Raw genomic sequence first — 72,089 nt, forward strand, 5'->3', positions numbered from 1 at the left:
TTGAGAACATGGCTTAAGCGAGAGAAACGTTCCTTAGGAAGCGAGAATGACATTGTATTTAGATTATCACTTTTCATATATGGCGTCATTCGATCGATATGAAAATTTACCTTCTAAAAGGAGAGGTCAAACTCTACCGGTATCCCAAGATCTGAATTCCCGGTTAGACCGAAGTACACTGTGACTGCATTTTAACGAAATGGCGATTTAGGGGGCGAGAAGCTCTTTTTAAGGTGCGAGAAGGAAGCGGGCTCGCGGATTTGCTTAGAAAAGTCAAGATTCCGGATGGCTCTTGCCTCGCCCTGCATGTTTTCGTGTAGACGAATGATGCAGCTACCTTCTAACAAGATATTTTGAGTTTCCCGCCAAAACTGAATTTCCTATTCAAATTAAAATCCGTTAAGATTAATCATTTCCTCCTAATTTGAAGGGGTGAATAAACCTTTCCCCGTGACTCCAACACTCGACCTCCTGTTTAATTTACCGTTAGGTTTTCTACATGGGTCCTTCTCCTACAACCCTGTGTTAGGGGTTAGCGCGAGCCAACAGCTGTAGCCGCTCTTACTTGGTGTTTAGCGTCGGAGGTGCAAGAACCGGGGGCGAAAATTTGACATTTTCCAAGATGGCTGCAGCAGTTTTTGAGAGAACTCAAAATCGTATTCGAAACTTTTTTTTATCTTCACGTGGGCTACCTTTGTGCCGAATTTCGATTCCCGTTGATAGAAATTGAAAACATGGCTTATAAGAGAGAAGCGCTCCTTAGGAGAGGAAAATGACATTGTCTTTCGATTATGACTTTTTCATACTTGACGTCATTCGAACGTTACGAAATTTTACCATCTAAAAGGAGAGATCAGACTCTACCGGTATCCCAAGTTTCGACTTCACCGGTTAGACCGAAGAACACTTTAACGGCTTTTTTGTCAAGTGGCAGTTTAGGGGGTGAGAAGCGCTTCGTAGGGGCTAGAGGGACGCAGGCTCGCGGATTTGCTTAGAAAAGCAACGCCTCCGTCTTTGCTTTTGGATCGACCTGCAATTTTTCGTGTACACGGATGATGTAGCTTCCTTCCTACATGATATTGTGAGTTTCCCTCCTTAACTGAATTTTCAATACAAACTTGAAAATCCGTTAAGATCTAGCATTTCCTCCGAATTTTAAGGGGAGAATAAACCTTTTGCCATTTATCCAACACTCGACCTCCTTTTTAATTTACCGTCAGGATATCTACCTCGTCCTTCCCGTACAACCGTGCGCTAGGGGTTAGCGCGATCCGACTGCTGGAGCCGCTCTCACTTGGTGTTTAGCGTCGGAGGTGCAGGTCACGGGGGAAAAATATGGCGGTTTCCAAGATGGCGGCCGCAGTTCTTGAGAAATCTCAAAATCGATTTCCAAACATTTTATTTTTCACGTGGGATACCATTGTGCAGAATTTCGATTCCCTAGATGGAAATTGAAAACATGGCTTATAAGAGAGAAGCGGTCCTTAGGAGAGGAAAATGACAGTCTTTCGATTATCACTTTTTCATACTTGGCATCATTCGATCGTTGCGAAATTTTACCATCTAAAAGGAGAGGTCCGCCTCTACCGGTATCCCAATTTTCGACTTCCCCGGTTAGATTGAAGTACACAGTAGAAGCCTTTTAACGAAGAGGCAGTTTAGGGGGCGAGAAGCACTTATTAAGGGGCGAGGAGGACGCGGGTTCGCGGATTTGCTTAGAAAAGTCAAGATTCCGGATTTGTTTTGCCTCGCCTTGCATGTTTTCTTGTAGACGAATGATGCAGCTTCCCTCTAACAAGATATTGTGAGTTTCCCGCCAAAAATTAATTTTCTATTCAAACTTGAAAATACGTTAAGATCTAGCATCTCCTCCGAATTTCAAGGGGAGAACACCCTTTTCCCGAGACTCCAACACTCGACCTTCTTTATAATTTACCGTTAGGATATATACCTGGGTCCTTCCCATACAACCGTGCGTTAGGTGTTAGCGCGATCCGACGGCAAGAGCCGCTTCCGCCTGGTGTTTAGCGTTGGAGGAGCATGTCGCTTGGGCAAAAATATGCCATTTTCCAAGATGGCGGCCGCATTTCTCGAGAAAACTCAAAATCGCGTTCGAAACTTTTATCTTCACGTGGGCTTCCCTTGATCGAAATTCAAAACATGGCTTAGGCGAGAGAAACGCTCCTTAGGAGACGAGAATGACATTGTCTTTCGATTATCACTTTTTCATACTTGCCGTCATTCGATCGTTACGAAATTTTACCATATAAAAGGAGACATTCGACTCCACCGGTATCCCAAGTTTCGACTTCACCGGTTAGACCGAAGAACACTTTAACGGCCTTTTCGCCAAGTGGCAGTTTAGGGGGTGAGAAGCGCTCTGTAGGGGCTAGAAGGACGCAGGCTCGCGGATTTGCTTAGAAAAGCAACTCCTCCTTCTTTGCGTTTGGATCGACCTGCAATTTTTCGTGTACACGGATGATGTAGCTTCCTTCCTACATGATATTGTGAGTTTCCCTCCTTAACTGAATTTTCAATACAAACTTGAAAATCCGTTAAGATCTAGCATTTCCTCCGAATTTTAAGGGGAGAATAAACCTTTTGCCATTTATCCAACACTCGACCTCCTTTTTAATTTACCGTCAGGATATCTACCTAGGTCCTTCCCGCACAACCCTGCGCTAGGGGTTAGCGCGATCCGACGGCAGGATCCGCTCTCACTTGGTGTTTAGCGTCGGAGGTGCATGTCGCGGAGTCGAAAATATGCCATTTTCAAGATGGCGGCCGCAGTTTTTGAGAAATCTCAAAATCGCATTCGAAATTTTTGTTTACGTGGGCTACCTTTTTTGCCGAATTTCGATTCCCAGATCGAAATTGAAAACATGGCTCATTCGAGAGAAACGCTCCTTAGGAAACGAGAATGACATTGTCTTTCGATTATCACTTTTTCATACTTGACGTCATTCGATCGTTACGAAATTTTACCACCTAAAAGGAGAGGTCCGGCTCTACCGGTATCCCAAGATCTGACTTCCCGGTTAGACCGAAGTACACTTTGACCGCATTTTAACGAAATGACGGTTTAGTTGGCGAGAAGCACTTATTAAGGTGCGAGAAGGAAGTGTGCTCGCGGATTTGGTTAGAAAAGTCAAGATTCCGTATTTGCTCCTGCCTCGCCTTGCATGTTTTCGTGTAGACGAATGATGCAGGTTCCCGGTAACAAGATATTGTGAGTTTCCTGCCAAAAAAATTAATTTTCTATTCAAATTTAAAAATCCGTTAAGATAAAGCATCTCCTCCGAAATTCAAGGGGAGAACAACCTTTTCCCGTGACTCAAACACTCGACCTCCTAGTTAACTTACCGTTAGGTGTTCTACCTGAGACCTTCCCCGTACAACCTGCGTTAGGGATTAGCGCGATCCAAAGGCTGGAGAAGCTCCAGCCTGGTGTTTAGCGTTGGAGGTGCATGTCGCGGATGCGAAAATATGCCATTTTCCAAGATGGCGGCCGCAGTTTTTGAGAAATCTCAAAATTGCATTCGAAACATTTTTTTATCTTCACGTGGGCTACCTTTGTGCCGAATTTCGATTCCCGTTGATAGAAATTGAAAACATGGCTTATAAGAGAGAAGCGCTCCTTAGGAGAGGAAAATGACATTGTCTTTCGATTATGACTTTTTCATACTTGACGTCATTCGAACGTTACGAAATTTTACCATCTAAAAGGAGAGATCAGACTCTACCGGTATCCCAAGTTTCGACTTCACCGGTTAGACCGAAGAACACTTTAACGGCTTTTTTGTCAAGTGGCAGTTTAGGGGGTGAGAAGCGCTTCGTAGGGGCTAGAGGGACGCAGGCTCGCGGATTTGCTTAGAAAAGCAACGCCTCCGTCTTTGCTTTTGGATCGACCTGCAATTTTTCGTGTACACGGATGATGTAGCTTCCTTCCTACATGATATTGTGAGTTTCCCTCCTTAACTGAATTTTCAATACAAACTTGAAAATCCGTTAAGATCTAGCATTTCCTCCGAATTTTAAGGGGAGAATAAACCTTTTGCCATTTATCCAACACTCGACCTCCTTTTTAATTTACCGTCAGGATATCTACCTCGTCCTTCCCGTACAACCGTGCGCTAGGGGTTAGCGCGATCCGACTGCTGGAGCCGCTCTCACTTGGTGTTTAGCGTCGGAGGTGCAGGTCACGGGGGAAAAATATGGCGTTTTCCAAGATGGCGGCCGCAGTTCTTGAGAAATCTCAAAATCGATTTCCAAACATTTTATTCTTCACGTGGGATACCATTGTGCAGAATTTCGATTCCCTAGATGGAAATTGAAAACATGGCTTATAAGAGAGAAGCGGTCCTTAGGAGAGGAAAATGACAGTCTTTCGATTATCACTTTTTCATACTTGGCATCATTCGATCGTTGCGAAATTTTACCATCTAAAAGGAGAGGTCCGCCTCTACCGGTATCCCAATTTTCGACTTCCCCGGTTAGATTGAAGTACACAGTAGAAGCCTTTTAACGAAGAGGCAGTTTAGGGGGCGAGAAGCACTTATTAAGGGGCGAGGAGGACGCGGGCTCGCGGATTTGCTTAGAAAAGTCAAGATTCCGGATTTGTTTTGCCTCGCCTTGCATGTTTTCTTGTAGACGAATGATGCAGGTTCCCGGTAACAAGATATTGTGAGTTTCCCGCCAAAAATTAATTTTCTATTCAAACTTGAAAATACGTTAAGATCTAGCATCTCCTCCGAATTTCAAGGGGAGAACACCCTTTTCCCGAGACTCCAACACTCGACCTTCTTTATAATTTACCGTTAGGATATATACCTGGGTCCTTCCCATACAACCCTGCGTTAGGTGTTAGCGCGATCCGACGGCAAGAGCCGCTTCCGCCTGGTGTTTAGCGTTGGAGGAGCATGTCGCTTGGGCAAAAATATGCCATTTTCCAAGATGGCGGCCGCATTTCTCGAGAAAACTCAAAATCGCGTTCGAAACTTTTATCTTCACGTGGGCTTCCCTTGATCGAAATTCAAAACATGGCTTAGGCGAGAGAAACGCTCCTTAGGAGACGAGAATGACATTGTCTTTCGATTATCACTTTTTCATACTTGCCGTCATTCGATCGTTACGAAATTTTACCATATAAAAGGAGACATTCGACTCCACCGGTATCCCAAGTTTCGACTTCACCGGTTAGACCGAAGAACACTTTAACGGCCTTTTCGCCAAGTGGCAGTTTAGGGGGTGAGAAGCGCTCTGTAGGGGCTAGAAGGACGCAGGCTCGCGGATTTGCTTAGAAAAGCAACTCCTCCTTCTTTGCGTTTGGATCGACCTGCAATTTTTCGTGTACACGGATGATGTAGCTTCCTTCCTACATGATATTGTGAGTTTCCCTCCTTAACTGAATTTTCAATACAAACTTGAAAATCCGTTAAGATCTAGCATTTCCTCCGAATTTTAAGGGGAGAATAAACCTTTTGCCATTTATCCAACACTCGACCTCCTTTTTAATTTACCGTCAGGATATCTACCTAGGTCCTTCCCGCACAACCCTGCGCTAGGGGTTAGCGCGATCCGACGGCAGGATCCGCTCTCACTTGGTGTTTAGCGTCGGAGGTGCATGTCGCTGAGTCGAAAATATGCCATTTTCAAGATGGCGGCCGCAGTTTTTGAGAAATCTCAAAATCGCATTCGAAATTTTTGTTTACGTGGGCTACCTTTTTTGCCGAATTTCGATTCCCAGATCGAAATTGAAAACATGGCTCATTCGAGAGAAACGCTCCTTAGGAAACGAGAATGACATTGTCTTTCGATTATCACTTTTTCATACTTGACGTCATTCGATCGTTACGAAATTTTACCACCTAAAAGGAGAGGTCCGGCTCTACCGGTATCCCAAGATCACACTTCCCGGTTAGACCGAAGTACACTTTTAGCGCATTTTAACGAAATGACGGTTTAGTTGGCGAGAAGCACTTATTAAGGTGCGAGAAGGAAGTGTGCTCGCGGATTTGGTTAGAAAAGTCAAGATTCCGTATTTGCTCCTGCCTCGCCTTGCATGTTTTCGTGTAGACGAATGATGCAGGTTCCCGGTAACAAGATATTGTGAGTTTCCTGCCAAAAAAATTAATTTTCTATTCAAATTTAAAAATCCGTTAAGATAAAGCATCTCCTCCGAAATTCAAGGGGAGAACAACCTTTTCCCGTGACTCAAACACTCGACCTCCTAGTTAACTTACCGTTAGGTGTTCTACCTGAGACCTTCCCCGTACAACCTGCGTTAGGGATTAGCGCGATCCAAAGGCTGGAGAAGCTCCAGCCTGGTGTTTAGCGTTGGAGGTGCATGTCGCGGATGCGAAAATATGCCATTTTCCAAGATGGCGGCCGCAGTTTTTGAGAAATCTCAAAATTGCAATCGAAACATTTTTTTATCTTCACGTGGGCTACCTTTGTGCCGAATTTCGATTCCCGTTGATAGAAATTGAAAACATGGCTTATAAGAGAGAAGCGCTCCTTAGGAGAGGAAAATGACATTGTCTTTCGATTATGACTTTTTCATACTTGACGTCATTCGAACGTTACGAAATTTTACCATCTAAAAGGAGAGATCAGACTCTACCGGTATCCCAAGTTTCGACTTCACCGGTTAGACCGAAGAACACTTTAACGGCTTTTTTGTCAAGTGGCAGTTTAGGGGGTGAGAAGCGCTTCGTAGGGGCTAGAGGGACGCAGGCTCGCGGATTTGCTTAGAAAAGCAACGCCTCCGTCTTTGCTTTTGGATCGACCTGCAATTTTTCGTGTACACGGATGATGTAGCTTCCTTCCTACATGATATTGTGAGTTTCCCTCCTTAACTGAATTTTCAATACAAACTTGAAAATCCGTTAAGATCTAGCATTTCCTCCGAATTTTAAGGGGAGAATAAACCTTTTGCCATTTATCCAACACTCGACCTCCTTTTTAATTTACCGTCAGGATATCTACCTCGTCCTTCCCGTACAACCGTGCGCTAGGGGTTAGCGCGATCCGACTGCTGGAGCCGCTCTCACTTGGTGTTTAGCGTCGGAGGTGCAGGTCACGGGGGAAAAATATGGCGTTTTCCAAGATGGCGGCCGCAGTTCTTGAGAAATCTCAAAATCGATTTCCAAACATTTTATTCTTCACGTGGGATACCATTGTGCAGAATTTCGATTCCCTAGATGGAAATTGAAAACATGGCTTATAAGAGAGAAGCGGTCCTTAGGAGAGGAAAATGACAGTCTTTCGATTATCACTTTTTCATACTTGGCATCATTCGATCGTTGCGAAATTTTACCATCTAAAAGGAGAGGTCCGCCTCTACCGGTATCCCAATTTTCGACTTCCCCGGTTAGATTGAAGTACACAGTAGAAGCCTTTTAACGAAGAGGCAGTTTAGGGGGCGAGAAGCACTTATTAAGGGGCGAGGAGGACGCGGGCTCGCGGATTTGCTTAGAAAAGTCAAGATTCCGGATTTGTTTTGCCTCGCCTTGCATGTTTTCTTGTAGACGAATGATGCAGGTTCCCGGTAACAAGATATTGTGAGTTTCCCGCCAAAAATTAATTTTCTATTCAAACTTGAAAATACGTTAAGATCTAGCATCTCCTCCGAATTTCAAGGGGAGAACACCCTTTTCCCGAGACTCCAACACTCGACCTTCTTTATAATTTACCGTTAGGATATATACCTGGGTCCTTCCCATACAACCCTGCGTTAGGTGTTAGCGCGATCCGACGGCAAGAGCCGCTTCCGCCTGGTGTTTAGCGTTGGAGGAGCATGTCGCTTGGGCAAAAATATGCCATTTTGCAAGATGGCGGCCGCATTTCTCGAGAAAACTCAAAATCGCGTTCGAAACTTTTATCTTCACGTGGGCTTCCCTTGATCGAAATTCAAAACATGGCTTAGGCGAGAGAAACGCTCCTTAGGAGACGAGAATGACATTGTCTTTCGATTATCACTTTTTCATACTTGCCGTCATTCGATCGTTACGAAATTTTACCATATAAAAGGAGACATTCGACTCCACCGGTATCCCAAGTTTCGACTTCACCGGTTAGACCGAAGAACACTTTAACGGCCTTTTCGCCAAGTGGCAGTTTAGGGGGTGAGAAGCGCTCTGTAGGGGCTAGAAGGACGCAGGCTCGCGGATTTGCTTAGAAAAGCAACTCCTCCTTCTTTGCGTTTGGATCGACCTGCAATTTTTCGTGTACACGGATGATGTAGCTTCCTTGCTACATGATATTGTGAGTTTCCCTCCTTAACTGAATTTTCAATACAAACTTGAAAATCCGTTAAGATCTAGCATTTCCTCCGAATTTTAAGGGGAGAATAAACCTTTTGCCATTTATCCAACACTCGACCTCCTTTTTAATTTACCGTCAGGATATCTACCTAGGTCCTTCCCGCACAACCCTGCGCTAGGGGTTAGCGCGATCCGACGGCAGGATCCGCTCTCACTTGGTGTTTAGCGTCGGAGGTGCATGTCGCGGATGCGAAAATATGCCATTTTCCAAGATGGCGGCCGCAGTTTTTGAGAAATCTCAAAATTGCATTCGAAACATTTTTATCTTCACGTGGGCTACCTTTCTGCCGAATTTCGATTCCCTAGATCGAAATTGAGAACATGGCTTAAGCGAGAGAAACGCTCCTTAGGAAGCGAGAATGACATTGTCTTTCGATTATCACTTTTTCATACTTGGCGTCATTCGATCGTTACGAAATTTTATCATCTAAAAGGAGAGGTCCGGCTCTAAAGGTATCCCAAGATCTGACTTCCCGGTTAGACCGAAGTACACTTTGACCGCATTTTAACGAAATGGCGGTTTAGAGGGCGAGAAGCGCTTTTTAAGGTGCGAGAATTAGCGGGCTCGCGGATTTGATTAGAAAAGTCAATTTTCCGTATTGCTCTTTCCTCGCCCTGCATGTTTTCTTGTAGACGAATGATGCAGCTACCTTCTAACAAGATATTGTGAGTTTCCCGAGAAAATTGAATTTCCCATTCAAATTAAAATCCGTTAAGATTAAACATTTCCTCCTAATTTCAAGGGGAGAATAAACCTCTCCCCGTGACTCCAACACTCGACCTCCTGGTTAATTTATCGTCAGGTTTTCTACATGGGTCCTTTTCCTACAACCCTGTGTTAGGGGTTAGCGCGAGCAAAAGGCTGGAGCCGATCCCACGTGATGTTTAGCGTCGGAGGTGCAAGTCCCGGGGGCGAAAATTTGACATTTTCCAAGATGGCGGCCGCAGTTTTTGAGAAATCTCAAAATGGCATTCGAAACTTTTATTGTCTTCACGTGGGCTACCTTTGTGCCGAATTTCGATTCCATAGATCGAAATTGAGAACATGGCTTAAGCGAGAGAAACGTTCCTTAGGAAGCGAGAATGACATTGTATTTAGATTATCACTTTTCATATATGGCGTCATTCGATCGATATGAAAATTTACCTTCTAAAAGGAGAGGTCAAACTCTACCGGTATCCCAAGATCTGAATTCCCGGTTAGACCGAAGTACACTGTGACTGCATTTTAACGAAATGGCGATTTAGGGGGCGAGAAGCTCTTTTTAAAGTGCGAGAAGGAAGCGGGCTCGCGGATTTGCTTAGAAAAGTCAAGATTCCGGATGGCTCTTGCCTCGCCCTGCATGTTTTCGTGTAGACGAATGATGCAGCTACCTTCTAACAAGATATTTTGAGTTTCCCGCCAAAACTGAATTTCCTATTCAAATTAAAATCCGTTAAGATTAATCATTTCCTCCTAATTTGAAGGGGTGAATAAACCTTTCCCCGTGACTCCAACACTCGACCTCCTGTTTAATTTACCGTTAGGTTTTCTACATGGGTCCTTCTCCTACAACCCTGTGTTAGGGGTTAGCGCGAGCCAACAGCTGTAGCCGCTCTAACTTGGTGTTTAGCGTCGGAGGTGCAAGAACCGGGGGCGAAAATTTGACATTTTCCAAGATGGCTGCAGCAGTTTTTGAGAGAACTCAAAATCGTATTCGAAACTTTTTTTTATCTTCACGTGGGCTACCTTTGTGCCGAATTTCGATTCCCGTTGATAGAAATTGAAAACATGGCTTATAAGAGAGAAGCGCTCCTTAGGAGAGGAAAATGACATTGTCTTTCGATTATGACTTTTTCATACTTGACGTCATTCGAACGTTACGAAATTTTACCATCTAAAAGGAGAGATCAGACTCTACCGGTATCCCAAGTTTCGACTTCACCGGTTAGACCGAAGTACACAGTAGAAGCCTTTTAACGAAGAGGCGTTTTATTGGGCGAGAAGCGCTTATTAAGTAGCGAGAAGGACGCGGGCTAGCGGATTTTCTTAGAAAAGTCAAGATTCCGGATTTGCTTTTGCCTCGCCTTGCATGTTTTCGAGTGGACGATAATATGCCATTTCCCAAGATGGCGGCCGCAGTTTTTGAGAAATCTCAAAATCGCATTCGAAACTTTTATTATCTTCACGTGGGCTACCTTTGCGCCGAATTTCAATTCCCTAGATCGAAATTGAAAACAAGGCTTAGGAGAGAGAAACGCTCCATAGGAGACGAGAATGACATTGTCTTTCGATTATCACTTTTTCATACTTGGCGTCATTCGATCGTTACGAAATTTTACCATTTAAAAGGAGAGGTCCGGCTCTCAGGTTATCCCAAGTTTCGACTTCCTCGGTTAGACCGAGGTACACTTAACCGCATTTTAACGAAATGGCGATTTAGGGGGCGAGAAGCGCTTATAAAGGTGCGAAAAGGACACGGTCTCGCGGATTTGCTTAGAAAAGTCAAGATTCCGTATTTGCTTTTGTCGCGCCCTGCATGTTTTCGTGTAGAGGAATGATACAGCTACTCTCTAACACATTGTGACTTTCCCGTCAAAACTGAATTTTCTATTCAAACTTTAAAATCCGTTAAGATTTAGCATTTCCTCCTAATTTCAAAAGGAGAATCAACCCTTTACCGTGACTCCAACACTCGACTTCCTTTTTAATTTACCTTTAGGATATCTACCTGGGTCCTTCCCCTACAACCCTGCGTTAGGGGTTTTCGCTATCCGACGTCTGGAGCCGCTCCCGCCTGGTGTTTACGGTTGTAGGTGCAGGTCGCGGTGGCGAAAATATGCCATTTTCCAAGATGGCGCCGCAATTTCTTAAGAAATTTCAAAATCGCACTTTAAACTTTTATTATCTTCACGTGGGCTACCTTTGTGACGAATTTCGATTCCCTAGATCGAAATTGAAAACATGGCTTAGGCGAGAGAAACGCTCCTTCCAAGACGAGAATGACATTGTCCTTCGATTATCACTTTTTCATACTTGGCGTCATTCGATCGTTACGAAATTTTACCATTTAAAAAGGAGACGTCCGGCTCTAAAGGTATCCCAAGGTTCGACTTCCTCGGTTAGACCGAGGTACACTTAACCGCATTTTAACGAAATGGCGGTTTAGTTGGCGAGAAGCGTTTATTAAGATGCGAGAAGGGCGCGGGTTCGCTGATTTGCTTAGAAAAGTCAAGATTCCGGATTTTCTTTTGTCTCGTCTTGCATGTTTTAGTGTAGATGAATGATGCAGCTACCTTCTAACAAGATATTGTGAGTTTCCCGACGTAACTGAATTTTCTATTCAAACTTTAATATCCGTTAAGATTTAGCATTTCCTCCTAATTTCAAGTTAAGAATCAACCCTTTCCCGTGACTCCAAAACTCGACCTCCTTTTTAATTTACCGTGAGGATATCTACTTGGGTCCTTCCCCTACACCCCTGCGTTAGGGGTTATCGCTATCCGACGGCAAGAGCCGCTCCCGTCAGGTATTTAGCGTCTAAGGTGCATGTCGCGGGAGCGAAAATATGCCATTTCACAAGATGGCGGCCCCAGTTTTTGAGAATTCTCAAAATCGCATTTTAAACTTTTATTATCTTCACGTGGGCTACGTTTGTGACGAATTTCGATTCCCTAGATCGAAATTGAAAACATGGCTTAATCGAGAGAAACGCTCCTTGGGAGACGAGAATGACATTGTCTTTCGATTATCACTTTTTTATACTTGGCATCATTCGATCGTTACGAAATTTTACCATCTTAAAGGGCAGGTACGCCTCTAATGATATCCCAATTTTCGACTTCCGCGGTTAGACCGAAGTACACTTTAACCGCCCTTTAACGAAATGGCGATTTAGGGGTCGAGAAGCGCTTATTAAGCTGCGAGAAGGACGCGGGCTAGCAGATTCGTTTAGAAAAGTCAAGATTCCGGATTTGCTTTTGCCTCGTTCTGCATGTTTTCGTTAGACGAATGATGCAGCTACCTTCTAACAAGATATTGTGAGTTTCTCGACAAATATTAATTTTCTATTCAAACTTTAAAATCCGTTAAGATTTAGCATTTCCTCCTAATTTCAAGGGGAGAATCAACCCTTTCTCCTGACTCCAACTCTCGACCTCCTTTTTAATTTACCGTCAGGATATCTACCTGGGTCCTTCCCCTACAACCCCGGGTTAGGGGTTAGCGCGATCCGACGGCAAGAGCCGCTCCCGTCTGGTTTTTGCGCCGGAGGTGCAGGTCGCTGGGGCGAAAATATGCCGTTTTCCAAGATGGCGCCGCAGTTCTTGAGAAATCTCAAAATCGCATTCTAAATTTTCTCTCCTCACGGGGCTACCTTTGTGCAGAATTTCGATTCCCTATATCGAAATTGAAAACATGGCTTAGGCGAGAGAAACGCTCCTTAGGAGACGAGAATGACATTGTCTTTCGACTATCACTTTTTCATACTTGGCGTCACTCGATCGTTACAAAATTTTACCATGTAAAAGGAGAGATTCGGCTCTACCGGTATCCCCAGTTTCGACATCCCCGGTTAGACCGAAGTACCTTTTGACCTCCTTTAAACGAAATGGCGGTTTAGGGGACGAGAAGCGCTTATTAAGCTGCGAGAAGGACGCGGGCTAGCAGATTCGTTTAGAAAAGTCAAGATTCCGGATTTGCTTTTGCCTCGTTCTGCATGTTTTCGTGTAGACAAATGATGCAGCTACCTTCTAACAAGATATTGTGAGTTTCTCGACAAATATTAATTTTCTATTGAAACTTTAAAATCCGTTAAGTTTTAGCATTTCCTCCTATTTTCAAGGGGAGAATCAACCCTTTCTCCTGACTCCAACTCTCGACCTCCTTTTTAATTTACCGTGAGGATATCTACCTGGGTCTTTTCTTTACAAACCTTCCTTAGGGGTTATCGCGATCCGACGGCAAGACCCGCTCCAGTCTGGTGTTTAGCGTCGGAAATGCATGTTGCGGGGGCGATAATATGCCATTTCCCAAGATGGCGGCGCAGTTTTTGAGAAATCTCAAAATCGCATTCGAAGCATTTATTATCTTCACGTGGGCTACATTTGTGCCAAATTTCGATTCCCTAGATCGAAATTGAAAACATGGCTTAGGCGAGAGAAACGCTCCTTAGGAGACGAGAATGACATTGTCTTTCGATTATCACTTTTTCATAATTGGCGTCATTCGATCTTTACGAAATTTTACCATATAAAAGGAGAGGTCAGGCTCTACCGGTATCCCAAGTTTCGACTTAAAGGGTTAGACCGAAGTATACTTTGACCGCCTTTTAACGAAAAGGCGGTTTTGTTGCGAGAAGCTCTTTTAAGATGCGAGAAGGGCGCGGGCTCGCGGGTTTGCTTAGAAAAGTCAAGATTCCGAATTTGCTTTTGCCTCGCCCTGCATGTTTTCCTGTAGACGAATGATGCACCCACCTTCTATCAAGATATTGCGAGTTTCCAGCCAAAACTGAATTTTCTATTCAAATCTAAAAATCCGTTAAGTTATAGCATTTCCTCCTAATTTCAAGGGGAGAATCAACCTTTTACCGTGACTCCAACACTCACCTCCTTTTTTAATTTACCGTCAGGATATCTACCTGGGTCCTTCCCATACAACCCTTCGTTAGGGGTTATCGCGATCCGACGGCAAGAGCCGCTCCCGTCTGGTGTTTAGCGTCGGAGGTTCATGTCGCGGGGGCGATAATATGCCATTTCCCAAGATGGCGGCCGCAGTTTTTGTGAAATCTCAAAATCGCATTCGAAGCTTTTATTATCTTCACGTGGGCTACCTTTGCGCCGAATTTCGATTCCCTAGATCGAAATTGAAAACATGTCTTAGGCGAGAGAAACGCTCCTTAGGAGACGAGAATGACGTCTTTCGATTATCACTTTTTGATACTTGGCGTCATTCGAAAGTTACGAAATTTTACCATTTAAAAGCAGAGGTCCGGCTCTCAGGGTATCCCAAGTTTCGACTTCCTCGGTTAGACCGAGGTACACTTAACCGCATTTTAACTAAATGGCGGTTTAGGGGGCGAGAAGCGCTTATAAAGGTGCGAAAATGATACGGGCTCGCGGATTTGCTTAGAAAAGTCAAGATTCCGGATTTGCTTTTGTCTCGCCCTCCATATTTTCGTGTAGAGGAATGATACAGCTACTTTCTAACACATTGTGAGTTTCCCGTCGAAAATTAAATTTTCTATTCAAACTTTAAAATCCGTTAAGATTTAGCATTTCCTCCTAATTTCAAGGGGGAATCAACCCTTTACCGTGACTCCTACACTCGACCTTCTTTTTATTTTCTCCGACAGGATATCTACCTGGGTCCTTCCCCTACAAACCTGCGTTAGGGGTTATTGCGATCCGACGGCAAGAGCCGCTCCCGTCTGGTGTTTATCGCAAGAGTTGCAGGTCGCTGGGGCGAAAATATGCCGCTTTCCAAGTTGGCGCGGCAGTTCTTGAGAAATCTCAAAATCGCATTCGAAGCTTTTATTATCTTCACGTGGGCTACCTTTGTGCAGAATTTCGATTCCCTAGATCGAAATTGAAAACACGGCTTAGGCGACAGAAACGCTCCTTAGGAGACGAGAATGACCTTGTCTTTCGATTATCAATTTTTCATACTTGGCGTCATTCGAAAGTTACGAAATTTTACCATCTGAAAGGAGAGGTCAGGCTCTACCGGTATCCCAAGTTTCGACTTAAAGGGTTAGACCGAAGTATATCTTTTAACGAAAAGGCGGTTTAGTTGCGAGAAGCTCTTATTAAGGTGCGAGAAGGGCGCTGGCTCGCGGTTTGCTTAGAAAAGTCAAGATTCCGGATTTGCTTTTGCCTCGCTATGCATGTTTTCCTGTAGACGAATGATGCACCTACCTTCTAACAAGATATTGCGAGTTTCCAGCCAAAACTGAATTTTCTATTCAAACCTAAAAATCCGTTAAGTTATAGCATTTCCTCCTAATTTCAAGGGGTGAATCAACCTTTTCCCGTGACTCCAACACTCACCTCCATTTTTAATTTACCGTCAATATATCTACCTGGGTCCTTCTCCTACAACCCCGGGTTAGGGGTTAGCGCGATCCCACGGCAAGGGCCGCTCCCGTCTGGTGTTTAGCGCCGGAGGTGCAGGTCACGGGGGCGAAAATATACCGTTTTCTAAGATGGCGCCGCAGTTCTTGAGAAATTTCAAAATCGCATTCCAAATTTTCTCTCCTCACGAGGCTACCTTTGTGCAGAATTTCGATTCCCTAGATCGAAATTGAAAACACGGCTTAGGCGACAGAAACGCTCCTTATTAGACGAGAATGACACTGTCTTTCGATTATAACTTTTTCATACTTTGCGTCATTCGATCGTTACGAAATTTTACCATATAAAAGGAGAGGTCCGGCTCTACCGGTATCCCAAATTTCGACATCCCCGGTTAGACCTAAGTTCCATTTGACCTCCTTTAAACAAAATGGCGGTTTAGGGGGTGAGAAACGCTTATTAAGGTGCGAGAAGGACGCGGTCTCGCGGATTCGCTTAGAAAAGTCAAGATTCCGGATTTGCTTTTGCCTCGTCCTGCATGTTTTCGTGTAGACAAATGAGGCAGGTACCTTCCAACAAGATATTGTGAGTTTCTCGACAAATATTAATTTTCTATTCAAACTTTAATATCCGTTAAGATTTAACATTTCCTCCTAATTTCAAGGGGAGAATCAACCCTTTCCCATGACTCCAACACTCGACCTCCTTTTTAATTTACCGTGAGGATATCTACCTGGGTCCTTCCCCTACATCCCTGCGTTAGGTGTTATCGCGATCCGACGGCAAGAGCCGCTCCCGTCTGGTGTTTAGCGCCGGAAGAGCAGGTCGCTGGGGCGAAAATATACCGTTTTCTAAGATGGCGCCGCAGTTCTTGAGAAATCTCAAAATCGCATTCCAAATTTTCTCTCCTCACGAGGCTACCTTTGTGCAGAATTTCGATTCCCTAGATCGAAATTGAAAACACGGCTTAGGCGACAGAAACGCTCCTTAGGAGACGAGAATGACCTTGTCTTTCGATTATCACTTTTTCATACTTGGCGTCATTGGATCGTTACGAAATTTTACCATGTAAAAGGAGAGGTTCGGCTCTACCGGTATCCCAAGGTTCGACATCCCAGGTTAGACCGAAGAACTATTTGACCTCCTTTAAACGAAATGGCGGTTTAGGGGCGAGTAGCGCTTATTAAGCTGCGAGAAGGACGCGGGCTAGCGGATTCGCTTAGAAAAGTCAAGATTCCGTATTTGCTTTTGTCTCGTCCTGCATGTTTTCGTGTAGACAAGTGAAGCAGCTACCTTCCAACAAGATATTGTGAGTTTCTCGACAAATATTAATTTTCTATTCAAACTTTAATATCCGTTAAGATTTAGCATTTCCTCCTAATTTCAAGGGGAGAATCAACCCTTTCCCGTGACTCCAACACTCGACCTCTTTTCTAATTTACCGTGAGGATATCTACCTGGGTCCTTCCCCTACAACCCTGCGTTAGGGGTATCACGATCCGACGGCAAGAGCCGGTCCCGTTTGGTGTTTATCGTCGGAGGTGCATGTCGCGGGGGAGATAATATGCCATTTCCCAAGATGGCGGCCGCAGTTTTTGAGAAATCTCACAATCGCATTCGAAGCTTTTATTACCTTCACGTGGGCTACCTTTATGCCGAATTTCGATTCCCTAGATCGAAATTGAAAACATGGCTTAGGCGAGAGAAACGCTCCTTATTAGACGAGAATGACACTGTCTTTCGATTATCACTTTTTCATACTTGGCGTCATTCGATCGTTACGAAATTTTACCATCTAAAAGGAGAGGTCAGGCTCTACCGGTATCCCAAGTTTCGACTTAAAGGGTTAGACCGAAGTATACCTTGACCGCCTTTTAACGAAAAGGCGGTTTTGGGGGCGAGAAGCGCTTATAAAGGTGCGAAAAGGTCACGGGCTCGCGGATTTGCTTAGAAAAGTCAAGATTCCGGATTTGCTTTTGTCTCGCCCTGCATATTTTCGTGTAGAGGAAAGATACAGCTACTCTCTAACACATTGTGAGTTTCCCGTCAAAACTGAATTTTCTATTCAAACTTTAAAATCAGTTAAGATTTAGCATTTCCTCCTAGTTTCAAGGGGAGAATCAACCCTTTCCCGTGACTCCAACACTCACCTCCTTTTTTAATTTACCGTCAGGATATCTACCTGGGTCCTTCCCCTACAACCCCGGGTTAGGGGTTAGCGCGATCCGACGGGAAGAGCCGCTCCCGTCTGGTTTTTGCGCCGGAGGTGCAGGTCGCTGGGGCGAAAATATGCCGTTTTCCAAGATGGCGCCGCAGTTCTTGAGAAATCTCAAAATCGCATTCTAAATTTTCTCTCCTCACGGGGCTACCTTTGTGCAGAATTTCGATTCCCTAGATCGAAATTGAAAACATGGCTTAAACGAGAGAAACGCTCCTTAGGAGACGAGAATGACATTGTCTTTCGACTATCACTTTTTCATACTTGGCGTCATTCGAATGTTACGAAATTTTACCATGTAAAAGGAGAGGTTCGGCTCTACCGGTTACCCCAGTTTCGACATCAACGGTTAGACCGAAGTACCTTTTGACCTCCTTTAAACGAAATGGCGGTTTAGGGGACGAGAAGCGCTTATTAAGCTGCGAGATGGACGCGGGCTAGCAGATTCGTTTAGAAAAGTCAAGATTCCGGATTTGCTTTTGCCTCGTTCTGCATATTTTCGTGTAGACGAATGATGCAGCTACCTTCTAACAAGATATTGTGAGTTTCTCGACAAATATTAATTTTCTATTCAAACTTTAAAATCCGTTAAGATTTAGCATTTCCTCCTAATTTCAAGGGGAGAATCAACCCTTTCCCGTGACTCCAACACTCGACCTCCTTTTTAATTTACCTTGAGGATATCTACCTGGGTCCTTCCCCTACAACCCTGCGTTAGGGGTTATCGCGATCCGACGGCAAGAGCCGCTCCCGTCTGGTGTTTAGCGTCGGATGTGCATGTCGCGGGGGGGTTAATATGCCATTTCCCAAGATGGCTACCGCAGTTTTTGAGAAATCTCAAAATCGCATTCGAAGCTTTTATTATCTTCACGTGGGCTACCTTTGCGCCCAATTTCGATACCCTAGATCGAAATTGAAAACATCTCTTAGGCGAGAGAAACGCTCCTTAGGAGACGAGAATGACATTGTCTTTCGATTATCACTTTTTCATACTTGGCTTCATTCGATCGTTACGAAATTTTACCATTTAAAGGAGAGGTCCGGCTCTCAGGGTATCCCAAGTTTCGACTTCCTCGGTTAGACCGAGGTACCCTTAACCGCATTTTAAAAAAATGCTTGTTTAGGGGGCAAGAAGCGCTTATAAAAGTGCGAAAAGGACACGGGCTCGCGGATTTGCTTAGAAAAGTCAAGATTCCGGATTTGCTTTTGTCTCGCCCTGCATGTTTTAGTGTAGAGGAATGATACAGCTACTCTCTAACACATTGTGTGTTTCCCGTCAAAACTGAATTTTCTATTCAAACTCTAAAATCCGTTAAAATTTAGAACTTCCTCCTAATTTCAAAGGGAGAATCAACCCTTTACCGTGACTCCAACACTCGACCTCCTTTTTAATTTGCCGACATGATATCTACCTGGGTCCTTCCCCTACAAACCTGCGTTAGGGGTTATTGCGATCCGTCGGCAAGAGCCGCTCCCGTCTGGTGTATAGCGCAAGAGTTGCAGGTCGCGGGGGCGAAAATATGCTGCTTTCCAAGTTGGCGCGGCAGTTCTTGAGAAATCTCAAAATCGCATTCGAAGCTTTTATTATCTTCACGTGGGCTACATTTGTGCATAATTTCGATTCCCTAGATCGAAATTAAAAACATGGCTTAGGCGAGAGAAACGCTCCTTATTAGACGAGAATGACACTGTCTTTCGATTATCACTTTTTCATACTTTGCGTCATTCGATCGTTATGAAATTTTACCATGTAAAAGGAGAGGTCCGGCTCTACCGGTATCCCAAATTTCGACATCCCCGGTTAGACCGAAGTTCCATTTGACCTCCTTTAAACGAAATGGCGGTTTAGGGGGTGAGAAACGATTATTAAGGTGCGAGAAGGACGCGGTCTCGCGGATTTGCTTAGAAAAATCAAGATTCCGGATATTGTTTTGTCTCGTCCTGCATGTTTTAGTGTAGACGAATGATGCAGCTACCTTCTAACAAGATATTGTGAGTTTCCCGACAAAACTGAATTTTCTATTCAAATTTTAAAATCAGTTAAGATTTAGCATTTCCTCCTAATTTCAAGGGGAGAATCAACCCTTTCCCGTGACTCCAACACTCGACCTCGCTTTTAATTTACCGTGAGGATATCTACTTGGGTCCTTCCCTTACAACCCTGCCTTAGGGGTTATCGCTTATCCGACGGTAAGAGCCGCTCCCGTCTGGTGTTTAGCGTCGGATGTGCATGTCGCGGGGCGATAATATGCCATTTCCCAAGATGGCGGCGGCAGTTTTTGAGAAATCTCAAAATCGCATTCGAAGCTTCTAATATCTTTACGTGGGCTAACTTTGCGCCGAATTTCGATTCCCTAGATCGAAATTGAAAACAAGGCTTAGGCGAGAGAAACGCTCCTTAGGAGACGAGAATGACATTGTCTTTCGATTATCACTTTTTCATACTTGGCTTCATTCGATCGTTACGAAATTTTACCATTTAAAGGAGAGGTCCGGCTCTCAGGGTATCCCAAGTTTCGACTTCCTCGGTTAGACCGAGGTTCCCTTAACCGCATTTTAAAAAAATGCCGGTTTAGGGGGCGAGAAGCGCTTATAAAAGTGCGAAATGGACACGGGCTCGCGGATTTGCTTAGAAAAGTCAAGATTCCGGATTTGCTTTTGTCTCGCCCTGCATGTTTTATTGTAGAGGAATGATACAGCTACTTTCTAACACATTGTGTGTTTCCCGTCAAACCTGAATTTTCTATTCAAACTCTAAAATCCGTTAAGATTTAGCACTTCCTCCTAATTTCAAAGGGAGAATCAACCCTTTACCGTGACTCCAACACTCGACCTCCTTTTTAATTTGCCGACAGGATATCTACCTGGTTCCTTCCCCTACAAACCTGCGTTAGGGGTTATCGCGATCCGACGGCAAGAGCCGCTCCCGTCTGGTGTTTAGCGCCGGAGGTGGAGGTCGCGGGGGCGAAAATATGCCGTTTTCCAAGTTGACGCGGCAGTTCTTGCGAAATCTCAAAATCGCATTCGAAGCTTTTATTATCTTCTCGTGGGCTACCTTTGTGCAGAATTTCGATTCCCTAGATCGAAATTGAAAACATGGCTTAGGCGAGAGAAACGCTCCTTATTAGACGAGAATGACACTGTCTTTCGATTATCACTTTTTCATACTTTGCGTCATTCGATCGTTACGAAATTTTACCCTGTAAAAGGAGAGGTCCGGCCCTACCGGTATCCCAAATTTCGACATCCCCGGTTAGACCGAAGTTCCATTTGACCGCCTTTAAACGAAATGGCGGTTTAGGGGGTGAGAAACGATTATTAAGGTGGGATATGGACGCGGTCTCGCGGATTCGCTTAGAAAAGTCAAGATTCCGGATATTGTTTTGTCTCGTCCTGCATGTTTTAGTGTAGACGAATGATGCAGCTACCTTCTAACAAGATATTGTGAGTTTCCCGACAAAACTGAATTTTCTATTCAAATTTTAAAATCAGTTAAGATTTAGCATTTCCTCCTAATTTCAAGTAGAGAATCAACCCTTTCCCGTCACTCCATTACTCGACCTCGCTTTTAATTTACCGTGAGGATATCTACTTGGGTCCTTCCCCTACAACCCTGCCTTAGGGGTTATCTCGATCCGACGGTAAGAGCCCCTCCCGTCTGGTGTTTAGCGTCGGATGTGCATGTCGCGGGGGGGTTAATATGCCATTTCCCAAGATGGCTACCGCAGTTTTTGAGAAATATCAAAATCGCATTCGAAGCTTTTATTATCTTTACGTGGGCTAACTTTGCGCCGAATTTCGATTCCCTAGATCGAAATTGAAAACAAGGCTTAGGCGAGAGAAACGCTCCTTAGGAGACGAGAATGACATTGTCTTTCGATTATCACTTTTTCATACTTTGCGTCATTCGATCGTCACGAAATCTTACTATTTAAAAGGAGAGGTCCGGCTCTCAGAGTATCCCAAGTTACGACTTCCTCGGTTAGACCGAGGTACACTTAACCGCATTTTAACGAAATGGCGGTTTAGGGGGCGAGAAGCGCTTATAAAAGTGCGAGAAGGACACGGGCTCGCGGATTCGCTTAGAAAAGTCAAGATTCCGGATATTGTTTTGTCTCGTCCTGCATGTTTTAGTGTAGACGAATGATGCAGCTACCTTCTAACAAGATATTGTGAGTTTCCCGACAAAACTGAATTTTCTATTCAAATTTTAAAATCAGTTAAAATTTAGCATTTCCTCCTAATTTCAAGGGAAGAATCAACCCTTTCCCGTGACTCCATTACTCGACCTCGCTTTTAATTTACCGTGAGGATATCTACCTGGGTCCTTCCCCTTCCTTCGCGATCCGACGGTAAGAGCCGCTCCCGTCTGGTGTTTAGCGTCGGATGTGCATGTCGCGGGGGGGTTAATATGCCATTTCCCAAGATGGCTACCGCAGTTTTTGAGAAATCTCAAAATCGCATTCGAAGCTTTTATTATCTTCACGTGGGCTACCTTTGCGCCGAATTTCGATACCCTAGATCGAAATTGAAAACATGGCTTAGGCGAGAGAAACGCTCCTTAGGAGACGAGAATGACATTGTCTTTCGATTATCACTTTTTCATACTTGGCTTCATTCGATCGTTACGAAATTTTACCATTTAAAGGAGAGGTCCGGCTCTCAGGGTATCCCAAGTTTCGACTTCCTCGGTTAGACCGAGGTACCCTTAACCGCATTTTAAAAAAATGCCGGTTTAGGGGGCGAGAAGCGCTTATAAAAGTTCGAAAAGGACACGGGCTCGCGGATTTGCTTAGAAAAGTCAAGATTCCGGATTTGCTTTTGTCTCGCCCTGCATGTTTTAGTGTAGAGGAATGATACAGCTACTCTCTGACACATTGTGTGTTTCCCGTCAAAACTGAATTTTCTATTCAAACTCTAAAATCCGTTAAGATTTAGCACTTCCTCATAATTTCAAAGGGAGAATCAACCCTTTACCGTGACTCCAACACTCGACCTCCTTTTTAATTTGCCGACATGATATCTACCTGGGTTCTTCCCCTACAAACCTGCGTTAGGGGTTATCGCGATCCGACGGCAAGAGCCGCTCCCGTCTGGTGTTTAGCGCCGGAGGTTGAGGTCGCGGGGGCGAAAATATGCCGTTTTCCAAGTTGGCGCGGCAGTTCTTGAGAAATCTCAAAATCGCATTCGAAGCTTTTATTATGTTCTCGTGGGCTACCTTTGTGCAGAATTTCGATTCCCTAGATCGAAATTGAAAACATGGCTTAGGCGAGAGAAACGCTCCTTATTAGACGAGAATGACACTGTCTTTCGATTATCACTTTTTCATACTTTGCGTCACCCGATCGTTACGAAATTTTACCATGTAAAAGGAGAGGTCCGGCTCTACCGGTATCCCAAATTTCGACATCCCCGGTTAGACCGAAGTTCCATTTGACCTCCTTTAAACGAAATGGCGGTTTAGGGGGTGAGAAACGATTATTAAGGTGCGAGAAGGACGCGGTCTCGCGGATTCGCTTAGAAAAGTCAAGATTCCGGATATTGTTTTGTCTCGTCCTGCATGTTTTAGTGTAGACGAATGATGCAGCTACCTTCTAACAAGATATTGTGAGTTTCCCGACAAAACTGAATTTTCTATTCAAATTTTAAAATCAGTTAAGATTTAGCATTTCCTCCTAATTTCAAGTAGAGAATCAACCCTTTCCCGTCACTCCATTACTCGACCTCGCTTTTAATTTACCGTGAGGATATCTACTTGGGTCCTTCCCCTACAACCCTGCCTTAAGGGTTATCGCGATCCGACGGTAAGAGCCCCTCCCGTCTGGTGTTTAGCGTCGGATGTGCATGTCGCGGGGCGATAATATGCCATTTCCCAAGATGGCGGCGGCAGTTTTTGAGAAATATCAAAATCGCATTCGAAGCTTCTATTATCTTTACGTGGGCTACCTTTGCGCCGAATTTCGATTCCCTAGATCGAAATTGAAAACAAGGCTTAGGCGAGAGAAACGCTACTTAGGAGACGAGAATGACATTGTCTTTCGATTATCACTTTTTCATACTTTGCGTCATTCGATCGTTACGAAATCTTACCATTTAAAAGGAGAGGTCCGGCTCTCAGAGTATCCCAAGTTTCGACTTCCTCGGTTAGACCGAGGTACACTTAACCGCATTTTAACGAAATGGCGGTTTAGGGGGCGAGAAGCGCTTATAAAGGTGCGAAAAGGACACGGGCTCGCGGATTCGCTCAGAAAATTCAAGATTCCGGATATTGTTTTGTCTCGTCCTGCATGTTTTAGTGTAGACGAATGATGCAGCTACCTTCTAACAAGATATTGTGAGTTTCCCGACAAAACTGAATTTTCTATTCAAATTTTAAAATCAGTTAAGATTTAGCATTTCCTCCTAATTTCAAGGGGAGAATCAACCCTTTCCCGTGACTCCATTACTCGACCTCGCTTTTAATTTACCGTGAGGATATCTACCTGGGTCCTTCCCCTACAACCCTGCCTTAGGGGTTATCGCGATCCGACGGTAAGAGCCGCTCCCGTCTGGTGTTTAGCGTCGGATGTGCATGTCGCGGGGGGGTTAATATGCCATTTCCCAAGATGGCTACCGCAGTTTTTGAGAAATCTCACAATCGCATTCGAAGCTTTTATTACCTTCACGTGGGCTACCTTTATGCCGAATTTCGATTCCCTAGATCGAAATTGAAAACATGGCTTAGGCGAGAGAAACGCTCCTTATTAGACGAGAATGACACTGTCTTTCGATTATCACTTTTTCATACTTGGCGTCATTCGATCGTTACGAAATTTTACCATCTAAAAGGAGAGGTCAGGCTCTACCGGTATCCCAAGTTTCGACTTAAAGGGTTAGACCGAAGTATACCTTGACCGCCTTTTAACGAAAAGGCGGTTTTGGGGGCGAGAAGCGCTTATAAAGGTGCGAAAAGGTCACGGGCTCGCGGATTTGCTTAGAAAAGTCAAGATTCCGGATTTGCTTTTGTCTCGCCCTGCATATTTTCGTGTAGAGGAATGATACAGCTACTCTCTAACACATTGTGAGTTTCCCGTCAAAACTGAATTTTCTATTCAAACTTTAAAATCAGTTAAGATTTAGCATTTCCTCCTAATTTCAAGGGGAGAATCAACCCTTTCCCGTGACTCCAACACTCACCTCCTTTTTTAATTTACCGTCAGGATATCTACCTGGGTCCTTCCCCTACAACCCCGGGTTAGGGGTTAGCGCGATCCGACGGGAAGAGCCGCTCCCGTCTGGTTTTTGCGCCGGAGGTGCAGGTCGCTGGGGCGAAAATATGCCGTTTTCCAAGATGGCGCCGCAGTTCTTGAGAAATCTCAAAATCGCATTCTAAATTTTCTCTCCTCACGGGGCTACCTTTGTGCAGAATTTCGATTCCCTAGATCGAAATTGAAAACATGGCTTAAACGAGAGAAACGCTCCTTAGGAGACGAGAATGACATTGTCTTTCGACTATCACTTTTTCATACTTGGCGTCATTCGAATGTTACGTAATTTTACCATGTAAAAGGAGAGGTTCGGCTCTACCGGTATCCCAAGGTTCGACATCCCAGGTTAGACCGAAGAACTATTTGACCTCCTTTAAACGAAATGGCGGTTTAGGGGCGAGTAGCGCTTATTAAGCTGCGAGAAGGACGCGGGCTAGCGGATTCGCTTAGAAAAGTCAAGATTCCGTATTTGCTTTTGTCTCGTCCTGCATGTTTTCGTGTAGACAAGTGAAGCAGCTACCTTCCAACAAGATATTGTGAGTTTCTCGACAAATATTAATTTTCTATTCAAACTTTAATATCCGTTAAGATTTAGCATTTCCTCCTAATTTCAAGGGGAGAATCAACCCTTTCCCGTGACTCCAACACTCGACCTCTTTTCTAATTTACCGTGAGGATATCTACCTGGGTCCTTCCCCTACAACCCTGCGTTAGGGGTATCACGATCCGACGGCAAGAGCCGGTCCCGTTTGGTGTTTATCGTCGGAGGTGCATGTCGCGGGGGAGATAATATGCCATTTCCCAAGATGGCGGCCGCAGTTTTTGAGAAATCTCACAATCGCATTCGAAGCTTTTATTACCTTCACGTGGGCTACCTTTATGCCGAATTTCGATTCCCTAGATCGAAATTGAAAACATGGCTTAGGCGAGAGAAACGCTCCTTATTAGACGAGAATGACACTGTCTTTCGATTATCACTTTTTCATACTTGGCGTCATTCGATCGTTACGAAATTTTACCATCTAAAAGGAGAGGTCAGGCTCTACCGGTATCCCAAGTTTCGACTTAAAGGGTTAGACCGAAGTATACCTTGACCGCCTTTTAACGAAAAGGCGGTTTTGGGGGCGAGAAGCGCTTATAAAGGTGCGAAAAGGTCACGGGCTCGCGGATTTGCTTAGAAAAGTCAAGATTCCGGATTTGCTTTTGTCTCGCCCTGCATATTTTCGTGTAGAGGAAAGATACAGCTACTCTCTAACACATTGTGAGTTTCCCGTCAAAACTGAATTTTCTATTCAAACTTTAAAATCAGTTAAGATTTAGCATTTCCTCCTAATTTCAAGGGGAGAATCAACCCTTTCCCGTGACTCCAACACTCACCTCCTTTTTTAATTTACCGTCAGGATATCTACCTGGGTCCTTCCCCTACAACCCCGGGTTAGGGGTTAGCGCGATCCGACGGGAAGAGCCGCTCCCGTCTGGTTTTTGCGCCGGAGGTGCAGGTCGCTGGGGCGAAAATATGCCGTTTTCCAAGATGGCGCCGCAGTTCTTGAGAAATCTCAAAATCGCATTCTAAATTTTCTCTCCTCACGGGGCTACCTTTGTGCAGAATTTCGATTCCCTAGATCGAAATTGAAAACATGGCTTAAACGAGAGAAACGCTCCTTAGGAGACGAGAATGACATTGTCTTTCGACTATCACTTTTTCATACTTGGCGTCATTCGAATGTTACGAAATTTTACCATGTAAAAGGAGAGGTTCGGCTCTACCGGTTACCCCAGTTTCGACATCAACGGTTAGACCGAAGTACCTTTTGACCTCCTTTAAACGAAATGGCGGTTTAGGGGACGAGAAGCGCTTATTAAGCTGCGAGATGGACGCGGGCTAGCAGATTCGTTTAGAAAAGTCAAGATTCCGGATTTGCTTTTGCCTCGTTCTGCATATTTTCGTGTAGACGAATGATGCAGCTACCTTCTAACAAGATATTGTGAGTTTCTCGACAAATATTAATTTTCTATTCAAACTTTAAAATCCGTTAAGATTTAGCATTTCCTCCTAATTTCAAGGGGAGAATCAACCCTTTCCCGTGACTCCAACACTCGACCTCCTTTTTAATTTACCTTGAGGATATCTACCTGGGTCCTTCCCCTACAACCCTGCGTTAGGGGTTATCGCGATCCGACGGCAAGAGCCGCTCCCGTCTGGTGTTTAGCGTCGGATGTGCATGTCGCGGGGGGGTTAATATGCCATTTCCCAAGATGGCTACCGCAGTTTTTGAGAAATCTCAAAATCGCATTCGAAGCTTTTATTATCTTCACGTGGGCTACCTTTGCGCCCAATTTCGATACCCTAGATCGAAATTGAAAACATCTCTTAGGCGAGAGAAACGCTCCTTAGGAGACGAGAATGACATTGTCTTTCGATTATCACTTTTTCATACTTGGCTTCATTCGATCGTTACGAAATTTTACCATTTAAAGGAGAGGTCCGGCTCTCAGGGTATCCCAAGTTTCGACTTCCTCGGTTAGACCGAGGTACCCTTAACCGCATTTTAAAAAAATGCTTGTTTAGGGGGCAAGAAGCGCTTATAAAAGTGCGAAAAGGACACGGGCTCGCGGATTTGCTTAGAAAAGTCAAGATTCGGGATTTGCTTTTGTCTCGCCCTGCATGTTTTAGTGTAGAGGAATGATACAGCTACTCTCTAACACATTGTGTGTTTCCCGTCAAAACTGAATTTTCTATTCAAACTCTAAAATCCGTTAAAATTTAGAACTTCCTCCTAATTTCAAAGGGAGAATCAACCCTTTACCGTGACTCCAACACTCGACCTCCTTTTTAATTTGCCGACATGATATCTACCTGGGTCCTTCCCCTACAAACCTGCGTTAGGGGTTATTGCGATCCGTCGGCAAGAGCCGCTCCCGTCTGGTGTATAGCGCAAGAGTTGCAGGTCGCGGGGGCGAAAATATGCTGCTTTCCAAGTTGGCGCGGCAGTTCTTGAGAAATCTCAAAATCGCATTCGAAGCTTTTATTATCTTCACGTGGGCTACATTTGTGCATAATTTCGATTCCCTAGATCGAAATTAAAAACATGGCTTAGGCGAGAGAAACGCTCCTTATTAGACGAGAATGACACTGTCTTTCGATTATCACTTTTTCATACTTTGCGTCATTCGATCGTTATGAAATTTTACCATGTAAAAGGAGAGGTCCGGCTCTACCGGTATCCCAAATTTCGACATCCCCGGTTAGACCGAAGTTCCATTTGACCTCCTTTAAACGAAATGGCGGTTTAGGGGGTGAGAAACGATTATTAAGGTGCGAGAAGGACGCGGTCTCGCGGATTTGCTTAGAAAAATCAAGATTCCGGATATTGTTTTGTCTCGTCCTGCATGTTTTAGTGTAGACGAATGATGCAGCTACCTTCTAACAAGATATTGTGAGTTTCCCGACAAAACTGAATTTTCTATTCAAATTTTAAAATCAGTTAAGATTTAGCATTTCCTCCTAATTTCAAGGGGAGAATCAACCCTTTCCCGTGACTCCAACACTCGACCTCGCTTTTAATTTACCGTGAGGATATCTACTTGGGTCCTTCCCTTACAACCCTGCCTTAGGGGTTATCGCTTATCCGACGGTAAGAGCCGCTCCCGTCTGGTGTTTAGCGTCGGATGTGCATGTCGCGGGGCGATAATATGCCATTTCCCAAGATGGCGGCGGCAGTTTTTGAGAAATCTCAAAATCGCATTCGAAGCTTCTAATATCTTTACGTGGGCTAACTTTGCGCCGAATTTCGATTCCCTAGATCGAAATTGAAAACAAGGCTTAGGCGAGAGAAACGCTCCTTAGGAGACGAGAATGACATTGTCTTTCGATTATCACTTTTTCATACTTGGCTTCATTCGATCGTTACGAAATTTTACCATTTAAAGGAGAGGTCCGGCTCTCAGGGTATCCCAAGTTTCGACTTCCTCGGTTAGACCGAGGTTCCCTTAACCGCATTTTAAAAAAATGCCGGTTTAGGGGGCGAGAAGCGCTTATAAAAGTGCGAAATGGACACGGGCTCGCGGATTTGCTTAGAAAAGTCAAGATTCCGGATTTGCTTTTGTCTCGCCCTGCATGTTTTATTGTAGAGGAATGATACAGCTACTCTCTAACACATTGTGTGTTTCCCGTCAAACCTGAATTTTCTATTCAAACTCTAAAATCCGTTAAGATTTAGCACTTCCTCCTAATTTCAAAGGGAGAATCAACCCTTTACCGTGACTCCAACACTCGACCTCCTTTTTAATTTGCCGACAGGATATCTACCTGGTTCCTTCCCCTACAAACCTGCGTTAGGGGTTATCGCGATCCGACGGCAAGAGCCGCTCCCGTCTGGTGTTTAGCGCCGGAGGTGGAGGTCGCGGGGGCGAAAATATGCCGTTTTCCAAGTTGACGCGGCAGTTCTTGCGAAATCTCAAAATCGCATTCGAAGCTTTTATTATCTTCTCGTGGGCTACCTTTGTGCAGAATTTCGATTCCCTAGATCGAAATTGAAAACATGGCTTAGGCGAGAGAAACGCTCCTTATTAGACGAGAATGACACTGTCTTTCGATTATCACTTTTTCATACTTTGCGTCATTCGATCGTTACGAAATTTTACCCTGTAAAAGGAGAGGTCCGGCCCTACCGGTATCCCAAATTTCGACATCCCCGGTTAGACCGAAGTTCCATTTGACCGCCTTTAAACGAAATGGCGGTTTAGGGGGTGAGAAACGATTATTAAGGTGGGATATGGACGCGGTCTCGCGGATTCGCTTAGAAAAGTCAAGATTCCGGATATTGTTTTGTCTCGTCCTGCATGTTTTAGTGTAGACGAATGATGCAGCTACCTTCTAACAAGATATTGTGAGTTTCCCGACAAAACTGAATTTTCTATTCAAATTTTAAAATCAGTTAAGATTTAGCATTTCCTCCTAATTTCAAGTAGAGAATCAACCCTTTCCCGTCACTCCATTACTCGACCTCGCTTTTAATTTACCGTGAGGATATCTACTTGGGTCCTTCCCCTACAACCCTGCCTTAGGGGTTATCTCGATCCGACGGTAAGAGCCCCTCCCGTCTGGTGTTTAGCGTCGGATGTGCATGTCGCGGGGGGGTTAATATGCCATTTCCCAAGATGGCTACCGCAGTTTTTGAGAAATATCAAAATCGCATTCGAAGCTTTTATTATCTTTACGTGGGCTAACTTTGCGCCGAATTTCGATTCCCTAGATCGAAATTGAAAACAAGGCTTAGGCGAGAGAAACGCTCCTTAGGAGACGAGAATGACATTGTCTTTCGATTATCACTTTTTCATACTTTGCGTCATTCGATCGTCACGAAATCTTACTATTTAAAAGGAGAGGTCCGGCTCTCAGAGTATCCCAAGTTACGACTTCCTCGGTTAGACCGAGGTACACTTAACCGCATTTTAACGAAATGGCGGTTTAGGGGGCGAGAAGCGCTTATAAAAGTGCGAGAAGGACACGGGCTCGCGGATTCGCTTAGAAAAGTCAAGATTCCGGATATTGTTTTGTCTCGTCCTGCATGTTTTAGTGTAGACGAATGATGCAGCTACCTTCTAACAAGATATTGTGAGTTTCCCGACAAAACTGAATTTTCTATTCAAATTTTAAAATCAGTTAAAATTTAGCATTTCCTCCTAATTTCAAGGGAAGAATCAACCCTTTCCCGTGACTCCATTACTCGACCTCGCTTTTAATTTACCGTGAGGATATCTACCTGGGTCCTTCCCCTTCCTTCGCGATCCGACGGTAAGAGCCGCTCCCGTCTGGTGTTTAGCGTCGGATGTGCATGTCGCGGGGGGGTTAATATGCCATTTCCCAAGATGGCTACCGCAGTTTTTGAGAAATCTCAAAATCGCATTCGAAGCTTTTATTATCTTCACGTGGGCTACCTTTGCGCCGAATTTCGATACCCTAGATCGAAATTGAAAACATGGCTTAGGCGAGAGAAACGCTCCTTAGGAGACGAGAATGACATTGTCTTTCGATTATCACTTTTTCATACTTGGCTTCATTCGATCGTTACGAAATTTTACCATTTAAAGGAGAGGTCCGGCTCTCAGGGTATCCCAAGTTTCGACTTCCTCGGTTAGACCGAGGTACCCTTAACCGCATTTTAAAAAAATGCCGGTTTAGGGGGCGAGAAGCGCTTATAAAAGTTCGAAAAGGACACGGGCTCGCGGATTTGCTTAGAAAAGTCAAGATTCCGGATTTGCTTTTGTCTCGCCCTGCATGTTTTAGTGTAGAGGAATGATACAGCTACTCTCTGACACATTGTGTGTTTCCCGTCAAAACTGAATTTTCTATTCAAACTCTAAAATCCGTTAAGATTTAGCACTTCCTCATAATTTCAAAGGGAGAATCAACCCTTTACCGTGACTCCAACACTCGACCTCCTTTTTAATTTGCCGACATGATATCTACCTGGGTTCTTCCCCTACAAACCTGCGTTAGGGGTTATCGCGATCCGACGGCAAGAGCCGCTCCCGTCTGGTGTTTAGCGCCGGAGGTTGAGGTCGCGGGGGCGAAAATATGCCGTTTTCCAAGTTGGCGCGGCAGTTCTTGAGAAATCTCAAAATCGCATTCGAAGCTTTTATTATGTTCTCGTGGGCTACCTTTGTGCAGAATTTCGATTCCCTAGATCGAAATTGAAAACATGGCTTAGGCGAGAGAAACGCTCCTTATTAGACGAGAATGACACTGTCTTTCGATTATCACTTTTTCATACTTTGCGTCACCCGATCGTTACGAAATTTTACCATGTAAAAGGAGAGGTCCGGCTCTACCGGTATCCCAAATTTCGACATCCCCGGTTAGACCGAAGTTCCATTTGACCTCCTTTAAACGAAATGGCGGTTTAGGGGGTGAGAAACGATTATTAAGGTGCGAGAAGGACGCGGTCTCGCGGATTCGCTTAGAAAAGTCAAGATTCCGGATATTGTTTTGTCTCGTCCTGCATGTTTTAGTGTAGACGAATGATGCAGCTACCTTCTAACAAGATATTGTGAGTTTCCCGACAAAACTGAATTTTCTATTCAAATTTTAAAATCAGTTAAGATTTAGCATTTCCTCCTAATTTCAAGTAGAGAATCAACCCTTTCCCGTCACTCCATTACTCGACCTCGCTTTTAATTTACCGTGAGGATATCTACTTGGGTCCTTCCCCTACAACCCTGCCTTAAGGGTTATCGCGATCCGACGGTAAGAGCCCCTCCCGTCTGGTGTTTAGCGTCGGATGTGCATGTCGCGGGGCGATAATATGCCATTTCCCAAGATGGCGGCGGCAGTTTTTGAGAAATATCAAAATCGCATTCGAAGCTTCTATTATCTTTACGTGGGCTACCTTTGCGCCGAATTTCGATTCCCTAGATCGAAATTGAAAACAAGGCTTAGGCGAGAGAAACGCTACTTAGGAGACGAGAATGACATTGTCTTTCGATTATCACTTTTTCATACTTTGCGTCATTCGATCGTTACGAAATCTTACCATTTAAAAGGAGAGGTCCGGCTCTCAGAGTATCCCAAGTTTCGACTTCCTCGGTTAGACCGAGGTACACTTAACCGCATTTTAACGAAATGGCGGTTTAGGGGGCGAGAAGCGCTTATAAAGGTGCGAAAAGGACACGGGCTCGCGGATTCGCTCAGAAAATTCAAGATTCCGGATATTGTTTTGTCTCGTCCTGCATGTTTTAGTGTAGACGAATGATGCAGCTACCTTCAAACAAGATATTGTGAGTTTCCCGACAAAACTGAATTTTCTATTCAAATTTTAAAATCAGTTAAGATTTAGCATTTCCTCCTAATTTCAAGGGGAGAATCAACCCTTTCCCGTGACTCCATTACTCGACCTCGCTTTTAATTTACCGTGAGGATATCTACCTGGGTCCTTCCCCTACAACCCTGCCTTAGGGGTTATCGCGATCCGACGGTAAGAGCCGCTCCCGTCTGGTGTTTAGCGTCGGATGTGCATGTCGCGGGGGGGTTAATATGCCATTTCCCAAGATGGCTACCGCAGTTTTTGAGAAATCTCACAATCGCATTCGAAGCTTTTATTACCTTCACGTGGGCTACCTTTATGCCGAATTTCGATTCCCTAGATCGAAATTGAAAACATGGCTTAGGCGAGAGAAACGCTCCTTATTAGACGAGAATGACACTGTCTTTCGATTATCACTTTTTCATACTTGGCGTCATTCGATCGTTACGAAATTTTACCATCTAAAAGGAGAGGTCAGGCTCTACCGGTATCCCAAGTTTCGACTTAAAGGGTTAGACCGAAGTATACCTTGACCGCCTTTTAACGAAAAGGCGGTTTTGGGGGCGAGAAGCGCTTATAAAGGTGCGAAAAGGTCACGGGCTCGCGGATTTGCTTAGAAAAGTCAAGATTCCGGATTTGCTTTTGTCTCGCCCTGCATATTTTCGTGTAGAGGAATGATACAGCTACTCTCTAACACATTGTGAGTTTCCCGTCAAAACTGAATTTTCTATTCAAACTTTAAAATCAGTTAAGATTTAGCATTTCCTCCTAATTTCAAGGGGAGAATCAACCCTTTCCCGTGACTCCAACACTCACCTCCTTTTTTAATTTACCGTCAGGATATCTACCTGGGTCCTTCCCCTACAACCCCGGGTTAGGGGTTAGCGCGATCCGACGGGAAGAGCCGCTCCCGTCTGGTTTTTGCGCCGGAGGTGCAGGTCGCTGGGGCGAAAATATGCCGTTTTCCAAGATGGCGCCGCAGTTCTTGAGAAATCTCAAAATCGCATTCTAAATTTTCTCTCCTCACGGGGCTACCTTTGTGCAGAATTTCGATTCCCTAGATCGAAATTGAAAACATGGCTTAAACGAGAGAAACGCTCCTTAGGAGACGAGAATGACATTGTCTTTCGACTATCACTTTTTCATACTTGGCGTCATTCGAATGTTACGAAATTTTACCATGTAAAAGGAGAGGTTCGGCTCTACCGGTTACCCCAGTTTCGACATCAACGGTTAGACCGAAGTACCTTTTGACCTCCTTTAAACGAAATGGCGGTTTAGGGGACGAGAAGCGCTTATTAAGCTGCGAGATGGACGCGGGCTAGCAGATTCGTTTAGAAAAGTCAAGATTCCGGATTTGCTTTTGCCTCGTTCTGCATATTTTCGTGTAGACGAATGATGCAGCTACCTTCTAACAAGATATTGTGAGTTTCTCGACAAATATTAATTTTCTATTCAAACTTTAAAATCCGTTAAGATTTAGCATTTCCTCCTAATTTCAAGGGGAGAATCAACCCTTTCCCGTGACTCCAACACTCGACCTCCTTTTTAATTTACCTTGAGGATATCTACCTGGGTCCTTCCCCTACAACCCTGCGTTAGGGGTTATCGCGATCCGACGGCAAGAGCCGCTCCCGTCTGGTGTTTAGCGTCGGATGTGCATGTCGCGGGGGGGTTAATATGCCATTTCCCAAGATGGCTACCGCAGTTTTTGAGAAATCTCAAAATCGCATTCGAAGCTTTTATTATCTTCACGTGGGCTACCTTTGCGCCCAATTTCGATACCCTAGATCGAAATTGAAAACATCTCTTAGGCGAGAGAAACGCTCCTTAGGAGACGAGAATGACATTGTCTTTCGATTATCACTTTTTCATACTTGGCTTCATTCGATCGTTACGAAATTTTACCATTTAAAGGAGAGGTCCGGCTCTCAGGGTATCCCAAGTTTCGACTTCCTCGGTTAGACCGAGGTACCCTTAACCGCATTTTAAAAAAATGCTTGTTTAGGGGGCAAGAAGCGCTTATAAAAGTGCGAAAAGGACACGGGCTCGCGGATTTGCTTAGAAAAGTCAAGATTCCGGATTTGCTTTTGTCTCGCCCTGCATGTTTTAGTGTAGAGGAATGATACAGCTACTCTCTAACACATTGTGTGTTTCCCGTCAAAACTGAATTTTCTATTCAAACTCTAAAATCCGTTAAAATTTAGAACTTCCTCCTAATTTCAAAGGGAGAATCAACCCTTTACCGTGACTCCAACACTCGACCTCCTTTTTAATTTGCCGACATGATATCTACCTGGGTCCTTCCCCTACAAACCTGCGTTAGGGGTTATTGCGATCCGTCGGCAAGAGCCGCTCCCGTCTGGTGTATAGCGCAAGAGTTGCAGGTCGCGGGGGCGAAAATATGCTGCTTTCCAAGTTGGCGCGGCAGTTCTTGAGAAATCTCAAAATCGCATTCGAAGCTTTTATTATCTTCACGTGGGCTACATTTGTGCATAATTTCGATTCCCTAGATCGAAATTAAAAACATGGCTTAGGCGAGAGAAACGCTCCTTATTAGACGAGAATGACACTGTCTTTCGATTATCACTTTTTCATACTTTGCGTCATTCGATCGTTATGAAATTTTACCATGTAAAAGGAGAGGTCCGGCTCTACCGGTATCCCAAATTTCGACATCCCCGGTTAGACCGAAGTTCCATTTGACCTCCTTTAAACGAAATGGCGGTTTAGGGGGTGAGAAACGATTATTAAGGTGCGAGAAGGACGCGGTCTCGCGGATTTGCTTAGAAAAATCAAGATTCCGGATATTGTTTTGTCTCGTCCTGCATGTTTTAGTGTAGACGAATGATGCAGCTACCTTCTAACAAGATATTGTGAGTTTCCCGACAAAACTGAATTTTCTATTCAAATTTTAAAATCAGTTAAGATTTAGCATTTCCTCCTAATTTCAAGGGGAGAATCAACCCTTTCCCGTGACTCCAACACTCGACCTCGCTTTTAATTTACCGTGAGGATATCTACTTGGGTCCTTCCCCTACAACCCTGCCTTAGGGGTTATCGCTTATCCGACGGTAAGAGCCGCTCCCGTCTGGTGTTTAGCGTCGGATGTGCATGTCGCGGGGCGATAATATGCCATTTCCCAAGATGGCGGCGGCAGTTTTTGAGAAATCTCAAAATCGCATTCGAAGCTTCTAATATCTTTACGTGGGCTAACTTTGCGCCGAATTTCGATTCCCTAGATCGAAATTGAAAACAAGGCTTAGGCGAGAGAAACGCTCCTTAGGAGACGAGAATGACATTGTCTTTCGATTATCACTTTTTCATACTTGGCTTCATTCGATCGTTACGAAATTTTACCATTTAAAGGAGAGGTCCGGCTCTCAGGGTATCCCAAGTTTCGACTTCCTCGGTTAGACCGAGGTTCCCTTAACCGCATTTTAAAAAAATGCCGGTTTAGGGGGCGAGAAGCGCTTATAAAAGTGCGAAATGGACACGGGCTCGCGGATTTGCTTAGAAAAGTCAAGATTCCGGATTTGCTTTTGTCTCGCCCTGCATGTTTTATTGTAGAGGAATGATACAGCTACTCTCTAACACATTGTGTGTTTCCCGTCAAACCTGAATTTTCTATTCAAACTCTAAAATCCGTTAAGATTTAGCACTTCCTCCTAATTTCAAAGGGAGAATCAACCCTTTACCGTGACTCCAACACTCGACCTCCTTTTTAATTTGCCGACAGGATATCTACCTGGTTCCTTCCCCTACAAACCTGCGTTAGGGGTTATCGCGATCCGACGGCAAGAGCCGCTCCCGTCTGGTGTTTAGCGCCGGAGGTGGAGGTCGCGGGGGCGAAAATATGCCGTTTTCCAAGTTGACGCGGCAGTTCTTGCGAAATCTCAAAATCGCATTCGAAGCTTTTATTATCTTCTCGTGGGCTACCTTTGTGCAGAATTTCGATTCCCTAGATCGAAATTGAAAACATGGCTTAGGCGAGAGAAACGCTCCTTATTAGACGAGAATGACACTGTCTTTCGATTATCACTTTTTCATACTTTGCGTCATTCGATCGTTACGAAATTTTACCCTGTAAAAGGAGAGGTCCGGCCCTACCGGTATCCCAAATTTCGACATCCCCGGTTAGACCGAAGTTCCATTTGACCGCCTTTAAACGAAATGGCGGTTTAGGGGGTGAGAAACGATTATTAAGGTGGGATATGGACGCGGTCTCGCGGATTCGCTTAGAAAAGTCAAGATTCCGGATATTGTTTTGTCTCGTCCTGCATGTTTTAGTGTAGACGAATGATGCAGCTACCTTCTAACAAGATATTGTGAGTTTCCCGACAAAACTGAATTTTCTATTCAAATTTTAAAATCAGTTAAGATTTAGCATTTCCTCCTAATTTCAAGTAGAGAATCAACCCTTTCCCGTCACTCCATTACTCGACCTCGCTTTTAATTTACCGTGAGGATATCTACTTGGGTCCTTCCCCTACAACCCTGCCTTAGGGGTTATCTCGATCCGACGGTAAGAGCCCCTCCCGTCTGGTGTTTAGCGTCGGATGTGCATGTCGCGGGGCGATAATTTGCCATTTCCCAAGATGGCGGCGGCAGTTTTTGAGAAATATCAAAATCGCATTCGAAGCTTCTATTATCTTTACGTGGGCTACCTTTGCGCCGAATTTCGATTCCCTAGATCGAAATTGAAAACAAGGCTTAGGCGAGAGAAACGCTCCTTAGGAGACGAGAATGACATTGTCTTTCGATTATCACTTTTTCATACTTTGCGTCATTCGATCGTTACGAAATCTTACCATTTAAAAGGAGAGGTCCGGCTCTCAGAGTATCCCAAGTTTCGACTTCCTCGGTTAGACCGAGGTACACTTAACCGCATTTTAACGAAATGGCGGTTTAGGGGGCAAGAAGCGCTTATAAAGGTGCGAAAAGGACACGGGCTCGCGGATTCGCTCAGAAAATTCAAGATTCCGGATATTGTTTTGTCTCGTCCTGCATGTTTTAGTGTAGACGAATGATGCAGCTACCTTCTAACAAGATATTGTGAGTTTCCCGACAAAACTGAATTTTCTATTCAAATTTTAAAATCAGTTAAGATTTAGCATTTCCTCCTAATTTCAAGGGGAGAATCAACCCTTTCCCGTGACTCCATTCCTCGACCTCGCTTTTAATTTACCGTGAGGATATCTACCTGGGTCCTTCCCCTACAACCCTGCCTTAGGGGTTATCGCGATCCGACGGTAAGAGCCGCTCCCGTCTGGTGTTTAGCGTCGGATGTGCATGTCGCGGGGGGGTTAATATGCCATTTCCCAAGATGGCTACCGCAGTTTTTGAGAAATATCAAAATCGCATTCGAAGCTTTTATTATCTTTACGTGGGCTAACTTTGCGCCGAATTTCGATTCCCTAGATCGAAATTGAAAACAAGGCTTAGGCGAGAGAAACGCTCCTTAGGAGACGAGAATGACATTGTCTTTCGATTATCACTTTTTCATACTTTGCGTCATTCGATCGTCACGAAATCTTACTATTTAAAAGGAGAGGTCCGGCTCTCAGAGTATCCCAAGTTACGACTTCCTCGGTTAGACCGAGGTACACTTAACCGCATTTTAACGAAATGGCGGTTTAGGGGGCGAGAAGCGCTTATAAAAGTGCGAGAAGGACACGGGCTCGCGGATTCGCTTAGAAAAGTCAAGATTCCGGATATTGTTTTGTCTCGTCCTGCATGTTTTAGTGTAGACGAATGATGCAGCTACCTTCTAACAAGATATTGTGAGTTTCCCGACAAAACTGAATTTTCTATTCAAATTTTAAAATCAGTTAAAATTTAGCATTTCCTCCTAATTTCAAGGGAAGAATCAACCCTTTCCCGTGACTCCATTACTCGACCTCGCTTTTAATTTACCGTGAGGATATCTACCTGGGTCCTTCCCCTTCCTTCGCGATCCGACGGTAAGAGCCGCTCCCGTCTGGTGTTTAGCGTCGGATGTGCATGTCGCGGGGGGGTTAATATGCCATTTCCCAAGATGGCTACCGCAGTTTTTGAGAAATCTCAAAATCGCATTCGAAGCTTTTATTATCTTCACGTGGGCTACCTTTGCGCCGAATTTCGATACCCTAGATCGAAATTGAAAACATGGCTTAGGCGAGAGAAACGCTCCTTAGGAGACGAGAATGACATTGTCTTTCGATTATCACTTTTTCATACTTGGCTTCATTCGATCGTTACGAAATTTTACCATTTAAAGGAGAGGTCCGGCTCTCAGGGTATCCCAAGTTTCGACTTCCTCGGTTAGACCGAGGTACCCTTAACCGCATTTTAAAAAAATGCCGGTTTAGGGGGCGAGAAGCGCTTATAAAAGTTCGAAAAGGACACGGGCTCGCGGATTTGCTTAGAAAAGTCAAGATTCCGGATTTGCTTTTGTCTCGCCCTGCATGTTTTAGTGTAGAGGAATGATACAGCTACTCTCTGACACATTGTGTGTTTCCCGTCAAAACTGAATTTTCTATTCAAACTCTAAAATCCGTTAAGATTTAGCACTTCCTCATAATTTCAAAGGGAGAATCAACCCTTTACCGTGACTCCAACACTCGACCTCCTTTTTAATTTGCCGACATGATATCTACCTGGGTTCTTCCCCTACAAACCTGCGTTAGGGGTTATCGCGATCCGACGGCAAGAGCCGCTCCCGTCTGGTGTTTAGCGCCGGAGGTTGAGGTCGCGGGGGCGAAAATATGCCGTTTTCCAAGTTGGCGCGGCAGTTCTTGAGAAATCTCAAAATCGCATTCGAAGCTTTTATTATGTTCTCGTGGGCTACCTTTGTGCAGAATTTCGATTCCCTAGATCGAAATTGAAAACATGGCTTAGGCGAGAGAAACGCTCCTTATTAGACGAGAATGACACTGTCTTTCGATTATCACTTTTTCATACTTTGCGTCACCCGATCGTTACGAAATTTTACCATGTAAAAGGAGAGGTCCGGCTCTACCGGTATCCCAAATTTCGACATCCCCGGTTAGACCGAAGTTCCATTTGACCTCCTTTAAACGAAATGGCGGTTTAGGGGGTGAGAAACGATTATTAAGGTGCGAGAAGGACGCGGTCTCGCGGATTCGCTTAGAAAAGTCAAGATTCCGGATATTGTTTTGTCTCGTCCTGCATGTTTTAGTGTAGACGAATGATGCAGCTACCTTCTAACAAGATATTGTGAGTTTCCCGACAAAACTGAATTTTCTATTCAAATTTTAAAATCAGTTAAGATTTAGCATTTCCTCCTAATTTCAAGTAGAGAATCAACCCTTTCCCGTCACTCCATTACTCGACCTCGCTTTTAATTTACCGTGAGGATATCTACTTGGGTCCTTCCCCTACAACCCTGCCTTAAGGGTTATCGCGATCCGACGGTAAGAGCCCCTCCCGTCTGGTGTTTAGCGTCGGATGTGCATGTCGCGGGGCGATAATATGCCATTTCCCAAGATGGCGGCGGCAGTTTTTGAGAAATATCAAAATCGCATTCGAAGCTTCTATTATCTTTACGTGGGCTACCTTTGCGCCGAATTTCGATTCCCTAGATCGAAATTGAAAACAAGGCTTAGGCGAGAGAAACGCTACTTAGGAGACGAGAATGACATTGTCTTTCGATTATCACTTTTTCATACTTTGCGTCATTCGATCGTTACGAAATCTTACCATTTAAAAGGAGAGGTCCGGCTCTCAGAGTATCCCAAGTTTCGACTTCCTCGGTTAGACCGAGGTACACTTAACCGCATTTTAACGAAATGGCGGTTTAGGGGGCGAGAAGCGCTTATAAAGGTGCGAAAAGGACACGGGCTCGCGGATTCGCTCAGAAAATTCAAGATTCCGGATATTGTTTTGTCTCGTCCTGCATGTTTTAGTGTAGACGAATGATGCAGCTACCTTCTAACAAGATATTGTGAGTTTCCCGACAAAACTGAATTTTCTATTCAAATTTTAAAATCAGTTAAGATTTAGCATTTCCTCCTAATTTCAAGGGGAGAATCAACCCTTTCCCGTGACTCCATTACTCGACCTCGCTTTTAATTTACCGTGAGGATATCTACCTGGGTCCTTCCCCTACAACCCTGCCTTAGGGGTTATCGCGATCCGACGGTAAGAGCCGCTCCCGTCTGGTGTTTAGCGTCGGATGTGCATGTCGCGGGGGGGTTAATATGCCATTTCCCAAGATGGCTACCGCAGTTTTTGAGAAATCTCAAAATCGCATTCGAAGCTTTTTTTATCTTCACGTGGGCTACCTTTGCGCCAAATTTCGATACCCTAGATCGAAATTGAAAACATGGCTTAGGCGAGAGAAACGCTCCTTAGGAGACGAGAATGACATTGTCTTTCGATTATCACTTTTTCATACTTGGCTTCATTCGATCGTTACGAAATTTTACCATTTAAAGGAGAGGTCCGGCTCTCAGGGTATCCCAAGTTTCGACTTCCTCGGTTAGACCGAGGTACCCTTAACCGCATTTTAAAAAAATGCCGGTTTAGGGGGCGAGAAGCGCTTATAAAAGTGCGAAAAGGACACGGGCTCGCGGATTTGCTTAGAAAAGTCAAGATTCCGGATTTGCTTTTGTCTCGCCCTGCATGTTTTAGTGTAGAGGAATGATACAGCTACTCTCTGACACATTGTGTGTTTCCCGTCAAAACTGAATTTTCTATTCAAACTCTAAAATCCGTTAAGATTTAGCACTTCCTCATAATTTCAAAGGGAGAATCAACCCTTTACCGTGACTCCAACACTCGACCTCCTTTTTAATTTGCCGACATAATATCTACCTGGGTCTTTCCCCTACAAACCTGCGTTAGGGGTTATTGCGATCCGACGGCAAGAGCCGCTCCCGTCTGGTGTTTAGCGCCGGAGGTGGAGGTCGCGGGGGCGAAAATATGCCGTTTTCCAAGTTGGCGCGGCAGTTCTTGAGAAATATCAAAATCGCATTCGAAGCTTTTATTATCTTCTCGTGGGCTACCTTTGTGCAGAATTTCGATTCCCTAGATCGAAATTGGAAACATGGCTTAGGCGAGAGAAACGCTCCTTATTAGACGAGAATGACACTGTCTTTCGATTATCACTTTTTCATATTTTGCGTCACCCGATCGTTACGAAATTTTACCATGTAAAAGGAGAGGTCCGGCTCTACCGGTATCCCAAATTTCGACATCCCCGGTTAGAAAGAAGTTCCATTTGACCTCCTTTAAACTAAATGACGGTTTAGGGGGTGAGAAACGATTATTAAGGTGGGAGATGGACGCGGTCTCGCGGATTCGCTTAGTAAAGTCAAGATTCCGGATATTGTTTTGTCTCGTCCTGCATGTTTTAGTGTAGACGAATGATGCAGCTACCTTCTAACAAGATATTGTGAGTTTCCAGACAAAACTGAATTTTCTATTCAAATTTTGAAATCAGTTAAGATTTAGCATTTCCTCCTAATTTCAAGAGGAGAATCAACCCTCTCCCCAGACTCCATTACTCGACCTCGCTTTTAATTTACCGTGAGGATATCTACTTGGGTCCTTCCCCTACAACCCTGCCTTAGGGGTTATCGCGATCCGACGGTAAGAGCCGCTCCCGTCTGGTGTTTAGCGTCGGATGTGCATGTCGCGGGGCGATAATATGCCATTTCCCAAGATGGCGGCGGCAGTTTTTGAGAAATCTCAAAATCGCATTCGAAGCTTTTATTATCTTTACGTGGGCTAACTTTGCGCCGAATTTCGATTCCCTAGATTGAAATTGAAAACAAGGCTTAGGCGAGAGAAACGCTCCTTAGGAGACGAGAATGACATTGTTTTTCGATTATCACTTTTTCATACTTTGCGTCATTCGATCGTTACGAAATCTTACCATTTAAAAGGAGAGGTCCGGCTCTCAGAGTATCCCAAGTTTCGGCTTCCTCGGTTAGACCGAGGTACACTTAACCGCATTTTAACGAAATGGCGGTTTAGGGGGCGAGAAGCGCTTATAAAGGTGCGAAAAGGACACGGGCTCGCGGATTAGCTTAGAAAAGTCAAGATTCCGGATATTGTTTTGTCTCGTCCTGCATGTTTTAGTGTAGACGAATGATGCAGCTACCTTCTAACAAGATATTGTGAGTTTCCCGACAAAACTGAATTTTCTATTCAATTTTTAAAATCAGTTAAGATTTAGCATTTCCTCCTAATTTCAAGGGGAGAATCAACCCTTTCCCGTGACTCCATTACTCGACCTCGCTTTTAATTTACCGTGAGGATATCTACCTGGGTCCTTCCCCTACAACCCTGCGTTAGGGGTTATCGCGATCCGACGGCAAGAGCCGCTCCCGTCTGGTGTTTAGCGTCGGATGTGCATGTCGCGGGGGGGTTAATATGCCATTTCCCAAGATGGCTACCGCAGTTTTTGAGAAATCTCAAAATCGCATTCGAAGCTTTTATTATCTTCACGTGGGCTACCTTTGCGCCCAATTTCGATACCCTAGATCGAAATTGAAAACATCTCTTAGGCGAGAGAAACGCTCCTTAGGAGACGAGAATGACATTGTCTTTCGATTATCACTTTTTCATACTTGGCTTCATTCGATCTTTACGAAATTTTACCATTTAAAGGAGAGGTCCGGCTCTCAGGGTATCCCAAGTTTCGACTTCCTCGGTTAGACCGAGGTACCCTTAACCGCATTTTAAAAAAATGCTTGTTTAGGGGGCAAGAAGCGCTTATAAAAGTGCGAAAAGGACACGGGCTCGCGGATTTGCTTAGAAAAGTCAAGATTCCGGATTTGCTTTTGTCTCGCCCTGCATGTTTTAGTGTAGAGGAATGATACAGCTACTCTCTAACACATTGTGTGTTTCCCGTCAAAACTGAATTTTCTATTCAAACTCTAAAATCCGTTAAAATTTAGAACTTCCTCCTAATTTCAAAGGGAGAATCAACCCTTTACCGTGACTCCAACACTCGACCTCCTTTTTAATTTGCCGACATGATATCTACCTGGGTCCTTCCCCTACAAACCTGCGTTAGGGGTTATTGCGATCCGTCGGCAAGAGCCGCTCCCGTCTGGTGTATAGCGCAAGAGTTGCAGGTCGCGGGGGCGAAAATATGCTGCTTTCCAAGTTGGCGCGGCAGTTCTTGAGAAATCTCAAAATCGCATTCGAAGCTTTTATTATCTTCACGTGGGCTACATTTGTGCATAATTTCGATTCCCTAGATCGAAATTAAAAACATGGCTTAGGCGAGAGAAACGCTCCTTATTAGACGAGAATGACACTGTCTTTCGATTATCACTTTTTCATACTTTGCGTCATTCGATCGTTATGAAATTTTACCATGTAAAAGGAGAGGTCCGGCTCTACCGGTATCCCAAATTTCGACATCCCCGGTTAGACCGAAGTTCCATTTGACCTCCTTTAAACGAAATGGCGGTTTAGGGGGTGAGAAACGATTATTAAGGTGCGAGAAGGACGCGGTCTCGCGGATTTGCTTAGAAAAATCAAGATTCCGGATATTGTTTTGTCTCGTCCTGCATGTTTTAGTGTAGACGAATGATGCAGCTACCTTCTAACAAGATATTGTGAGTTTCCCGACAAAACTGAATTTTCTATTCAAATTTTAAAATCAGTTAAGATTTAGCATTTCCTCCTAATTTCAAGGGGAGAATCAACCCTTTCCCGTGACTCCAACACTCGACCTCGCTTTTAATTTACCGTGAGGATATCTACTTGGGTCCTTCCCCTACAACCCTGCCTTAGGGGTTATCGCTTATCCGACGGTAAGAGCCGCTCCCGTCTGGTGTTTAGCGTCGGATGTGCATGTCGCGGGGCGATAATATGCCATTTCCCAAGATGGCGGCGGCAGTTTTTGAGAAATCTCAAAATCGCATTCGAAGCTTCTAATATCTTTACGTGGGCTAACTTTGCGCCGAATTTCGATTCCCTAGATCGAAATTGAAAACAAGGCTTAGGCGAGAGAAACGCTCCTTAGGAGACGAGAATGACATTGTCTTTCGATTATCACTTTTTCATACTTGGCTTCATTCGATCGTTACGAAATTTTACCATTTAAAGGAGAGGTCCGGCTCTCAGGGTATCCCAAGTTTCGACTTCCTCGGTTAGACCGAGGTTCCCTTAACCGCATTTTAAAAAAATGCCGGTTTAGGGGGCGAGAAGCGCTTATAAAAGTGCGAAATGGACACGGGCTCGCGGATTTGCTTAGAAAAGTCAAGATTCCGGATTTGCTTTTGTCTCGCCCTGCATGTTTTATTGTAGAGGAATGATACAGCTACTCTCTAACACATTGTGTGTTTCCCGTCAAACCTGAATTTTCTATTCAAACTCTAAAATCCGTTAAGATTTAGCACTTCCTCCTAATTTCAAATTGAGAATCAACCCTTTACTGTGACTCCAACACTCGACCTCCTTTTTAATTTGCCGACAGGATATCTACCTGGTTCCTTCCCCTACAAACCTGCGTTAGGGGTTATCGCGATCCGACGGCAAGAGCCGCTCCCGTCTGGTGTTTAGCGCCGGAGGTGGAGGTCGCGGGGGCGAAAATATGCCGTTTTCCAAGTTGACGCGGCAGTTCTTGCGAAATCTCAAAATCGCATTCGAAGCTTTTATTATCTTCTCGTGGGCTACCTTTGTGCAGAATTTCGATTCCCTAGATCGAAATTGAAAACATGGCTTAGGCGAGAGAAACGCTCCTTATTAGACGAGAATGACACTGTCTTTCGATTATCACTTTTTCATACTTTGCGTCATTCGATCGTTACGAAATTTTACCCTGTAAAAGGAGAGGTCCGGCCCTACCGGTATCCCAAATTTCGACATCCCCGGTTAGACCGAAGTTCCATTTGACCGCCTTTAAACGAAATGGCGGTTTAGGGGGTGAGAAACGATTATTAAGGTGGGATATGGACGCGGTCTCGCGGATTCGCTTAGAAAAGTCAAGATTCCGGATATTGTTTTGTCTCGTCCTGCATGTTTTAGTGTAGACGAATGATGCAGCTACCTTCTAACAAGATATTGTGAGTTTCCCGACAAAACTGAATTTTCTATTCAAATTTTAAAATCAGTTAAGATTTAGCATTTCCTCCTAATTTCAAGTAGAGAATCAACCCTTTCCCGTCACTCCATTACTCGACCTCGCTTTTAATTTACCGTGAGGATATCTACTTGGGTCCTTCCCCTACAACCCTGCCTCAGGGGTTATCTCGATCCGACGGTAAGAGCCCCTCCCGTCTGGTGTTTAGCGTCGGATGTGCATGTCGCGGGGCGATAATTTGCCATTTCCCAAGATGGCGGCGGCAGTTTTTGAGAAATATCAAAATCGCATTCGAAGCTTCTATTATCTTTACGTGGGCTACCTTTGCGCCGAATTTCGATTCCCTAGATCGAAATTGAAAACAAGGCTTAGGCGAGAGAAACGCTCCTTAGGAGACGAGAATGACATTGTCTTTCGATTATCACTTTTTCATACTTTGCGTCATTCGATCGTTACGAAATCTTACCATTTAAAAGGAGAGGTCCGGCTCTCAGAGTATCCCAAGTTTCGACTTCCTCGGTTAGACCGAGGTACACTTAACCGCATTTTAACGAAATGGCGGTTTAGGGGGCAAGAAGCGCTTATAAAGGTGCGAAAAGGACACGGGCTCGCGGATTCGCTCAGAAAATTCAAGATTCCGGATATTGTTTTGTCTCGTCCTGCATGTTTTAGTGTAGACGAATGATGCAGCTACCTTCTAACAAGATATTCTGAGTTTCCCGACAAAACTGAATTTTCTATTCAAATTTTAAAATCAGTTAAGATTTAGCATTTCCTCCTAATTTCAAGGGGAGAATCAACCCTTTCCCGTGACTCCATTCCTCGACCTCGCTTTTAATTTACCGTGAGGATATCTACCTGGGTCCTTCCCCTACAACCCTGCCTTAGGGGTTATCGCGATCCGACGGTAAGAGCCGCTCCCGTCTGGTGTTTAGCGTCGGATGTGCATGTCGCGGGGGGGTTAATATGCCATTTCCCAAGATGGCTACCGCAGTTTTTGAGAAATATCAAAATCGCATTCGAAGCTTTTATTATCTTTACGTGGGCTAACTTTGCGCCGAATTTCGATTCCCTAGATCGAAATTGAAAACAAGGCTTAGGCGAGAGAAACGCTCCTTAGGAGACGAGAATGACATTGTCTTTCGATTATCACTTTTTCATACTTTGCGTCATTCGATCGTCACGAAATCTTACTATTTAAAAGGAGAGGTCCGGCTCTCAGAGTATCCCAAGTTACGACTTCCTCGGTTAGACCGAGGTACACTTAACCGCATTTTAACGAAATGGCGGTTTAGGGGGCGAGAAGCGCTTATAAAAGTGCGAGAAGGACACGGGCTCGCGGATTCGCTTAGAAAAGTCAAGATTCCGGATATTGTTTTGTCTCGTCCTGCATGTTTTAGTGTAGACGAATGATGCAGCTACCTTCTAACAAGATATTGTGAGTTTCCCAACAAAACTGAATTTTCTATTCAAATTTTAAAATCAGTTAAAATTTAGCATTTCCTCCTAATTTCAAGGGAAGAATCAACCCTTTCCCGTGACTCCATTACTCGACCTCGCTTTTAATTTACCGTGAGGATATCTACCTGGGTCCTTCCCCTTCCTTCGCGATCCGACGGTAAGAGCCGCTCCCGTCTGGTGTTTAGCGTCGGATGTGCATGTCGCGGGGGGGTTAATATGCCATTTCCCAAGATGGCTACCGCAGTTTTTGAGAAATCTCAAAATCGCATTCGAAGCTTTTATTATCTTCACGTGGGCTACCTTTGCGCCGAATTTCGATACCCTAGATCGAAATTGAAAACATGGCTTAGGCGAGAGAAACGCTCCTTAGGAGACGAGAATGACATTGTCTTTCGATTATCACTTTTTCATACTTGGCTTCATTCGATCGTTACGAAATTTTACCATTTAAAGGAGAGGTCCGGCTCTCAGGGTATCCCAAGTTTCGACTTCCTCGGTTAGACCGAGGTACCCTTAACCGCATTTTAAAAAAATGCCGGTTTAGGGGGCGAGAAGCGCTTATAAAAGTTCGAAAAGGACACGGGCTCGCGGATTTGCTTAGAAAAGTCAAGATTCCGGATTTGCTTTTGTCTCGCCCTGCATGTTTTAGTGTAGAGGAATGATACAGCTACTCTCTGACACATTGTGTGTTTCCCGTCAAAACTGAATTTTCTATTCAAACTCTAAAATCCGTTAAGATTTAGCACTTCCTCATAATTTCAAAGGGAGAATCAACCCTTTACCGTGACTCCAACACTCGACCTCCTTTTTAATTTGCCGACATGATATCTACCTGGGTTCTTCCCCTACAAACCTGCGTTAGGGGTTATCGCGATCCGACGGCAAGAGCCGCTCCCGTCTGGTGTTTAGCGCCGGAGGTTGAGGTCGCGGGGGCGAAAATATGCCGTTTTCCAAGTTGGCGCGGCAGTTCTTGAGAAATCTCAAAATCGCATTCGAAGCTTTTATTATGTTCTCGTGGGCTACCTTTGTGCAGAATTTCGATTCCCTAGATCGAAATTGAAAACATGGCTTAGGCGAGAGAAACGCTCCTTATTAGACGAGAATGACACTGTCTTTCGATTATCACTTTTTCATACTTTGCGTCACCCGATCGTTACGAAATTTTACCATGTAAAAGGAGAGGTCCGGCTCTACCGGTATCCCAAATTTCGACATCCCCGGTTAGACCGAAGTTCCATTTGACCTCCTTTAAACGAAATGGCGGTTTAGGGGTTGAGAAACGATTATTAAGGTGCGAGAAGGACGCGGTCTCGCGGATTCGCTTAGAAAAGTCAAGATTCCGGATATTGTTTTGTCTCGTCCTGCATGTTTTAGTGTAGACGAATGATGCAGCTACCTTCTAACAAGATATTGTGAGTTTCCCGACAAAACTGAATTTTCTATTCAAATTTTAAAATCAGTTAAGATTTAGCATTTCCTCCTAATTTCAAGTAGAGAATCAACCCTTTCCCGTCACTCCATTACTCGACCTCGCTTTTAATTTACCGTGAGGATATCTACTTGGGTCCTTCCCCTACAACCCTGCCTTAAGGGTTATCGCGATCCGACGGTAAGAGCCCCTCCCGTCTGGTGTTTAGCGTCGGATGTGCATGTCGCGGGGCGATAATATGCCATTTCCCAAGATGGCGGCGGCAGTTTTTGAGAAATATCAAAATCGCATTCGAAGCTTCTATTATCTTTACGTGGGCTACCTTTGCGCCGAATTTCGATTCCCTAGATCGAAATTGAAAACAAGGCTTAGGCGAGAGAAACGCTACTTAGGAGACGAGAATGACATTGTCTTTCGATTATCACTTTTTCATACTTTGCGTCATTCGATCGTTACGAAATCTTACCATTTAAAAGGAGAGGTCCGGCTCTCAGAGTATCCCAAGTTTCGACTTCCTCGGTTAGACCGAGGTACACTTAACCGCATTTTAACGAAATGGCGGTTTAGGGGGCGAGAAGCGCTTATAAAGGTGCGAAAAGGACACGGGCTCGCGGATTCGCTCAGAAAATTCAAGATTCCGGATATTGTTTTGTCTCGTCCTGCATGTTTTAGTGTAGACGAATGATGCAGCTACCTTCTAACAAGATATTGTGAGTTTCCCGACAAAACTGAATTTTCTATTCAAATTTTAAAATCAGTTAAGATTTAGCATTTCCTCCTAATTTCAAGGGGAGAATCAACCCTTTCCCGTGACTCCATTACTCGACCTCGCTTTTAATTTACCGTGAGGATATCTACCTGGGTCCTTCCCCTACAACCCTGCCTTAGGGGTTATCGCGATCCGACGGTAAGAGCCGCTCCCGTCTGGTGTTTAGCGTCGGATGTGCATGTCGCGGGGGGGTTAATATGCCATTTCCCAAGATGGCTACCGCAGTTTTTGAGAAATCTCAAAATCGCATTCGAAGCTTTTTTTATCTTCACGTGGGCTACCTTTGCGCCAAATTTCGATACCCTAGATCGAAATTGAAAACATGGCTTAGGCGAGAGAAACGCTCCTTAGGAGACGAGAATGACATTGTCTTTCGATTATCACTTTTTCATACTTGGCTTCATTCGATCGTTACGAAATTTTACCATTTAAAGGAGAGGTCCGGCTCTCAGGGTATCCCAAGTTTCGACTTCCTCGGTTAGACCGAGGTACCCTTAACCGCATTTTTAAAAAATGCCGGTTTAGGGGGCGAGAAGCGCTTATAAAAGTGCGAAAAGGACACGGGCTCGCGGATTTGCTTAGAAAAGTCAAGATTCCGGATTTGCTTTTGTCTCGCCCTGCATGTTTTAGTGTAGAGGAATGATACAGCTTTTCTCTGACACATTGTGTGTTTCCCGTCAAAACTGAATTTTCTATTCAAACTCTAAAATCCGTTAAGATTTAGCACTTCCTCATAATTTCAAAGGGAGAATCAACCCTTTACCGTGACTCCAACACTCGACCTCCTTTTTAATTTGCCGACATAATATCTACCTGGGTCCTTCCCCTACAAACCTGCGTTAGGGGTTATTGCGATCCGACGGCAAGAGCCGCTCCCGTCTGGTGTTTAGCGCCGGAGGTGGAGGTCGCGGGGGCGAAAATATGCCGTTTTCCAAGTTGGCGCGGCAGTTCTTGAGAAATATCAAAATCGCATTCGAAGCTTTTATTATCTTCTCGTGGGCTACCTTTGTGCAGAATTTCGATTCCCTAGATCGAAATTGGAAACATGGCTTAGGCGAGAGAAACGCTCCTTATTAGACGAGAATGACACTGTCTTTCGATTATCACTTTTTCATATTTTGCGTCACCCGATCGTTACGAAATTTTACCATGTAAAAGGAGAGGTCCGGCTCTACCGGTATCCCAAATTTCGACATCCCCGGTTAGAAAGAAGTTCCATTTGACCTCCTTTAAACTAAATGACGGTTTAGGGGGTGAGAAACGATTATTAAGGTGGGAGATGGACGCGGTCTCGCGGATTCGCTTAGTAAAGTCAAGATTCCGGATATTGTTTTGTCTCGTCCTGCATGTTTTAGTGTAGACGAATGATGCAGCTACCTTCTAACAAGATATTGTGAGTTTCCAGACAAAACTGAATTTTCTATTCAAATTTTGAAATCAGTTAAGATTTAGCATTTCCTCCTAATTTCAAGAGGAGAATCAACCCTCTCCCCAGACTCCATTACTCGACCTCGCTTTTAATTTACCGTGAGGATATCTACTTGGGTCCTTCCCCTACAACCCTGCCTTAGGGGTTATCGCGATCCGACGGTAAGAGCCGCTCCCGTCTGGTGTTTAGCGTCGTATGTGCATGTCGCGGGGCGATAATATGCCATTTTCCAAGATGGCGGCGGCAGTTTTTGAGAAATCTCAAAATCGCATTCGAAGCTTTTATTATCTTTACGTGGGCTAACTTTGCGCCGAATTTCGATTCCCTAGATCGAAATTGAAAACAAGGCTTAGGCGAGAGAAACGCTCCTTAGGAGACGAGAATGACATTGTTTTTCGATTATCACTTTTTCATACTTTGCGTCATTCGATCGTTACGAAATCTTACCATTTAAAAGGAGAGGTCCGGCTCTCAGATTATCCCAAGTTTCGGCTTCCTCGGTTAGACCGAGGTACACTTAACCGCATTTTAACGAAATGGCGGTTTAGGGGGCGAGAAGCGCTTATAAAGGTGCGAAAAGGACACGGGCTCGCGGATTAGCTTAGAAAAGTCAAGATTCCGGATATTGTTTTGTCTCGTCCTGCATGTTTTAGTGTAGACGAATGATGCAGCTACCTTCTAACAAGATATTGTGAGTTTCCCGACAAAACTGAATTTTCTATTCAATTTTTAAAATCAGTTAAGATTTAGCATTTCCTCCTAATTTCAAGGGGAGAATCAACCCTTTCCCGTGACTCCATTACTCGACCTCGCTTTTAATTTACCGTGAGGATATCTACCTGGGTCCTTCCCCTACAACCCTGCCTTAGGGGTTATCGCGATCCGACGGTAAGAGCCGCTCCCGTCTGGTGTTTAGCGTCGGATGTGCATGTCGCGGGGGGGGTTAATATGCCATTTCCCAAAATGGCTACCGCAGTTTTTGAGAAATCTCAAAATCGCATTCGAAGCTTTTATTATCTTCACGTGGGCTACCTTTGCGCCGAATTTCGATACCCTAGATCGAAATTGAAAACATGGCTTAGGTGAGGGAAACGCTCCTTAGGAGACGAGAATGACATTGTCTTTCGATTATCACTTTTTCATACTTGGCTTCATTCGATCGTTACGAAATTTTACCATTTAAAGGAGAGGTCCGGCTCTCAGGGTATCCCAAGTTTCGACTTCCTCGGTTAGACCGAGGTACCCTTAACCGCATTTTAAAAAAATGCCGGTTTAGGGGGCGAGAAGCGCTTATAAAAGTGCGAAAAGGACACGGGCTCGCGGATTTGCTTAGAAAAGTCAAGATTCCGGATTTGCTTTTGTCTCGCCCTGCATGTTTTAGTGTAGAGGAATGATACAGCTACTCTCTGACACATTGTGTGTTTCCCGTCAAAACTGAATTTTCTATTCAAACTCTAAAATCCGTTAAGATTTAGCACTTCCTCATAATTTCAAAGGGAGAATCAACCCTTTACCGTGACTCCAACACTCGACCTCCTTTTTAATTTGCCGACATGATATCTACCTGGGTCCTTCCCCTACATACCTGCGTTAGGGGTTATCGCGATCCGACGGCAAGAGCCGCTCCCGTCTGGTGTTTAGCGCCGGAGGTGGAGGTCGCGGGGGCGAAAATATGCCGTTTTCCAAGTTGGCGCGGCAGTTCTTGAGAAATCTCAAAATCGCATTCGAAGCTTTTATTATCTTCTGGTGGGCTACCTTTGTGCAGAATTTCGATTACCTATATCGAAATTGAAAACATGGCTTAGGCGAGAGAAACGCTCCTTATTAGACGAGAATGACACTGTCTTTCGATTATCACTTTTTCATACTTTGCGTCACCCGATCGTTACGAAATTTTACCATGTAAAAGGAGAGGTCCGGCTCTACCGGTATCCCAAATTTCGACATCCCCGGTTAGACCGAAGTTCCATTTGACCTCCTTTAAACGAAATGGCGTTTTAGGGGGTGAGAAACGATTATTAAGGTGCGAGAAGGTCGCGGTCTCGCGGATTCGCTTAGAAAAGTTAAGATTCCGGATATTGTTTTGTCTCGTCCTGCATGTTTTAGTGTAGACGAATGATGCAGCTACCTTCTAACAAGATATTGTGAGTTTCCCGACAAAACTGAATTTTCTATTTAAACTTTAATATCCGTTAAGATTTAGCATTTCCTCCTAATTTCAAGGGAAGAATCAACCCTTTCCCGTGACTCCAACACTCGACCTCGTTTTTAATTTACCGTGAGGATATCTACTTGGGTCTTTCCTTTACAAACCTTCGTTAGGGTACAGCGCCTAGAATAACGTAGTGTGGAAAACGGCATGGTTTTGCTCTCTCTCGCTGGTTCCACTCGAAAATGAAATCCGCTAGAGGCGCTGGTGTTGACACCGGGGTAAAGCGCTCGACTGCTTATAATGGAAGTAAATGGGGTTTTTGCTGCAACGTCTGATTCTTTTCTTTGTAACATTTCTTTGCATCAGAAAATTGTTATGATATTTGGTACAGTAGTCGCGAAAATATTAAAGAATATTATGAACCGTCTATCATGACCTGTCCTTGAGTTTTTTATTAACAATACGGAAGAAAACATAGGTATGGATTGTAACACGTAACATGACAATTGCTGCGAGAATTAGTATTGTGTATGCATTATCCTGAAAGGTTCATTAATATTGTCATTGTCACAAATATTATTTTTATGGAAATTCACACAGACAATACTCGTTTATTTTAATTAATTAATTTATTTTATTATTAATTAATTTAATTAATTTGCGGTTTATTTTCATCAAGTACAAGGTAGACATTTTACAGCCAAGTCACGAGTAAAAATGCACAGACCTTAACACCAAAGTTCTACTTACCAATCGACACGAATGTAAAGCAATTTGTTGATAGAGATGACAAGGTACATCGTAATCGGCTATTTCAACTCCATGGAATATGAAATTAAATTCTTTCGAATATCTGCATTTCGGGAAAATGACTTCATAATATGTACGCCACGAAACATTTTTTCCCCTTCATGACACTATTTCAATTTTATTAGTATACAAAAATAAAATTGTGTACACAATCAAACGTTTGACGTCCAGCCTCACATGCGATATGTTGATACTCGTGTTGCGTTGCACATAAAACGTATTTATGTTACTTTTCTGTGTAAATTAATACCATTTCGTGACTGCAAATCACTCCACAAATATAACTGTTTCCATCAATTCACTTACCGCCTTTCTAGAGAAACAAATCTACACAATATAATCCAAAAACTAACTAAGCCGCATTACTTTCATAACAAAATTAGCTGCTGTGTCGATCGCACTGCCATCTACTTGTCATCGTCTCGGGGAACCAGTTTCTTGGGTCGTTTTCCACACTACGTTATTCAAGGCGCTGTAGTTAGGGGTTATCGCGATCCGACGGCAAGAGCCGCTCGCGTCTGGTGTTTAGCGTCGGAAATGCATGTTGCGGGGGCGATAATATGCCATTTCCCAAGATGGCGGCGCAGTTTTTGAGAAATCTCAAAATCGCATTCGAAGCATTTATTATCTTCACGTGGGCTACATTTGTTCCGAATTTCGATTCCCTAGATCGAAATTGAAAACATGGCTTAGGCGAGAGAAACGCTCCTTAGGAGACGAGAATGACATTGTCTTTCGATTATCACTTTTTCATACTTGGCGTCATTCGATCGTTTCGAAATTTTACCATCTAAAAGGAGAGGTCAGGCTCTACCGGTATCCCAAGTTTCGACTTAAAGGGTTAGACCGAAGTATACCTTGACCGCCTTTTAACGAAAAGGCGGTTTTGTTGAGAGAAGCTCTTTTTAAGGTGCGAGAAGGGCGCGGGCTCGCGGATTTGCTTAGAAAAGTCAAGATTCCGGATTTGCTTTTGCCTCGCCCTGCATGTTTTCCTGTAGACGAATGATGCACCTACCCTCTAACAAGATATTGCGAGTTTCCACCCAAAACTGAATTTTCTATTCAAACCTAAAAATCCGTTAAGTTATAGCATTTCCTCCTAATTTCAAGGAGAGAATCAACCCTTTCCCGTCACTCCAACACTCACCTCCTTTTTTAATTTACCGTCAGGATATCTACCTGGGTCCTTCCCCTACAACCCCGGGTTAGGGGTTAGCGCGATCCGACGGCAAGAGCCGCTCCCGTCTGTTTTTTGCGCCGGTGGTGCAGGTCGCTGGGGCGAAAATATGCCGTTTTCCAAGATGGCGCCGCAGTTCTTGAGAAATCTCAAAATCGCATTCTAAATTTTCTCTCCTCACGGGGCTACCTTTGTGCAGAATTTCGATTCCCTAGATCGAAATTGAAAACATGGCTTAGGCGAGAGAAACGCTCCTTAGGAGACGGGAATGACATTGTCTTTCGATTATCACTTTTTCATACTTGGCGTCATTCGATCGTTACGAAATTTTACCATGTAAAAGGAGAGGTTCGGCTCTACCGGTATCCCCAGTTTCGACATCCCCGGTTAGACCGAAGTACCTTTTGACCTCCTTTAAACGAAATGGCGGTTTAGGGGACGAGAAGCGCTTATTAAGCTGCGAGAGGGACGCGGGCTAGCAGATTCGTTTAGAAAAGTCAAGATTCCGGATTTGCTTTTGCCTCGTTCTGCATGTTTTCGTGTAGACGAATGATGCAGCTACCATCTAACAAGATATTGTGAGTTTCTCGACAGATATTAATTTTCTATTCAAACTTTAAAATCCGTTAAGATTTAGCATTTCCTCCTAATTTCAAGGGGAGAATCAACCCTTTCCCGTGACTCCAACACTCGACCTCCTTTTTAATTTACCTTGAGGATATCTACCTGGGTCCTTCCCCTACAACCCTGCGTTAGGGGTTATCGCGATCCGACGGCAAGAGCCGGTCCCGTTTGGTGTTTATCGTCGGAGGTGCATGTCGCTGGGGCGACAATATGACATTTCCTAAGATGGCGGCCGCAGTTTTTGAGAAATCTCAAAATCGCATTCGAAGCTTTTATTACCTTCACGTGGGCTACATTTATGCCGAATTTCGATTCCCTAGATTGAAATTGAAAACATGGCTTAGGCGAGAGAAACGCTCCTTAGGAGACGAGAATGACATTGTCTTTCGATTATCACTTTTTCATACTTGGCGTCATTCGATCGTTACGAAATTTTACCATTTAAAAGGAGAGGTCCGGCTCTAAGGGTATCCCAAGTTTCGACTTCCTCGGTTAGACCGAGGTACACTTAACCGCATTTTAACGAAATGGCGGTTTAGGGGGCGAGAAGCGTTTATTAAGGTGCCAGAAGGGCGCGGGTTCGCTGATTTGCTTAGAAAAGTCAAGATTCCGGATTTTCTTTTGTCTCGTCTTGCATGTTTTAGTGTAGATGAATGATGCAGCTACCTTCTAACAAGATATTGTGAGTTTCCCGACGAAACAGAATTCTCTATTCAAACTTTAATATCCGTTAAGATTTAGCATTTCCTCCTAATTTCAAGGGAAGAATCAACCCTTTCCCGTGACTCCAACACTCAACCTCCTTTTTAATTTACCGTGAGGATATCTACCTGGGTCCTTCCCCTACAACCCTGCGTTATGGGTTATCGCTATCCGACGGCAAGAGCCGCTCCCGTCTGGTGTTTAGCGTCGGAGGTGCATGTCGTGGGAGCGAAAATTAGCCATTTCCCAAGATGGCGGCCGCAGTTTTTGAGAAATCTCAAAATCACATTCAAAGATTTTATTATCTTCATGTGGGCTACCTTTGTGACGAATTTCGATTCCCTAGATCGAAATTGAAAACATGGCTTAGGCGACAGAAACGCTCCTTAGGAGACGAGAATGACATTGTCTTTCGATTATCACTTTTTCATACTTGGCGTCATTCGATCGTTACGAAATTCTACCATCTAAAAGGAGAGGTCCGGCTCTACCGGTAACCCAAGTTTCGACTTCGAGGGTTAGACCGAAGTATACCTTGACCTCCTTTGAACGAAAAGGCGGTTTAGGGGTTAGAAGCGCCTATTAAGGTACGAGAAGGACGCGAGCTCGCGGATTTGCTTAGAAAAGTCAAGATTCCGGATTTGCTTTTGCCTCGCCCTGCATGTTTTCGTGAAGGCGAATGACGCAGCTACCTTCTAAAGAGATATTTCCAGTTTCCAGCGAAACTGAATTTTCTATTTAAACCTTAAAATACACATAAGTTATAGCATTTCCTCCTAATTTCAAGGGGAGAATCAACCTTTTCCCGTGACTCCAACACTCACCTCCTTTTTAATTTACCGTCAGGATATCTACCTGGGTCCTTCCCCTACAACCCTGCGTTAGGGGTTAGCGCAATCCGACGGCTGGAGCCGCTCCCGCCTGGTGTTTACGGTTGTAGGTGCAGGTCGCGGGGGCGAAAATTTGCCATTTTCCAAGAGGGTGCCGCAATTTCTTAAGAAATTTCAAAATCGCACTTTAAACTTTTATTATCTTCACGTGGGTTACCTATGTGACGAATTTCGATTCCCTAGATCGAAATTGAAAACATGGCTTAATCGAGAGAAACGCTCCTTAGGAGACGAGAATGACATTGTCTTTCAATTATCACTTTTTCATACTTGGCATCATTCGATCGTTACGAAATTTTACCATCTTAAAGGGGAGGTACGCCTCTAATGGTATCCCAATTTTCGACTTCCCCGTTAGACCCAAGTACACTTTAATCGCCTTTTAACGGAATGGCGGTTTAGGGGGCGAGAAGCGCTTATAAAGGTGTGAAAAGGACACGGGCTCGCAAATTCGCTTAGAAAAGTCAAAATTCCGGATATTGTTTTGTCTCGTCCTGCATGTTTTAGTGTAGACGAATGATGCAGCTACCTTCTAACAAGATATTGTGAGTTTCCCGACAAAACTGAATTTTCTATTCAAATTTTAAAATCAGTTAAGATTTAGCATTTCCTCCTAATTTCAAGGGGAGAATCAACCCTTTCCCGTGACTCCATTACTCGACCTCGCTTTTAATTTACCGTGAGGATATCTACTTGGTTCCTTCCCCTACAACCCTGCCTTAGGGGTTATCGCGATCCGACGGTAAGAGCCGCTCCCGTCTGGTGTTTAGCGTCGGATGTGCATGTCGCGGGGCGATAATATGCCATTTCCAAAGATGGCGGCGGCAGTTTTTGAGAAATATCAAAATCGCATTCGAAGCTTTTATTATCTTTACGTGGGCTACCTTTGCGCCGAATTTCGATTCCCTAGATCGAAATTGAAAACAAGGCTTAGGCGAGAGAAACGCTCCTTAGGAGACGAGAATGACATTGTCTTTCGATTATCACTTTTTCATACTTGGCTTCATTCGATCGTTACGAAATCTTACTATTTAAAAGGAGAGGTCCGGCTCTCAGAGTATCCCAAGTTTCGACTTCCTCGGTTAGACCGAGGTACACTTAACCGCTTTTTAACGAAATGGCGGTTTAGGGGGCGAGAAGCGCTTATAAAGGTGCGAAAAGGACACGGGCTCGCGGATTCGCTTAGAAAAGTCAAGATTCCGGATATTGTTTTGTCTCTTCCTGCATGTTTTAGTGTAGACGAATGATGCAGCTACCTTCTAACAAGATATTGTGAGTTTCCCTACAAAACTGAATTTTCTATTCAAATTTTAAAATCAGTTAAGTTTTAGCATTTCCTCCTAATTTCAAGGGGAGAATCAACCCTTTCCCGTGACTCCATTACTCGACCTCGCTTTTAATTTACCGTGAGGATATCTACCTGGGTCCTTCCCCTACAACCCTGCCTTAGGGGTTATCGCGATCCGACGGTAAGAGCCGCTCCCGTCTGGTGTTTAGCAACGGATGTGCATGTCGCAGGGGGGTTAATATGCCATTTCCCAAGATGGTTACCGCAGTTTTTGAGAAATCTCAAAATCGCATTCGAAGCTTTTATTATCTTCACGTGTGCTACCTTTGCGCCGAATTTCGATACCCTAGATCGAAATTGAAAACATGGCTTAGGCGAGAGAAACGCTACTTAGGAGACGAGAATGACATTGTCTTTCGATTATCACTTTTTCATACTTGGCTTCATTCGATCGTTACGAAATTTTACCATGTAAAAGGAGAGGTCCGGCTCTACCGGTATCCCAGATTTCGACATCCCCGGTTAGACCGAAGTTCCATTTGACCTCCTTTAACGAAATGGCGGTTTAGGGGTTGAGAAACGCTTATTAAGGTGCGAGAAGTACGCCGTCTCGCGGATTCGCTTAGAAAAGTCAAGATTCCGGATTTTGTTTTGTCTCGTTTTGCATGTTTTAGTGTAGGCGAATGATGCAGATACCTTCAAACAAGATATTGTGGGTTTCCCGACAAAACTGAATTTTCTATTCAAATTTTAAAATCAGTTAAGATTTAGCATTTCCTCCTAATTTCAAGGGGAGAATCAACCCTTTCCCGTGACTCCATTACTCGACCTCGCTTTTAATTAACCGTGAGGATATCTACCTGGGTCCTTCCCCTACAACCCTGCCTTAGGGGTTATCGCGATCCGACGGTAAGAGCCGCGCCCGTCTGGTGTTTAGCGTCGGAGGTGCATGTCGCGGGGGCGATAATATGCCATTTCCCAAGATGGCGGCCGCAGTTTTTGTGAAATCTCAAAATCGCATTCGAAGCTTTTATTATCTTCACGTGGGCTACCTTTGCGCCGAATTTCGATTCCTTAGATCGAAATTGAAAACAAGTCTTAGGCGAGAGAAACGCTCCTTAGGAGACGAGAATGACATTGTCTTTCGATTATCACTTTTTTATACTTGGCGTCATTCGATCGTTACGAAATTTTACTATTTAAAAGGAGAGGTCCGGCTCTTAGGGTATCCCAAGTTTCGAGTTTTTCGGTTAGACCGAGGTACACTTAACTGCATTTTAACGAAATGGCGGTTTAGGGGGCGAGAATCGCTTATAAAGGTGCGAAAAGGATACGGGCTCGCGGATTTGCTTAGAAAAGTCAAGATTCCGGATTTGCTTTTGCCTCGCCCTGCATATTTTCGTGTAGAGGAATGATACATCTACTTTCTAACACATTGTGAGTTTCCCGTCAAAACTGAATTTTCTATTCAAACTTTAAAATCCGTTAAGATTTAGCATTTCCTCCTAATTTCAAGGGGAGAATCAACCCTTTACCGTGACTCCTACACTGGACCTCCTTTTCAATTTTTCCGACAGGATATCTACCTGGGTCCTTCCCCTACAAACCTGCGTTAGGGGTTATTGCCATCCGACGGCAAGAGCCGCTCCCGTCTGGTGTTTAGCCCCGGAGTTGCAGGTCGCGGGGGCGAAAATATGCCGCTTTCCAAGTTGGCGCGGCATTTCCTGAGAAATCTGAAAATCGCATTCGAAGTTTTATTATCTTTACGTGGGCTACCTTTGCGCCGAATTTCGATTCCCTAGATCGAAATTGAAAACAAGGCTTAGGCGAGAGAAACGCTCCTTAGGAGACGAGAATGACATTGTCTTTCGATTATCACTTTTTCATACTTGGCGTCATTCGATCGTTACGAAATTTTACCATTTAAAAGGAGAGGTCCGGCTCTCAGAGTATCCCAAGTTTCGACTTCCTCGGTTAGACCGAGGTACACTTAACCGCATTTTAACGAAATGGCGGTTTAGGGGCGAGAAGCGCTTATAAAGGTGCGAAAAGGACACGGGCTCGCGGATTCGCTTAGAAAAGTCAAGATTCCGGATATTGTTTTGTCTCGTCCTGCATGTTTTAGTGTAGAGGAATGATGCAGCTACCTTCTAACAAGATATTGTGAGTTTCCCGACAAAACTGAATTTCCTATTCAAATTTTAAAATCAGTTAAAATTTAGCATTTCCTCCTAATTTCAAGGGGAGAATCAACCCTTTCCCGTGACTCCATTACTCGACCTCGCTTTTAATTTACCGTGAGGATATCTACCTGGGTCCTTCCCCTACAACCCTGCCTTAGGGGTTATCGCGATCCGTCGGTAAGAGCCGCTCCCGTCTGGTGTTTAGCGTCGGATGTGCATGTCGCGGGGGGGTTCATATGCCATTTCCCAAGATGGCTACCGCAGTTTTTGAGAAATCTCAAAATCGCATTCGAAGCTTTTATTATCTTCACGTGGGCTACTTTTGCGCCGAATTTCGATACCCTAGATCGAAATTGAAAACATGGCTTAGGCGAGAGAAACGCTCCTTAGGAGACGAGAATGACATTGTCTTTCGATTATCACTTTTTCATACTTGGCTTCATTCGATCGTTACGAAATTTTACCATTTAAAGGAGAGGTCCGGCTCTCAGGGTATCCCAAGTTTCGACTTCCTCGGTTAGACCGAGGTACCCTTAACCGCATTTTAAAAAAATGGCGGTTAAGGGGGCGAGAAGCGCTTATAAAAGTGCGAAGAGGACACGGGCTCGCGGATTTGCTTAGAAAAGTCAAGATTCCGGATTTGCTTTTGTCTCGCCCTGCATGTTTTAGTGTAGAGGAATGATACAGCTACTCTCTGACACATTGTGTGTTTCCCGTCAAAACTGAATTTTCTATTCAAACTCTAAAATCCGTTAAGATTTAGCACTTCCTCATAATTTCAAAGGGAGGATCAACCCTTTACCGAGACTCCAACACTCGACCTCCTTTTTAATTTGCCGACATGATATCTACCTGGGTCCTTCCCCTACAAACCTGCGTTAGGGGTTATCGCGATCCGACGGCAAGAGCCGCTCCCGTCTGGTGTTTAGCGCCGGAGGTTGAGGTCGCGGGGGCGAAAATATGCCGTTTTCCAAGTTGGCGCGGCAGTTCTTGAGAAATCTCAAAATCGCATTCGAAGCTTTTATTATCTTCTCGTGGGCTACCTTTGTGCAGAATTTCGATTCCCTAGATCGAAATTGAAAACATGGCTTAGGCGAGAGAAACGCTCCTTATTAGACGAGAATGACACTGTCTTTCGATTATCACTTTTTCATACTTGGCGTCATTCGATCGTTACGAAATTTTACCATTTAAAAGGAGAGGTCCGGCTCTCAGAGTATCCCAAGTTTCGACTTCCTCGGTTAGACCGAGGTACACTTAACCGCATTTTAACGAAATGGCGGTTTAGGGGCGAGAAGCGCTTATAAAGGTGCGAGAAGGACGCGGTCTCGCGGATTCGCTTAGAAAAGTCAAGATTCCGGATATTGTTTTGTCTCGTCCTTCATGTTTTAGTGTAGACGAATGATGCAGCTACCTTCTAACAAGATATTGTGAGTTTCCCGACAAAACTGAATTTTCTATTCAAATTTTAAAATCAGTTAAGATTTAGCATTTCCTCCTAATTTCAAGGGGAGAATCAACCCTTTCCCGTCACTCCATTACTCGACCTCGCTTTTAATTTACCGTGAGGATATCTACTTGGGTCCTTCCCCTACAACCCTGCCTTAGGGGTTATCGCGATCCGACGGTAAGAGCCGCTCCCGTCTGGTGTTTAGCGTCGGATGTGCATGTCGCGGGGCGATAATATGCCATTTCCCAAGATGGCTACCGCAGTTTTTGAGAAATCTCAAAATCGCATTCGAAGCTTTTATTATCTTTACGTGGGCTACCTTTGTGCCGAATGTCGATTCCCTAGATCGAAATTGAAAACAAGGCTTAGGCGAGAGAAACGCTCCTTAGGAGACGAGAATGACATTGTCTTTCGATTATCACTTTTTCATACTTGGCGTCATTCGATCGTTACGAAATCTTACCATTTAAAAGGAGAGGTCCGGCTCTCAGAGTATCCCAAGTTTCGACTTCCTCGGTTAGACCGAGGTACACTTAACCGCATTTTAACGAAATGGCGGTTTAGGGGGCGAGAAGCGCTTATAAAGGTGCGAAAAGGACACGGGCTCGCGGATTCGCTTAGAAAAGTCAAGATTCCGTATATTGTTTTGTCTCGTCCTGCATGTTTTAGTGTAGACGAATGATGCAGCTACCTTCTAACAAGATATTGTGAGTTTCCCGACAAAACTGAATTTTCTATTCAAATTTTAAAATCAGTTAAGATTTAGCATTTCCTCCTAATTTCAAGGGGAGAATCAACCCTTTCCCGTGACTCCATTACTCGACCTCGCTTTTAATTTACCGTGAGGATATCTACCTGGGTCCTTCCGCTAAAACCCTGCCTTAGGGGTTATCGCGATCCGACGGTAAGAGCCGCGCCCGTCTGGTGTTTAGCGTCGGAGGTGCATGTCGCGGGGGCGATAATATGCCATTTCCCAAGATGGCGGCCGCAGTTTTTGTGAAATCTCAAAATCGCATTCGAAGCTTTTATTATCTTCACGTGGGCTACCTTTGCGCCGAATTTCGATTCCTTAGATCGAAATTGAAAACAAGGCTTAGGCGAGAGAAACGCTCCTTAGGAGACGAGAATGACATTGTCTTTCGATTATCACTTTTTTATACTTGGCGTCATTCGATCGTTACGAAATTTTACCATTTAAAAGGAGAGGTCCGGCTCTCAGGGTGTCCCAAGTTTCGACTTTTTCGGTTAGACCGAGGTACACTTAACCGCATTTTAACGAAATTGCGGTTTAGGGGGCGAGAAGCGCTTATAAATGTGCGAAAAGGATACGGGCTCGCGGATTTGCATAGAAAAGTCAAGATTCCGGATTTGCTTTTGCCTCGCCCTGCATATTTTCGTGTAGAGGAATGATACATCTACTTTCTAACACATTGTGAGTTTCCCGTCAAAACTGAATTTTCTATTCAAACTTTAAAATCCGTTAAGATTTAGCATTTCCTCCTAATTTCAAGGGGAGAATCAACCCTTTACCGTGACTCCTACACTCGACATCCTTTTGAATTTTTCCGACAGGATATCTACCTGGGTCCTTCCCCTACAAACCTGCGTTAGGGGTTATTGCCATCCGACGGCAAGAGCCGCTCCCGTCTGGTGTTTAGCCCCGGAGTTGGAGGTCGCGGGGGCGAAAATATCCCGTTTTCCAAGTTGGCGCGGCATTTCCTGAGAAATCTCAAAATCGCATTCGAAGCTTTTATTATCTTCACGTGGGCTACCTTTGCGCCGAATTTCGATACCCTAGATCGAAATTGAAAACATGGCTTAGGCGAGAGAAACGCTCCTTAGGAGACGAGAATGACATTGTTTTTCGATTATCACTTTTTCATACTTGGCTTCATTCGATCGTTACGAAATTTTACCATTTAAAGGAGAGGTCCGGCTCTCAGGGTATCCCAAGTTTCGACTTCCTCGGTTAGACCGATGTACCCTTAACCGCATTTTAAAAAAATGCCGGTTTAGGGGGCGAGAAGCGCTTATAAAAGTGCGAAAAGGACACGGGCTCGCGGATTTGCTTAGAAAAGTCAAGATTCCGGATATTGTTTTGTCTCGTCCTGCATGTTTTAGTATAGACGAATGATGCAGCTACCTTCTAACAAGATATTGTGAGTTTCCCGACAAAACTGAATTTTCTATTCAAATTTTAAAATCAGTTAAGATTTAGCATTTCCTCCTAATTTCAAGGGGAGAATCAACCCTTTCCCGTGACTCCATTACTCGACCTCGCTTTTAATTTACCGTGAGGATATCTACCTGGGTCCTTCCCCTAAAACCCTGCCTTAGGGGTTATCGCGATCCGACGGTAAGAGCCGCGCCCGTCTGGTGTTTAGCGTCGGAGGTGCATGTCGCGGGGGCGTATATATGCCATTTCCCAAGATGGCGGCCGCAGTTTTTGTGAAATCTCAAAATCGCATTCGAAGCTTTTATTATCTTCACGTGGGCTACCTTTGCGCCGAATTTCGATTCCTTAGATCGAAATTGAAAACAAGGCTTAGGCGAGAGAAACGCTCCTTAGGAGACGAGAATGACATTGTCTTTCGATTATCACTTTTTGATACTTGGCGTCATTCGATCGTTACGAAATTTTACCATTTAAAGGAGAGGTCCGGCTCTCAGGGTATCCCAAGTTTCGACTTTTTCGGTTAGACCGAGGTACATTTAACCGCATTTTAACGAAATGGCGGTTTAGGGGGCGAGAAGCGCTTATAAATGTGCGAAAAGGATACGGGCTCGCGGATTTGCATAGAAAAGTCAAGATTCCGGATTTGCTTTTGCCTCGCCCTGCATATTTTCGTGTAGAGGAATGATACATCTACTTTCTAACACATTGTGAGTTTCCCGTCAAAACTGAATTTTCTATTCAAACTTTAAAATCCGTTAAGATTTAGCATTTCCTCCTAATTTCAAGGGGAGAATCAACCCTTTACCGTGACTTCTACACTCGACATCCTTTTTAATTTTTCCGACAGGATATCTACCTGGGTCCTTCCCCTACAAACCTGCGTTAGGGGTTATTGCCATCCGACGGCAAGAGCCGCTCCCGTCTGGTGTTTAGCGCCGGAGGTGGAGGTCGCGGGGGCGAAAATATGCCGTTTTCCAAGTTGACGCGGCAGTTCTTGCGAAATCTCAAAATCGCATTCGAAGCTTTTATTATCTTCTCGTGGGCTACCTTTGTGCAGAATTTCGATTCCCTAGATCGAAATTGAAAACATGGCTTAGGCGAGAGAAACGCTCCTTATTAGACGAGAATGACACTGTCTTTCGATTATCACTTTTTCATACTTTGCGTCATTCGATCGTTACGAAATTTTACCCTGTAAAAGGAGAGGTCCGGCCCTACCGGTATCCCAAATTTCGACATCCCCGGTTAGACCGAAGTTCCATTTGACCGCCTTTAAACGAAATGGCGGTTTAGGGGGTGAGAAACGATTATTAAGGTGCGAGAAGGACGCGGTCTCGCGGATTCGCTTAGAAAAGTCAAGATTCCGGATATTGTTTTGTCTCGTCCTGCATGTTTTAGTGTAGACGAATGACGCAGCTACCTTCTAACAAGATATTGTGTGTTTCCCGACAAAACTGAATTTTCTATTCAAATTTTAAAATCAGTTAAGATTTAGCATTTCCTCCTAATTTCAAGGGGAGAATCAACCCTTTCCCGTGACTCCATTACTCGACCTCGCTTTTAATTTACCGTGAGGATATCTACCTGGGTCCTTCCCCTACGACCCTGCCTTAGGGGTTATCGCGATCCGTCGGTAAGAGCCGCTCCCGTCTGGTGTTTAGCGTCGGATGTGCATGTCGTTGGGGGGTTAATATGCCATTTCCCAAGATGGCTACCGCAGTTTTTGAGAAATCTCAAAATCGCATTCGAAGCTTTTATTATCTTCACGTGGGCTACCTTTGCGCCGAATTTCGATACCCTAGATCGAAATTGAAAACATGGCTTAGGCGAGAGAAACGCTCCTTAGGAGACGAGAATGACATTGTCTTTCGATTATCACTTTTTCATACTTGGCTTCATTCGATCGTTACGAAATTTTACCATTTAAAGGAGAGGTCCGGCTCTCAGGGTATCCCAAGTTTCGACTTCCTCGGTTAGACCGAGGTACCCTTAACCGCATTTTAAAAAAATGCCGGTTTAGGGGGCGAGAAGCGCTTATAAAAGTGCGAAAAGGACACGGGCTCGCGGATTTGCTTAGAAAAGTCAAGATTCCGGATTTGCTTTTGCCTCGCCCTGCATGTTTTCGTGAAGGCGAATGACGCAGCTACCTTCTAACAAGATATTTCCAGTTTCCAGCCAAACTGAATTTTCTATTTAAACCTTAAAATACACATAAGTTATAGCATTTCCTACTAATTTCAAGGGGAGAATCAACCTTTTCCCGTGACTCCAACACTCACCTCCTTTTTAATTTACCGTCAGGATATCTACCTGGGTCCTTCCCCTACAACCCTGCGTTAGGGGTTAGCGCAATCCGACGGCTGGAGCCGCTCCCGCCTGGTGTTTACGGTTGTAGGTGCTGGTCGCGGGGGCGAAAATTTGCCTTTTTCCAAGAGGGCGCCGCAATTTCTTAAGAAATTTCAAAATCGCACTTTAAACTTTTATTATCTTCACGTGGGCTACCTTTGCGCCGAATTTCGATTCCTTAGATCGAAATTGAAAACAAGGCTTAGGCGAGAGAAACGCTCCTTAGGAGACGAGAATGACATTGTCTTTCGATTATCACTTTTTTATACTTGGCGTCATTCGATCGTTACGAAATTTTACCATTTAAAAGGAGATGTCCGGCTCTCAGGGTATCCCAAGTTTCGACTTTTTCGGTTAGACCGAGGTACACTTAACCGCATTTTAACGAAATGGCGGTTTAGGGGGCGAGAAGCGCTTATAAAGGTGCGAAAAGGTTACGGGCTCGCGGATTTGCTTAGAAAAGTCAAGATTCCGGATTTGCTTTTGCCTCGCCCTGCATATTTTCGTGTAGAGGAATGATACATCTACTTTCTAACACATTGTGAGTTTCCCGTCAAAACTGAATTTTCTATTCAAACTTTAAAATCCGTTAAGATTTAGCATTTCCTCCTAATTTCAAGGGGAGAATCAACCCTTTACCGTGACTCCTACACTCGACCTCCTTTTTAATTTTTCCGACAGGATATCTACCTGGGTTTTTCCCCTACAAACCTGCGTTAGGGGTTATCGCGATCCGACGGTAAGAGCCGCTCCCGTCTGGTGTTTAGCGTCGGATGTGCATGTCGCGGGGCGATAATATGCCATTTCCCAAGATGGCGGCGGCAGTTTTTGAGAAATCTCAAAATTGCATTCGAAGCTTTTATTATCTTTACGTGGGCTACCTTTGCGCCGAATGTCGATTCCCTAGATCGAAATTGAAAACAAGGCTTAGGCGAGAGAAACGCTCCTTAGGAGACGAGAATGACATTGTCTTTCGATTATCACTTTTTCATACTTTGCGTCACCCGATCGTTACGAAATTTTACCATGTAAAAGGAGAGGTCCGGCTCTACCGGTATCCCAAATTTCGACATCCCCGGTTAGACCGAAGTTCCATTTGACCTCCTTTAAACGAAATGGCGGTTTAGGGGGCGAGAAGCGCTTATAAAGGTGCGAAAAGGACACGGGCTCGCGGATTCGCTTAGAAAAGTCAAGATTCCGGATATTGTTTTGTCTCGTCCTGCATGTTTTAGTGTAGAAGAATGATGCAGCTACCTTCTAACAAGATATTGTGAGTTTCCCGACAAAACTGAATTTTCTATTCAAATTTTAAAATCAGTTAAGATTTAGCATTTCCTCCTAATTTCAAGGGGAGAATCAACCCTTTCCCGTGACTCCATTACTCGACCTCGCTTTTAATTTACCTTGAGGATATCTACCTGGGTCCTTCCCCTACAACCCCGGGTTAGGGGTTAGCGCGATAAGACGGCAAGAGCCGCTCCCGTCTGTTTTTTGCGCCGGAGGTGCAGGTCGCTGGGGCGAAAATATGCCGTTTTCCAAGATGGCGCCGCAGTTCTTGAGAAATCTCAAAATCGCATTCTAAATTTTCTCTCCTAACGGGATTACCTTTTTGCAGAATTTCGATTCCCTAGATCGAAATTGAAAAACATGGCTTAGGCGAGAGAAACGCTCCTTAGGAGACAAGAATGACATTGTCTTTCGACTATCACTTTTTCATACTTGGCGTCATTCGATCGTTACGAAATTTTACCATGTAAAAGGAGAGGTTCGGCTCTACCGGTATCCCCAGTTTCGACATCCACGGTTAGACCGAAGTACCTTTTGACCTCCTTTAAACGAAGTGGCGGTTTAGGGGACGAGAAGCGCTTATTAAGCTGCGAGAAGGACGCGGGCTAGCAGATTCGTTTAGAAAAGTCAAGATTCCGGATTTGCTTTTGCCTCGTTCTGCATGTTTTCGTGTAGACGAATGATGCTGCTACCTTCTAACAAGATATTGTGAGTTTCTCGACAAATATTAATTTTCTATTCAATCTTTAAAATCCGTTAAGATTTAGCATTTCCTCCTAATTTCAAGGGGAGAACCAACCCTTTCCCGTGACTCCAACACTCGACCTCCTTTTTAATTTACCTTGAGGATATCTACCTGGGCCCTTCCCCTAAAACCCTGCCTTAGGGGTTATCGCGATCCGACGGTAAGAGCCGCTCCCGTCTGGTGTTTAGCGTCGGATGTGCATGTCGCGGTTGGTTAATATGCCATTTCCCAAGATGGCTACCGCAGTTTTTGAGAAATCTCAAAATCGCATTCGAAGCTTTTATTATCTTCACGTGGGCTGCCTTTGCGCCGAATTTCGATACCCTAGATCGAAATTGAAAACATGGCTTAGGCGAGAGAAACGCTCCTTAGGAGACGAGAATGACATTGTCTTTCGATTATCACTTTTTCATACTTGGCTTCATTCGATCGTTACGAAATTTTACCATTTAAAGGAGAGGTCCGGCTCTCAGGGTATCCCAAGTTTCGACTTCCTCGGTTAGACCGAGGTACCCTTAACCGCATTTTAAAAAAATGCCGGTTTAGGGGGCGAGAAGCGCTTATAAAAGTTTGAAAAGGACACGGGCTCGCGGATTTGCTTAGAAAAGTCAAGATTCCGGATTTGCTTTTGTCTCGCCCTGCATGTTTTAGTGTAGAGGAATGATACAGCTACTCTCTGACACATTGTGTGTTTCCCGTCAAAACTGAATTTTCTATTCAAACTCTAAAATCCGTTAAGATTTAGCACTTCCTCATAATTTCAAAGGGAGAATCAACCCTTTACCGTGACTCCAACACTCGACCTCCTTTTTAATTTGCCGACATGATATCTACCTGGGTCCTTCCCCTACAAACCTGCGTTAGGGGTTATCGCGATCCGACGGCAAGAGCCGCTCCCGTCTGGTGTTTAGCGCCGGAGGTGGAGGTCGCGGGGGCGAAAATATGCCGTTTTCCAAGTTGGCGCGGCAGTTCTTGAGAAATCTCAAAATCGCATTCGAAGCTTTTATTATCTTCACGTGGGCTACCTTTGCGCCGAATTTCGATACCCTAGATCGAAATTGAAAACATGGCTTAGGCGAGAGAAACGCTCCTTAGGAGACGAGAATGACATTGTCTTTCGATTATCACTTTTTCATACTTGGCTTCATTCGATCGTTACGAAATTTTACCATTTAAAGGAGAGGTCCGGCTCTCAGGGTATCCCAAGTTTCGACTTCCTCGGTTAGACCGAGGTACCCTTAACCGCATTTTAAAAAAATGCCGGTTTAGGGGGCGAGAAGCGCTTATAAAAGTTCGAAAAGGACACGGGCTCGCGGGTTTGCTTAGAAAAGTCAAGATTCCGGATTTGCTTTTGCCTCGCCCTGCATGTTTTCCTGTAGACGAATGATGCACCTACCTTCCAACAAGATATTGCGAGTTTCCAGCCAAAACTGAATTTTCTATTCAAATCTAAAAATCCGTTAAGTTATAGCATTTCCTCCTAATTTCAAGGGGAGAATCAACCTTTTCCCGTGACTCCAACACTCACCTCCTTTTTTAATTTACCGTCAGGATATCTACCTGGGTCCTTCCCCTACAACCCCGGGTTAGGGGTTAGCGCGATCCGACGGGAAGAGCCGCTCCCGTCTGGTTTTTGCGCCGGAGGTGCAGGTCGCTGGGGCGAAAATATGCCGTTTTCCAAGATGGCGCCGCAGTTCTTGAGAAATCTCAAAATCGCATTCTAAATTTTCTCTCCTCACGGGGCTACCTTTGTGCAGAATTTCGATTCCCTAGATCGAAATTGAAAACATGGCTTAAACGAGAGAAACGCTCCTTAGGAGACGAGAATGACATTGTCTTTCGACTATCACTTTTTCATACTTGGCGTCATTCGAATGTTACGAAATTTTACCATGTAAAAGGAGAGGTTCGGCTCTACCGGTATCCCCAGTTTCGACATCCCCGGTTAGACCGAAGTACCTTTTGACCTCCTTTAAACGAAATGGCGGTTTAGGGGACGAGAAGCGCTTATTAAGCTGCGAGATGGACGCGGGCTAGCAGATTCGTTTAGAAAAGTCAAGATTCCGGATTTGCTTCTGCCTCGTTCTGCATATTTTCGTGTAGACGAATGATGCAGCTACCTTCTAACAAGATATTGTGAGTTTCTCGACAAATATTAATTTTCTATTCAAACTTTAAAATCCGTTAAGATTTAGCATTTCCTTCTAATTTCAAGGGGAGAATCAACCCTTTCCCGTGACTCCAACACTCGACCTCCTTTTTAATTTACCTTGAGGATATCTACCTGGGTCCTTCCCCTACAACCCTGCGTTAGGGGTTATCGCGATCCGACGGCAATAGCCGCTCCCGTCTGGTGTTTAGCGTCGGATGTGCATGTCGGGGGGGGGGTTAATATGCCATTTCCCAAGATGGCTACCGCAGTTTTTGAGAAATCTCAAAATCGCATTCGAAGCTTTTGTTATCTTCACGTGGGCTACCTTTGCGCCCAATTTCGATACCCTAGATCGAAATTGAAAACATCTCTTAGGCGAGAGAAACGCTCCTTAGGAGACGAGAATGACATTGTCTTTCGATTATCACTTTTCATACTTGGCTTCATTCGATCGTTACGAAATTTTACCATTTAAAGGAGAGGTCCGGCTCTCAGGGTATCCCAAGTTTCGACTTCCTCGGTTAGACCGAGGTACCCTTAACCGCATTTTAAAAAAATGCTTGTTTAGGGGGCGAGAAGCGCTTATAAAAGTGCGAAAAGGACACGGGCTCGCGGATTTGCTTAGAAAAGTCAAGATTCCGGATTTGCTTTTGTCTCGCCCTGCATGTTTTAGTGTAGAGGAATGATACAGCTACTCTCTAACACATTGTGTGTTTCCCGTCAAAACTGAATTTTCTATTCAAACTCTAAAATCCGTTAAGATTTAGAACTTCCTCCTAATTTCAAAGGGAGAATCAACCCTTTACCGTGACTCCAACACTCGACCTCCTTTTTAATTTGCCGACATGATATCTACCTGGGTCCTTCCCCTACAAACCTGCGTTAGGGGTTATTGCGATCCGTCGGCAAGAGCCGCTCCCGTCTGGTGTTTAGCGAAAGAGTTGCAGGTCGCGGGGGCGAAAATATGCTGCTTTCCAAGTTGGCGCGGCAGTTCTTGAGAAATCTCAAAATCGCATTCGAAGCTTTTATTATCTTCACGTGGGCTACATTTGTGCATAATTTCGATTCCCTAGATCGAAATTAAAAACATGGCTTAGGCGAGAGAAACGCTCCTTATTAGACGAGAATGACACTGTCTTTCGATTATCACTTTTTCATACTTTGCGTCATTCGATCGTTATGAAATTTTACCATGTAAAAGGAGAGGTCCGGCTCTACCGGTATCCCAAATTTCGACATCCCCGGTTAGACCGAAGTTCCATTTGACCTCCTTTAAACGAAATGGCGGTTTAGGGGGTGAGAAACGATTATTAAGGTGCGAGAAGGACGC

Source organism: Lepisma saccharinum, chromosome 30 (assembly GCF_977018435.1).
Source record: "Lepisma saccharinum chromosome 30, izLepSacc3.1, whole genome shotgun sequence".
Taxonomy (NCBI): Eukaryota; Metazoa; Arthropoda; class Insecta; order Zygentoma; family Lepismatidae; genus Lepisma; species Lepisma saccharinum.